At 44.2% G+C, this 53810-nt stretch overlaps 2 protein-coding genes across 3 annotated transcripts; both read left to right on the forward strand.

The window, feature by feature from the left end:
• Positions 1 to 7693: 7693 nt before the first annotated feature.
• Positions 7694 to 12906, forward strand: LOC115115889 (otospiralin-like). Of its 2 annotated transcripts, XM_065006313.1 has the most exons (5): positions 7694 to 8037; positions 11567 to 11616; positions 11743 to 11820; positions 11993 to 12031; positions 12365 to 12906. In XM_065006313.1, the coding sequence occupies exons 3-5, from the start codon at positions 11757 to 11759 to the stop codon at positions 12565 to 12567; spliced, it is 306 nt and encodes a 101-aa protein (XP_064862385.1). In that variant the 5' UTR covers positions 7694 to 8037; positions 11567 to 11616; positions 11743 to 11756; the 3' UTR covers positions 12568 to 12906. The 2 variants fall into 2 exon arrangements, with proteins under 2 accessions (XP_064862385.1, XP_029500230.1); XM_029644370.2 differs by lacking the exon at positions 11567 to 11616 and having other exon boundaries at positions 7698 to 8037.
• Positions 12907 to 41662: 28756 nt separating this feature from the next.
• Positions 41663 to 49196, forward strand: ecrg4a (ECRG4 augurin precursor a). The gene is made up of 4 exons (XM_029644367.2): positions 41663 to 41829; positions 44288 to 44335; positions 44432 to 44601; positions 48225 to 49196. The coding sequence occupies exons 1-4, from the start codon at positions 41760 to 41762 to the stop codon at positions 48372 to 48374; spliced, it is 438 nt and encodes a 145-aa protein (XP_029500227.1). The 5' UTR covers positions 41663 to 41759; the 3' UTR covers positions 48375 to 49196.
• The last annotated feature ends 4614 nt before the right edge of the window (positions 49197 to 53810 follow it).

Genomic DNA, 53810 nt, shown 5'->3' on the forward strand with positions numbered 1-53810 from the left:
TGCTAACCGTACAGGCTAAAGGTGTACGGAAACGCATTTCCAGCCTGAGGTTACCTTGGGACACCACAGAAAGATTTCCTGAGGTGTCATCATCTGGGGATAAATTGAAAGCATACATTGTGTAACCCTCGGCAAAATCATTTCTGTCAATAGGTAAAGAGAGATCTTTTAGATGCCTCCCGGTAGCCAGGAATAGATTGTAAAATTCTCGCACAGATATGTTGTTATTAAATTGCGGTTGGAAAGCCTTGGCAGGGACCTGACGTCCGTCCTGACACAGAGCGACATACTCTGCATTGAAGTGTTGAAAATTAAAGGGGTTTTTATTTAAGCTGCCCGTATTGGAGGCGTGATCAACCAAACCTATAACTACGTATCGCGGTAAATGGCCTAGAAATAGGTTTTCTTGACTGCAGATTCTGCTGCCCACATGTATGCTAAAGGTTTTCATGGTAATTCTTTGGAGAGGGTAAAGGGCATTTCCTTTCAGCAAAGCCTGTGAGTGACCCAGACGAACTGCCGGAGATACCGATACTTTTTAATAAAAGCGTGGCCCCCAACACTTTTAAGCTAAAGTCCCCATCCGTTGCAGACATTAGGCAAAACTCATCCTTGGCCCTGGTTAATTTTAGTCTTAAATCAACCGCATTTAAGAGTAAACGTTCTTGAAAGAAAATGTCAGAGTGTATAGGGTCTAGCAGATGAAACTCTCGAGATTCTGCACAGTAGCGAGCCCGGGCGGCCAGGCCTTTATTTGCACCTGTGGATGGGTCTGTCGATTCCATAGAGCCTCCTGCAGTATCCTTGCTAAAAAGCCCTGCGCTGAATTGGGTCTTGAGAGTGTCTTCAGAGTAGTTGAGTAAGCATTCCATGATGGCACGGTAGGGGTATGTGGCACTGCTTTGACTGATTAGCCGTTCCCCCAAAGTCACATCCACTTGGGAAAAGATGGTGGCCACTGGGTAATTAATGAGACTCACTTTGGCATCGTTTGCAATATCAGTACCATCTCTTTTGGTTACTTTTAGACGCAAATGCACCAAGGTGTTGTTGAGGTCCAGATAGTTGTCACCGTTGCCTGGTATGAAAAACTCTATGGGGCCGTTGTCTGTAATGGCAGAGAGTGGGGCTATCTCCACATAACTGGACCTCTCTACTGAATGTTGGGTTAAGGGGGCCGTGAAAAGATCGAGCTCTGTTTTTATAGCTTCAGAGGACATGCGGTGTAAAAGAGCCATGGTGCTTGTTCTTTTAGAAAATACTTCCGAGTATTCTTTTTACCGTTTTTGGTCCAGACCTCCTCACTTTACCCCGTCTTTGACTAACTGAGTTTCTTTTAACCGTTAACCGCCGTTTTTTAGGCTCAAGTCTTCGCCTTATACCTGGCGGTCTCTTATTCGGTCTTCGAGACAACATCATCAACCCCGAGCCTTCTTGACTCTCGACATCTGGTGACGCCCTTCTGTTTATCGCATTGGCGACAACCTCACTTACTATATTTTTTGCTGCTGATTTTAAATGCGGTTTGGCTATGCTGAAGCCTCTCTTCATAAACGGTAAAACCATCCTAAAGAGATTACGAAATATCCCTCCGATCCCCGAACCATACATGGTGGGCGATCCATAATATCCTGGTAACCCATTACCCACTTGATCCACATAGTATGTGACATACCTGTTAGGGTCGAGGTGTTGGTGTTCCATAATTTTAATTTAGATGTATTATGTATATAAAATATATAATACTAATATTATATATGTAGAGAGGTTTTGGTTGGTCTAAAGTGGAGTTTTACAATCGTTTTACCATAAGTAAATTCAATGTTTTCGTTCTGATCCGTTTTAAGCTCAACAAGAATGTTTTCAATATATTTCTTGCTTACAGGTACGTAGTGTGGCTTGTCGTAGGTGACAGTGACGATGTCCCCATCCTTTCCATCTATATGAACCGTTCTCAGGAGTGGCACACAGCTGTCTCCGACCCTTTGATAGGATATGATGTCGGTATACACAAATATGTTGTAAAATCCTGCATGTATATCCGCGGGGAAAGGGAATAATTTATCTCTCACATACGTCCATGTATTGGGCCCCATCCCTAACATGTAGGCTAAATTACCACTGGTCTTTATCCCCCCGGAAGCATCTCCTGAGATTTGTACCCTTTTATTTATAGGGTTGTACATCAGGAATATTTCCATACTGTTCTGCGATAGCCGTTCATTCAACTCGGAGACGAGCCTTTCGACGGTTCTATAGAACCCTTTTTTAACCTTAATAAATTTAGCAGGTTCCGTTAACTTTTTGAAATAAAATTCCCGGTCCTTATCTTTGATATTATACCAGCTATGGAGGTATGTAATCTCGCTGAGCCCTACTTCCCAGGCCTCTGATAACTCTATAGGCTTTGGAAAATTGGTTGTATAATTAGAACTCTGATTATTACGATATATGTGTGCTGACGCATTACTGGGGAGAGTCAGGTAGAAGCCGCTGTGTTCCATTATGCCCTCCGTTGTACACCCGAATGAGGATGTATTTTATCATACATGGGGTTTAAATTAACCCCTGATGCCTCCACTACATCCTTCTCTAATACCCAGCTGTTGAATTTTAGCGGCCAGTTTTTCCAGCGAACCAGCACCCATTTTTGACCTTTCTCTCTCTTTTGATCTAGAATCTCCTCTACGTGAAACACCTTGTCTTTACCAACCGTTACCTTCTGTAATTCCTGCTCATAAAAAGATCCCGTTATAAGTTCCCCGTCATAATCTTTTAATATGTAGACCGGGGTATGCGCGACAGACATTCTGTAACCGTGAAAAGCTCATCACTGTATCCTTGCACGTATTTTTTATCGAAAACACCCCTCAACTTGGATATACGAACCAAGTCCCCCACAATAAATTTAAAATGTATTTTTTTCTTACGGCGAAGAGGGAGCAAACCATACAGATTTTTAAAGACTTGAAAAGAGTTTTCCGAAGAGACTTCGGAGGGTTTCATCCTTATACTTTTATGATAACTATTGTTATACGCAATTACTAAATCTTGAACTATATCGATATATCTATGCGTGTTGTGCGCTGTAAAATAGCGCCACATCCTCTCCTTCAGAGTCCTGTTAAAGCGTTCAACCACAGAAGCTTTCAAATCCGATCCTGTAGCAAAATGTACTATATTGTGCTTTTTCATTAGTTTCTGAAAGGTCTTATTAAAAATTATTTTCCGCCATCGGTCTGCACTTTCTTGGGGGCGCCTCCTTCCTTCAAGATAGAGGCAAATGCCCTGGTCACCTCAGCGCCGCTCTTATTCTTTAAGACCCGGACAAAAGCTATTTTAGAGAAAATATCTATGACCGTTAGCATGTAGCGGTTTCCTTCATTTTTATCTGCAAGGGCCTGCATGTCACATAGATCCGCCTGAAATTGGGACAATGGGTGTGTAGAAAAACTCTATTTCTAGGAAAATGTTTTCTCACGGGTTTATGTAGAGTGTGCGCATCTTGTTCGGATAGCCACTCAGTGACTTTAGCATCGCTTAACCTGTGACCTGTTTCTTCGGCTAAAGCGCGCTGTAAACGCTCCTTACCTCCATAAGACCCCGGGTTAGAGGGATTATAATAAATGTTTTTCAAAATCTGCTCTGCCATCCTTCTTGCCTCTCTGAGGTACAATAATGTTAATGAGCCACTTTCAAATAACAACAACATTTCATTTTCATTTTTGGGATTTTTATTTTCATGAAAACATTAGGTATTACGTATACAGACAATCCCTAATTCGTTGCAGGATACATGCCCCCCCTTTCTCTATGATCGAATCATGTAAAACCTTGTATATTTGGGTTAGATTAACAGGTTTGTTTCGCTGAATTTTTACAACAGACACATCCGCTATAAAAGTATATAAACAACAAATATGATACATGGTACAATTAAAGGGTGTTTCAAACAAATAAAGTAAAATCTTAGACAAGGTTGTTTCTAGTTCTTCAGAATCACCACCAAGCCGGGTTACCATTTGTGTCCATTGTAGAACCTCGCCAGCATGGCGTACATGAGTCATGATTTGGTCCATTTTCAAAACACGCTCTACATTAGCCCCGGAATTGGGGTTTTGTAGAACGAGACATTGTTCACTTTATTTTCAATAATTTGATGCATAACACTTGTAAGTTCTCTCAAAAGAAAAAATGTATTTATTCTATCTAACATCGTATACATATAGTTACCCATTGCTCTACATCTAAATAACAAAAATGTCACTCGGGCTCTTGGGGTTTATTGAGCCAGAAAGCCAACACATCCGACACCACAGCCTCCCTGTATTTGTTATCCTCCACCAGGGTGTGTCGGATTTCTTTGAGTTTCTGGTGTATGTGAATCGCCTCCTTCAGCTCGTGTAGGAACGCTTCGGTTACCCCGTAAACTCTGGGGATAGACGGCACAAGGCCCATAGCCTCCAGGGCTCTGACCAGCGATGGTATAAACCGGCGGGACCAAAGTCTTTTCACCAGCGCCTCAAAATTGTTGAAGAAGTAGTATCTTGGGGGATCGTATAGGCAGGGGTGCCTTCGCTGGCTGGGGTGATTAATCTCACAACCGATGCATTTTTCTCGTATATATTCTCCAATCACCACGTCTAAAAGCGCGGCTACTGAGGCCTTGATTGTGTCAACAAAAATAGTACTGACCACCCCATCAAACACGTCCTCAGGTTGTGTACAGGTAGGGGGTGTCGAGGGTCTTGCCAGGGGGGAGTAGAATGGAGGGCTGCGAGGCATACAATCCTTAGTGTCGGGAGCCCAGGCCGTTTCGGAGTTCGGGTATGCGTTAGGAATATCCATGGTCAATGCGTAGGTTAAGAACTGTAGGTTTTAAGAACCAGCCTTTTTATTCTTGAACCAACCCTCGGGGTATCTGGGCGGGGTTAACAACACAGCTTACCTCGCTTTCTTTGGGGCTGCCTCTCCTGACGTTGTATCTTCTTGGGGTTGCTTTGAGTCGTAATCCTCAGGATTCGTATATATTATGCACTTCTTTATCCGTACAATGCTCTGGCGCTTTTGGCTCTGTACAAACAGAGAGTCCAACAGCTCCAACATTTGCAATTCCATTAAAGGCCAGCTTTTAAGGGGTATAAGCATTCGAAGCCGGAAATCCCCGTCCGAACCGCCAGCCCTGATGTTTTGGTTTCGGATTTCCGCGGTGCTGACGTAAAATTCCACGCACCCGCAAGGCCGTCCATTTATACGTTGTAATTTAACTCTGTGAAATACTCTTCCTGAGGTGTCCGGGGTACCTTCCCAACGGGTCTCGTAGCCTGTGAACAAGCTGTAACCCTTGGTGATACGGCTCAGTTCGGGACACAAAACCTGTCGAAAAACCGTCCAGTCTTCAACATCATAAGTCACGCCTAATTTCTGGTCGGTATATTCTTCTCCTTCGGCTAACGTATAGAGTTTCACGCTACAGGCCAAGTAATCAAACAGATGCCCCCAATGCTGTTCATTAGACATCAACACTTCATCTTTCAGCGCCGTTGCGGGAGGTATCTGGGTTCTATACACGTTTAAAAACCGCTTTTTTGGTGCATCGTATATTGCGGCTGTATACTTTGCCCTTTCTCGATGTTTCAGACGCGGTCCTGCCTCCGAGGCTACAGTCATCACAGCTTTACCACTGATCGCAAAATCCATGTTTAAAAAATAGGGTTTACGGTTCTGGGTTTCGAAAGCCTTGTTCTGGACATTTATAATGCTGAGGCCCCAGCGCTATCTATAGCCCCAGACATTCCTGCTTCATAGATAACAACCATAAGGGAGATAAAACTGGGGGGTGGAGGGGGGGGGGCATGGGCCCCAAAAGTTCAAACACCCTCTAACACATGACCACACGAACAGGGGGGGCGGGGCGGGGGCACATATTCTGTACAGGTCATCAGGTCATAAGGTCAGCAATCAATCAAATTTGACAGGCGCCGTATCCTATTACTCTCTAGCATGATATATTACGTTTTGTATGTATTCATTTATGGATGTCCATCACCCATCTCGTATGATATGCTACGAATTACAAGTTGTATTATATGTTACGAATTTTAAAGCGTACAATATGTTATGAATTTGAAAAGCGTACTATATGTTTCGGATTTGCTACATGTAGTATGATATGTTACGATTTCTAGCTAGGTGGCTAAAATGAGCTAGCTGGCTAACGTTAGCTTGGCTAGGGGGTTAAGGTTAGGGGAAGGGCTAGCTAACATGCTAAGTAGTTGCAAGTTGCTAATATACTATAGTTGTCCGTGATGAGATTTGAACACACAGCCTTTGCGTTGCTAGACATTCGCGTTAAATGCACATCCATCCACCCCGAAAAACCACTCTACTTTTGTTTTTGCCTTTAAGTAACCATCTGTCTTATATACCCATACCAAACATAACTTAACTCTCTAATTTGCCTAGGTACATCTAATTACGTCTAGTCTATAAGACCAGGCTGTTTCATCTCAATGTGTTTGTGAAGGTGTCAGATCATTGTGTGTGTGAAGTTGCCAGTGAGAGGACGCTCTTCATATAGAAGGGTTTATCCATCTCTGTACATAATTCCACTCCCCTCTCAAGGATGAAAAAGATTTTTACACACACGCACACACACACACACACACACACACACACACACACACACACACACACACACACACACACACACACACACACTCCCCATCTCTTTTACATATATGTACAGTACACACTCTCTCTCTTTTACACACATACAGTACAAACTCTCGTTCTCTTTTTCTATCTACTTTCTCACAAACACACACCTCTTGTGATGTGTCTCAAAGCCTGAATAAACAATTCAATTAAACATTAAATGGTTATTAAACACCAATTTAAACACCAGCCAAGCACTCAAAGCCTTGAATGAAGACTTGATTAGTACCATCATTAGTACTGCTTGATTAGTACTGCTTGATCAGTACTGCTTGATTAGTACTGCTTGATTAGTACTGCTTGATTAGTACTGCTTGATTAGTACTGCTTGATTAGTACTGCTTGATTAGTACTGCTTGATTAGTACTGCTTGATCAGTACTGCTTGGCTGGAGTAAAAGGCAGCAACCCACCAGCCCTGGCAGGGGAAGTTTACCAAACCTTGGTCTAAACATCAGAACAGTAGCTCAGTCTCAGTCTCAGGCTTACATCCTGGTGCTAGCCTCCCCCAAAGAGAATAACAGATGGAAGAGAGAAATGACAGGATGCTCTCTCATAACCCGTGCCAGTCTCTGTTTGTCTGTCTGGTTTCTGTGTCTCATCCACTCTGTGGGCTCGTTCTCTTTCCCCACAATAAATCTGTTAAATATTAAAATACTGCAGCCGGCTGCTGTCTGGATACAAAGTGTGAAAAGTTCCGGACTGGCTGTGTACTGGTCTCTCACAGTTCTCTCTCTCTCATATCTGTCTCTATTTCCCCTCTGGCTGCCTTTTCCACCTGTCTATATTTTGATCCCATTTTTCTCCCTCTCTCCATCTCCCTTCCTGTTCTTTCCAAACAGATATGTTTAACCCTGAGGTGGTACACTGTATTTGATGCTCAGTGCCAAATGTCTATTCTTCACGATAGATTTCCTTGACGGTAAACCGCAGTTTGGTCAGAATTAATAGTAATGCATGGTTGATGCTGTAGTCTACCTAACTAACGTTGCAAATGCAGTGTTGTCAGCATTATGCCTAGAGTCAGGTAATGAAGAGTTGGTATCATAGATCACTGTGTGTGTGCGGTGTGTGAGGTGTGTGAGAGATCCAGGGAAGTATGTTGTGGTGGAGGTCAGACATACAGAGAGGAAGTGTGAAAAACAAATATGTCTGCCCTTCTTCTGTCTCCTCCTCACCTGAGGATGGACAGAAACCCCAGAGCACAGGACAGGGACCGTTCAACGGGTGCAGACTACAGTACAATCAAAGAGGAGAAGGTAGCTGTAGTTTACTGTGGTCAATACGGACAAAAACTCCTTGGCTCAGTCATCTCAATCAGGTAAGGTTTTCTACCTGATATTTCATATTTCTAGTACAAATGTATTTTTCTCTACATTGGTTGGTTAGGTAGTGTACTCTAGACTAGGGCTTAGATTCAATCTGTAGCGTGGAAGATCTACGCTGTGGCGCAATTTAGATTTAAAGGCAATGTTCCTGCGTTGGTGGATACTGCATGTTTGTATAATTTTTCAAAAATTTATTTTAGGGGTGGATCAGCTTTAATATTGCAAATAGATTGTGGCTTCTATGAATGTGATTGTCTGCATCTTTTACAATCCCCCATATATGTATATATTTTATAAATGTATATGTTATTTTAAATATATATATTGTTTTGAAATATATTTTCCTTTATTATTTCCCCCTCCCCTAATTGGAGTAAACTAATGAACAACAACAATTAGGCTTTTACTTCCAGCTTATTCATACTATATACATTTTTACAGACACAGAGCATTTGTCAATAGTTATCTTTTGTTTGTTTTTAGTCCCATCCTTCTGCTACCCTCAACCCCTCCCATCTATCTCTAAAGACCATCCAGTCCCATCCTTCTGCTACCCTCAACCCCTCCCATCTATCTCTAAAGACCATCCAGTCCCATCCTTCTGCTACCCTCAACCCCTCCCATCTATCTCTAAAGACCATCCAGTCCCATCCTTCTGCTACCCTCAACCCCTCCCATCTATCTCTAAAGACCATCCAGTCCCATTCATCTGCTACCCTCAACCCCTCCCATCTATCTCTAAAGACCATCCAGTCCCATCCTTCTGCTACCCTTAACCCCTCCCATCTATCTCTAAAGACCATCCAGTCCCATCCTTCTGCTACCCTCAACCCCTCCCATCTATCTCTAAAGACCATCCAGTCCCATCCTTCTGCTACCCTCAACCCCTCCCATCTATCTCTAAAGACCATCCAGTCCCATCCTTCTGCTACCCTCAACCCCTCCCATCTATCTCTAAAGACCATCCAGTCCCATCCTTCTGCTACCCTTAACCCCTCCCATCTATCTCTAAAGACCATCCAGTCCCATCCTTCTGCTACCCTCAACCCCTCCCATCTATCTCTAAAGACATCCAGTCCCATCCTTCTGCTACCCTTAACCCCTCCCATCTATCTCTAAAGACCATCCAGTCCCATCCTTCTGCTACCCTCAACCCCTCCCATCTATCTATAAAGACCATCCAGTCCCATCCTTCTGCTACCCTTAACCCCTCCCATCTATCTCTAAAGACCATCCAGTCCCATCCTTCTGCTACCCTCAACCCCTCCCATCTATCTCTAAAGACCATCCAGTCCCATCCTTCTGCTACCCTTAACCCCTCCCATCTATCTCTAAAGACCATCCAGTCCCATCCTTCTGCTACCCTCAACCCCTCCCATCTATCTCTAAAGACCTCCCAGTCCCATCCTTCTGCTACCCTTAACCCCTCCCATCTATCTCTGAACACCATCCAGTCCCATCCTTCTGCTACCCTCAACCCCTCCCATCTATCTCTAAAGACCATCCAGTCCCATCCTTCTGCTACCCTCAACCCCTCCCATCTATCTCTAAAGACCTCCCAGTCCCATCCTTCTGCTACCCTCAACCCCTCCCATCTATCTCTAAAGACCTCCCAGTCCCATCCTTCTGCTCCCAACCCCTCCCACCTATCTCTAAAGACCTCCCAGTCCCATCCTTCTGCTACCCTCAACCCCTCCCATCTATCTCTAAAGACCATCCAGTCCCATCCTTCTGCTACCCTCAACCCCTCCCATCTATCTATAAAGACCATCCAGTCCCATCCTTCTGCTACCCTTAACCCCTCCCATCTATCTCTAAAGACCATCCAGTCCCATCCTTCTGCTACCCTCAACCCCTCCCATCTATCTCTAAAGACCATCCAGTCCCATCCTTCTGCTACCCTTAACCCCTCCCATCTATCTCTAAAGACCATCCAGTCCCATCCTTCTGCTACCCTCAACCCCTCCCATCTATCTCTAAAGACCTCCCAGTCCCATCCTTCTGCTACCCTTAACCCCTCCCATCTATCTCTGAACACCATCCAGTCCCATCCTTCTGCTACCCTCAACCCCTCCCATCTATCTCTAAAGACCATCCAGTCCCATCCTTCTGCTACCCTCAACCCCTCCCATCTATCTCTAAAGACCTCCCAGTCCCATCCTTCTGCTACCCTCAACCCCTCCCATCTATCTCTAAAGACCTCCCAGTCCCATCCTTCTGCTACCCTCAACCCCTCCCACCTATCTCTAAAGACCTCCCAGTCCCATCCTTCTGCTACCCTCAACCCCTCCCATCTATCTCTAAAGACCATCCAGTCCCATCCTTCTGCTACCCTCAACCCCTCCCATCTGTCTCTAAAGACCATTCATCTATTTTTCAACTGTGCTGTGATGTTTCACAAAAGTTCTGAACCTTTCTATTCTCATAGTTTCTACAAATTGTAAATTAAAGATGAACATTTTTACTAAGAGTGTTATTATACTATTGATCGATTGACTATTGATCGATCTGACTTTTCCGATCAACCAGCAGTGCGATTTGCAGAGTTAACTCCAGGTAAATGTTGCAATTCTTCAGCCATTCCTGAACCTGTGACCAAAAACAGCTACATATGGACAGTACCAAAACAAATGATCTAATGAGTCTCTTCGCAGCAAAATCTGCAGAGCTGAGATGGTTGTGTCCCCCATATATATGACATCATATTGGTTAATAATAATTTAAATAGAAAAAAAAGTTTTGAATCAGGTGTAATTTTGTGTATCAGTTCATAAACCATATGCCATGGAATTGGTACATCGAAAACCTGTATGTCACAGCTGTCAATCTTTTGGTCCTTAAATGAAATGGGTATACTTTTTTATTTATCAGAGTTTTCATTAACCAATTTTGGCCTTTAATGCAAGGCCCGACAGGCAAGTTTCTTAGTTCATCCGCCTTCCAATTCCTTCTTCTATTTTTGTGGTAATGCTGCAATCAGTTGGTTGTAATTTTGGGTAGAGCAGACACTTCCATGTATTTTTGTTAGCTGCATGTGTGATAGAACTCCACTAGTCTTATTTATGATATCATTTACAAAGAATATATAATTGGTTTGTTTTTTCCTCTCCAAAAAAATAGTTTTTTTAATCAATTAGTATATTTGAGTTGAACCATAATATTTGTTGTAATATTTGTTCTGTCTTTTCTGGCCGATTAAACTGAAATCGCAACCAATTTTCTATGGCTTGTTTTAAAAATAGCGATATTTTGGAGATTTCATTTTCAAATAACCAAAAGCGAGAGGCTGTAATCTGAATAAAGAGGAAAAGGCCATTCCTGAAGGCAATGTTCCCTCATTCACGGTAAACACTGCGTATGTCAGCTCAATGGGAAATGACCTTGCCACTTAAATTGTGCAACAACGTGGATCTTCTGCGCTACAGACTGAATCTAGCCCTCGGGCTTGTTGGCTTGGTAACAACATTGGAATAGACAGGTATTTTCCCTTTGTATTCATTTCTGCCTTTAACTTTCTTCCAGTTTAAATTTTCTCTGGGTGGTTTGAGGAAATTAGTCCTTGATAGTTCAAGGTAAACTGAGCATTTTTTCTTGCTACTGTATCTGCCTGCATGTGTTTTTTCTGTGCTTCTTGGCCTCTCTGCCTATTCAGTTCGACTGAATAGTGTTTCTGTGTCCCTCTGTTTATCTCTGGATAGCCTTGTCTGACAGCATGCATCGCCTGCGTGTCTCAATGTTGGTCTGCTTCATACTCCTGGGATTCCTCAGTTTCACAGGTAGGTGAACACCTTTGAGTATACCACTCATAGGCTGTGTTTTTCACAGGCAACCCAGTTCTGATATTTTGCCCAGTTATTGACAAAGGATCTGATCGGTCACCCATACTGTCCTAAAGTACTAAACTTTAGGTCTGACTCTTTCCGTTTCCCTTCACTGTGTCTTATCCAGGAGCAGAAGAGACAGAGACTGCTACAAAGGAAGGCAAAGGTGAGCCAGAAGGATGGATGAATATGTTTTATTATAGGGCGGCAGGGTAACCACTAGAATACCCTGGGGTGGCAGGGTAACCACTAGGCTACCCTGGGGCGGCAGGGTAGCCTAGTTGTTAGAGCTTTGGACTAGTAACGGAAAGGTTGCAAAATCGAATCCCAAAGCTGACAAGGTAAAAATCTGTCGTCCTGCCCCTGAACAAGGCAGTTATAACTGTTATAACTGTTCCTAGGCCGTCATTGAAAATAATAATCTGTTCTTAACTGACTTGCCTAATTAAATAAGGGTTAAAAAAAAATGTATCATTTGATTGATTGATTTTGTCCCTAGGCAGGGAAAAACGTGAAATGCCCAACTGGGCCCTTTGGTCGTCAGACTTCACAGGCTGGTTGCAGGAGCTGACTGCCCAGGCTGGTTACGACCGGATCCAGGACCTGGCCAGAACCTACTGGGCCCACTTCCCTATTGCCAGTTACCTAGGTTACGACAGCCCCGACGAAGACACAGAAGAATCTAAGGGGGTACCGGAATGAAGTTTGGGTCAAATGAAATCTTTGGAGAAGTTTTAAAATCACTGCCTTTTAACTATTGTCTGAATATTGCATTGATCAAACTATACCCTGAACATATTTAGTAGCAGACAGGCATGCATGCACACACAGTTAATGCTATAAATCTCCTTTAAACAAATTGATGGCTTATTGCGCTTTTCTTTGTCATCTAGTCAAAGCAGGAAAGCTTACAAAGTTATTATCTTTGAACAGTTTGATTCTCATACATTCAGATTCTTGCATCAGAAACCTGGCTTGATCTTGAGTGGCTTTGATCAACAATTTTGATTAAGACTGCACAGTGTTGATTGAGTTGGACAGAGAGCAATGGTGGTGGACAGAAGAGGGGGGGGGGGGCTGTCCTCGTTCTACGAGACATCTGTAGCTTCTGAGAGGAACGGAAAACTGAAATAAAACTTGTTGGAAATTTGCCACCTTTATCCAGCCTTTGACCAGGGCTCCATTACATCAGTAGTTCAAGTGAAGAAAGTAAAGAAGTGGTGCTCAGTGAGTGTTACTGGAATGGGCCCTAATTCGACCTCCGTTCATATATACAACAGAGCTCCTCATCAGAAGATTACTTCTCAACACTCTTGTGATACGGTACCACAGCAAGAATCCTCTCTGCTCTTTGCTCATCTGCCACAACACTGAATCTCATTTCATGGTGCAGTGTACTTACGGAGCAGAATGCTCTTTCTCCTGGAGAGTAAACTGCTGTGTCCAGAAATCCCCCGCGTTTTGCTGTTCTACTGGAGCTGTAGAAAACCTCCTGGAGCCTTCTATCTGCACAACCTGGTCTCAGAGCATTTTGTAATACTCTGTACGTAAATCCGAGACACTCCATTTAGTATTATATCCTACGTTTTGTATAGTATGTATTCATTTGTGGATGCCCATCACATTTCGTATGATATTACAAATCTGCTGAACTTATGGTATGTTATGAATACTAGCTAGGAGGCAACATTAGCTAGGCTAAGGGTTAGGTGTCAGGGTTAAACCTTTTTGGTTGTTAGAAGTTCCACCCCAACCAATCACCCTACTTTTGTTTTTGCCTTAAGTAAACATCTGTCTTATGTAACCATACCAAACGTAACATATCATGCTAATTTGAGTGTGCCAGATTTACATTTACGATGTTACATCTATTCTATGAGACCAGGTTGATCTGCATGGTAAGGGGGCTGCTACGAAGGAGGTCGGTAAGCCAGCAGAAAGAAACAGAACAGCAGGGGGAATGGGCTCAAACCTCTGATTGCACATCCTTCTTTTGTGGACAAATTGCTGTGAGTTTGTGTGTGTGGGGGAACAAGGAGTGGCTGGTGAAGGAATGCAGCTACTGTAGGCTTCAGTCAGGCAGAGTGTATGATGGGTTTATGTCTGGCTCAGTGTTGTAAAGAGAGGCGGGGGCGCTTAAGCTGCTACTGACGAATAAACGACAAAGACTGTAACATGAGTCTGAAGTCTCATGGGTCATCCATTTCTCCTCTCTGATATTTCCTCCTCCCTCTCTGCCCTCTGTCTATTCCCTCTCTTGCTTACAGTCTCTTATTCTCGCTTTCTTTGAGTTCCTGTATTTTCTCTCTCCCTATCTGTCCCGCTTGCTTTGTCTCTCATCTCTCTGTCTCCTTCCCCAACTTCTCCCTCCTTCACACTCTAGCACTTCTCTGCTTTAGCCCTGTGCCAGTTTTCTGTGTCCCTGTCCCAGCTTGGGAAAGACAAGGAGCTGCTGTTTGCTTCTCCAAAACACACACACGTTGACGAACGCACTCATGTCCACTTTGTGACCAGATTTCCTGGTGCCTCCCTGCATGTAAATTATTTGACAAATATTCTTTCAAAATAAAATTTATTTATTTATTTTATGCCATATATTGATGTCATAAATCAATGTTACCACCTCTTAATTATATTAGAATGCGGGATAATTATGAATTAAATGGTTTCACTGTCCAGATCCGTTTACACTTGTGAGATATCCAGACGCAATGCGTGCCTGACTACGTCCGGAGGTGGGCAGGAAAATCTGATCACAATGTGTTTTTGATCATGTACATCAGTGGTCACCAACCTTTTCTGAGTCAGGATCACTTTCTGAGTCAAAATGCAAGCAGGGTTCTACCGTTCAGATTTAACATGACTTAAAAAATGCAATCATCCTATGCAACATTTAAGCTATTAAAAACAGTACTGGCAATGAAGTTTGTGCAATAAACTATAGGCCCAATACTATTATCACCGCATATTGGCTTTGCATGAAAACTCAATGCGTTGTTGTTTGGACCAATTACATTTCAAAATTTGAGGTGGGTTATATGATCACACCGGTAATAGATCAGTTGTTGTATTACTTGTGAGGCTCAGCTGAGTGGAGAATACATTTAAATAATATGTTTTTATTTTACTTGGCTGATGGTCAGTCTCAGAGGAGAGAGAGAGCAGTAGACGGAGGGTCCGCCTCTCAATGTCCCTCTACTCTACCGTTCCTCCACTGACTGACCAAAAAGAGACACCGTCTTCCAGCTGGTGAAACTCGAGTCGCACATTTCTGCCTCATGCAGTTCATGTTGTTACTTTTATGAACAGAAAGGGAAATAAATAGGACCCAAGCTGCTAATAATAATAACAATACAAGCCCTATCGATACACGTTCCTACTCATTCATTACAGCTGCAGTGCTGGTTGTAGTGCGAGTGGAAGTACAAATAACGCACATTTTATGGCTTATAAAAGTATTGAACATGACAGTGCTGGTTAAGAACTTAAACAAAAATAGTCACTCTTTGCTGTATTCGTTGACAGTCTCTCTCTAGTCATGGTTTTAAACTGACAGTCTCTCTCTAGTCATGGTTTTAAACTGACAGTCTCTCTCTAGTCATGGTTTTAAACTGACAGTCTCTCTCTAGTCATGGTTTTAAACTGACAGTCTCTCTCTAGTCATGGTTTTAAACTGACAGTCTCTCTCTAGTCATGGTTTTAAACTGACAGTCTCTCTCTAGTCATGGTTTTAAACTGACAGTCTCTCTCTAGTCATGGTTTTAAACTGACAGTCTCTCTCTAGTCATGGTTTTAAACTGAAACATGGATTGAAACTGACAGTCTCTCTCTAGTCATGGATTTAAACTGACAGTCTCTCTCTAGTCATCTCTCTCTAGTCATTGTTTTAAACTGACAGTCTCTCTCTAGTCATGGTTTTAAACTGACAGTCTCTCTCTAGTCATGGTTTTAAACTGACAGTCTCTCTCTAGTCATGGTTTTAAACTGACAGTCTCTCTCTAGTCATGGTTTTAAACTGACAGTCTCTCTAGTCATGGTTTTAAACTGACAGTCTCTCTCTAGTCATGGTTTTAAACTGACAGTCTCTCTCTAGTCATGGTTTTAAACTGACAGTCTCTCTCTAGTCATGGTTTTAAACTGACAGTCTCTCTCTAATCATGGTTTTAAACTGACAGTCTCTCTCTAATCATGGATTGAAACTGACAGTCTCTCTCTAGTCATGGTTTTAAACTGACAGTCTCTCTCTAGTCATGGTTTTAAACTGACAGTCTCTCTCTAGTCATGGTTTTAAACTGACAGTTTCTCTCTAGTCATGGTTTTAAACTGACAGTCTCTCTCTAATCATGGTTTTAAACTGACAGTCTCTCTCTAATCATGGATTGAAACTGACAGTCTCTCTCTAGTCATGGTTTTAAACTGACAGTCTCTCTCTCTAGTCATGGTTTTAAACTGACAGTCTCTCTCTCTAGTCATGGTTTTAAACTGACAGTCTCTCTCTAGTCATGGTTTTAAACTGACAGTTTCTCTCTAATCATGATTTTAAACTGACAGTCTCTCTCTAGTCATGGTTTTAAAAGTTTTGAAATCTCAACGTTGCTGTAGCTTTCTTTTATGCCTGATACTTTACTGCAGACACGGTAATCTGAGCCATCCGCTTGGCCAGCAGTAGGCCAATAGTGCACTTGATTTGCTCTCCAGGCTTGCAGGGAGGCAGAATTTGTACCTTCAGACACATGAAATGGTTCGAAATTGGAATACTTTGCCTACCTGGTGCGAAGGGCAGCTAAATCAGGTGCACCTACAGCCAACTGCTCAAGATGAATAAAAAAAAATAGGAACACAAGGCTTTATCGTTTGTTTTTTTACAGAAATGTTCGGTGATCAACTAGAAATTCCTTGGAGATTGACCAGTCAATCACGATCGACCGGTTGGTGACCACTGATCTACAAATGCGGGCACACTCAGGATGTGGACACAATCAGGACAAAGGACGTATGTTAGCAGCAGGTATAAACGTGGCTTCTGAATCTCACTTCTAAACAGGCCATTGGCCTATCATTAACATTAACCCTTCAGCTAGACAGTGGTAGCAGACAGTCTAGTGTGTGTCTGCTGTGCTTGGCGTCTATGACTGACTGAAACAGTATCCGTTACCTTGGTTGACTGGGACACGTGGATTAGTTAGTAGTCAGTGGCTGTGATCTTGCCCTGTACTGTTTACACCAAGAAACGTTGGGAAAGATGTAAGAATGAAACAAGTTATTTCATAGGAGAGATGAGAGCGATATGCACAGGTCTTCACATTGTGAAGGTGTGTGTGTGCGTGCGTGCGTGCGTGCGTGCGTGCGTGTGTGTGTGTGCGTGTCTAATGAGAAGAACAGAGACGGGGATGGAAAAATATTTATCGGAGGAGAAAGAAGGAGAGGACAATAAGATTGCATATGCTTAGGAACTAAAGCAGCAAAGCGCTTTCTCAATGCAACTGCGTTTTCCATTGACTTATTCAATATCGCTCCCTCTTTCTGTCTCTGTTCAATTACTTGCAGCCTGTCTCATGGGCAGTGATGTCAAGGTAAATGCTGATCTCAGTCTGTGGTGAATAACCTAATGGTCCCTATAAATTCAACACAAAAGGTGGGTAAACGGTAGCACAAAATAAAAAAGGTGTGTAAATGGCGTTTAAGTGCATTTAGCGTCCGCTACACTATTGTTCATGGGTCTGACATAACTGTTTGGTCTCTCTCTTAACCCTTGTAGTCTTAACATTCGGGATACTCTCCTTGTCCGAAGGGTCAAAAATGACCCGCCTTCACTAAACCCCTAAAATAAAGCAGCTTAATTGAATTTTAAACCCCAAATCTATTTGCATGAAGAAACAACCTGTTATTGATCACAAACTTTGTGAATATCTGGGTTTTCCTTCTTCTCATTGCAGAAAGACTGCATTTAAACAGTGGGCAACTCTCGTTTTTATTACAAAACACCTGTCATAATTGTTTTCTTTACTAAAGTAGAGGTTTATTATTATTATGATTGCTAAAGGGACTGCATAGGTGTAAACCATTTTTTTGCAAGAGATAGCACTTGTATAGCCTAAGAAGGTAGCAGAAATGTGCAAAAAGTAGTTTTGAATGCATTTTATTGAATCAACTCTAATTAGCACATGTAGGATAGTATGCAAGTGTATGTGCATGGACTTTGCAGATGTATTTCTCATGTGCAGCACATAGTATTTGTTTTACAGTCCTCCTTTGGGGGCAGAATTGGCATCTCCTCCTCTTGCCTGACCCAGCTGCAGCCTCAGGTGGATCAGGACAAGATTCAGCCCCCTGAATAGCTTTCACAAGCGAGGCAGAGGCTGCTGGGGGGAGGGGGGCTCCCTTCTTTCAATGTGTGGTGTTACAAGTGCCTTTCCCAGCTGCTCCAGGAACACCCTCCTCTTGTTCCGCTTATCAGGCATCCAGGTAGGGTTGATCTTGTTCCATATCAAGAAGGCGTTGTATGCGTTGTTGTATACATCAATGATGTTATGGACGATGACCAGGGGCCAGCGGGCAGTCATCCTCCTGCAGCTGTAAGTTCCAATCACCTTGTCCACATCTACTATGTTGTGGTTGTAGTCTTTGATGAGAAGGCCTCTCCCCCCCTTGTTGTGAGGAGTGCAGGGGGAAGCTCAGGCTTGTTCTTTCTAACTGTGCCAACCATGGTGATCTTCCTCTTCAGGAGCTGCTGGCTGAGTGCAATCAGTAGCACACAATCGCCATTTCTGTGTGTGTGTGTGTCTTTGTGGTTTTTGTGGTGTGTAAATTATTTTATAACTGCCGGGTCAAAAATGACCCTAAGACAATCTTTGTACCCCGGTGGTGTACAGCTTTCATGGAAATATGAACAGAAGAGATGTTTAACTTTTTCTAATGTTGGGGTCACTCTAAGACAAGTCATCAAATTTCAAGTTGAAAAAATATAATTTAAGGGGTTTTCTCTGCTGTTAAACATAGTAGCGAGTAATTCTTTACACGTAAGGGTTCATTCAATTCAATGGCTTTATTGGGAAATGTGTTTACATTGCCAAAGCAAGTGAAAGAACTAAAACAACAAATCAAATAAAAACAAAGACAAAAACAACCAGACATTAACAGTAAGCATTACACAGATTAATAGTTACATTTACATTACATTTAAGTCATTTAGCAGACGCTCTTATCCAGAGCGACTTACAAATTGGTGCTTTCACCTTATGACATCCAGTGGAACAGCCACTTTACAATAGTGCATCTAGGTCTTTTAAGGGGGAGGAGGGAGGGGGGGGGGGGAAGGATTACTTTATCCTATCCTAGGTATTCCTTAAAGAGGTGGGGTTTCAGGTGTCTCCGGAAGGTGGTGATTGACTCCGCTGTCCTGGCGTCGTGAGGGAGTTTGTTCCACCATTGGGGGGCCAGAGCAGCGAACAGTTTTGACTGGGCTGAGCGGGAACTGTACTTCCTCAGTGGTAGGGAGGCGAGCAGGCCAAAAACAACCAGACATTAACAGTAAGCATTACACGGATTAATAGTTAAGAGATTAACACAAATCAAATAAAGAGAAAAACAACCAGACAATAACAATAAACATGACACAGATCAAAATGTTTCACAACATTTACATTTATATTATTAGCGGATAAATGTTACATAAGTGACATTATGCAAATAGTAGAATGTATGAATAATGGGGAAAAATAGGCAGATAAATATAGGTTTTATTTACATTGGTTGACCTTTTCTTGTGTCAGCAGGTTACACATTTTGTGGCTGGGATTGCACACAATATAGTAGCCAGATCTAGGAAAAAAGTTCCAAAGGCTGGGTATACAATCGTGGCCAAAACTTTTGAGAATGACACAAATATACATTTTCACAAAAGTCTGCTGCCTCAGTTTGTATGATGGCAATTTGCATATACTCCAGAATGTTATGAAGAGTGATCAGATGAATTGCAATTAATTGCAAGTAATCTTTGCCATGCAAATGATTGTGGACTTCAGGAAACAGCAGAGGGAACACCCCCCTATCCACATCGATGGAACAGTAGTGGAGAGGGTAGTAAGTTTTAAGTTCCTCGGCATACACATCACAGACAAACTGAATTGGTCCACTCACACAGACAGCGTGGTGAAGAAGGCGCCACAGCGCCTCTTCAACCTCAGGAGGCTGAAGAAATTTGGCTTGTCACCAAAAGCACTCACAAACTTCTACAGATGCACAATCGAGAGCATCCTGGCGGGCTGTATCACCGCCTGGTACGGCAACTGCTCCGCCCACAACCGTAAGGCTCTCCAGAGGGTAGTGAGGTCTGCACAACGCATCACCGGGGGCAAACTACCTGCCCTCCAGGACACCTACACCACCCGATGTTACAGGAAGGCCATAAAGATCATCAAGGACAACAACCACCCGAGCCACTGCCTGTTCACCCCGCTATCATTCAGAAGGCGAGGTCAGTACAGGTGCATCAAAGCTGGGGCTGAGAGACTGAAAAACAGCTTCTATCTCAAGGCCATCAGACTGTTAAACAGCCACCACTAACATTGAGTGGCTGCTGCCAACACACTGACACTGACTCAACTCCAGCCACTTTAATAATGGGAATTGATGGGAAATGATGTAAAATATATCACTAGCCACTTTAAACAATGCTACCTAATATAATGTTACATACCCTACATTATTCATCTCATATGCATACGTATATACTGTACTCTATATCATCTACTGCATCCTTATGTAATACATGTATCACTAGCCACTTTAACTATGCCACTTTGTTTACATACTCATCTCATATGTATATACTGTATTCGATAACATCTACTGTATCTTGCCTATGCTGCTCTGTACCATCACTCATTCATATATCTTAATGTACATATTCTTTATCCCCTTACACTGTGTATAAGACAGTAGTTTTGGAATTGTTAGGTAGATTACTTGTTGGTTATTACTGCATTGTCGGAACTAGAAGCACAAGCATTTCGCTACACTCGCATTAACATCTGCTAACCATGTGTATGTGACAAATACAATCTGATTTGATTTGATTTGAACTGAATCCCACAAAACATGTCCACTGCATTTCAGCCCTGCCACAAAAGGACCAGCTGACATCATGTCTGTGAGTCTCTCGTTAACACATGTGTGAGTGTTGACGAGGACAAGGCTGGAGATGACTCTGTCATGCTGATTCAGTTCAAATAACAGACTGGAAGCTTCAAAAGGAGGGTGGTGCTTGGAATCATTGTTCTTCCTCTGTCAAACATGGTTACCTATAAGGAAACACGTGCCGTCATCATTGCTTTGCACAAAAAGGGTTTCACAGTCAAGGATATTGCTGTCAGTAAGATTGCACCTAAATCAACCATTTATCGGACCATCAAGAACTTCAAGGAGAGCGGTTCAATTGTTGTGAAGAAGTCTTCGGGGCGCCCAAGAAAGTCCAGCAAGCGCCAGGACCGTCTCCTAAAGTTGATTCAGCTGCGGGATCGGGGCACCACCAGTACAGAGCTCAGGAAGGGTAGCAGGCAGGTGTGAGTGCATCTGCACGCACAGTGAGGCGAAGACTTTTGGAGAATGGCCTGGTGTCAAGAAGGGCAGCAAAGAAGCCACTTCTCTCCAGGAAAAACATCAGGGACAGACTGATATTCTGCAAAAGGTACAGGGATTGGACTGCTGAGGACTGGGGTAAAGTTATTTTCTCTGATGAATCCCCTTTCCAATTGTTTGGGGCATCCGGAAAAAGCTTGTCCGGAGAAGACAAGGTGAGCGCTACCATCAGTCCTGTGTCATGCCAACAGTAAAGCATCCTGAGACCATTCATGTGTGGGGTTGCTTCTCAGCCAAGGGAGTGGACTCACAATTTTGCCTAAGAACATAGCCATGAATAAAGAATGGTACCAACACATCCTCTGGGAGCAACTTCTCCCAACCATCCAGGAACAGTTTGGTGACGAACAATGTCTTTTCCAGCATGATGGAACACCTTGCCATAAGGCAAACGTGATAACTAAGTGACTCGGAGAACAAAACATCAATATTTTGGGTCCATGGCCAGGAAACTCCCCAGACCTTAATCCCATTGAGAACTTGTGGTCAATCCTCAAGAGGCGGGTGGACAAACAAAACCCCACAAATTCCAAGCATTGATTATGCAAGAATGGGCTGCCATCAGTCAGGATGTGGCCCAGAAGTTAATTGACAGCATGCCAGGGTGGATTGCAGAGGTCTTGAAAAAGAAGGGTCAACACTGCAAATATTGACTCTTTGCATCAACTTCATGTAATTGTCAATAAAAGCCTTTGACACTTATGAAATGCTTGTAATTAATCTTCAGTATTCCATAGTAACATCTGACAAAAATATCTAAAGACACTGAAGCAGCAAACTTTGTGGAAATTAATATTTGTGTCATTCTCAAAACTTTTGGCCACGACTGTATAGTGTATAAGAGGTCATACAATACGTTTTTTACTGATTCATATGTTGATGATGTAAAGAATATTTGCTGGTCTGTGGTGTGTCATGAGGAGTAACATTGACACATTTATGAAATTGCTTATTCCGGTTACTAAGAAGCATGCATCCATTAATAAAATGACTGTAAATACTGTTACTTCTCTCAATAACACGGCTATGCTCACAGACTCTGTACATAGTCCAGGCTTTTCTTCGTTTTGGGTCAGTCACAGTGGTCAGGTATTCTGCACTGTGTACTCTCTATTTAGAAGAGGTAGCGTTCCAACTTGCTCTGTTTAGAACGAGGTAGCGTTCCAACCTGCTCTGTTTAGAACGAGGTAGCGTTCCAACTTGCTCTGTTTAGAACGAGGTAGCGTTCCAACTTGCTCTGTTTAGAACGAGGTAGCGTTCCAACTTGCTCTGTTTAGAACGAGGTAGCGTTCCAACTTGCTCTGTTTAGAACGAGGTAGCGTTCCAACTTGCTCTGTTTTAGAACGAGGTAGCGTTCCAACTTGCTCCGTTTAGAACGAGGTAGCGTTCCAACCTGTTCTGTTTAGAACGAGGTAGTGTTCCAACTTGCTCTGTTTAGAACAAGGTAGCGTTCCAACTTGCTCTGTTTTTTGGTTGATTTTTTTTCCAATGTGTTAAGAGGTTCTCTTTTTTTCCCCCATAATTTGGTTGGGTGTAATTGTGTTACTGTCCTGGGGCTCTGTGTCATCTATTTGTATTTGTAAACAGAGCCCCAGAACCAGCTGGCTGAGGGGACTCTTGACTCGGTTAATCTCTTTGCAGGTTAAGGCTTTGAGATGGAAGGTTTCGGCATTGCTTTCCTTATGGTAGTTGTAGAGTTTAACGGCTCTTTTCTGGATTTTATAATTAGTGGGTATAGTCCTAATTCTGCTCTGCATGAGTTATTTGGGATTTTGCATTGTATTTTGAGTATATGTGTGTAGAATTCTACATTCAAAGTCTCAATAGGGTGTTTGTCCCATTTTGTGAATTCATGGTTGGTGAGACTTCACAACCATAGAGGGCAATGGGTTCAAAACTGATTGGATATATTTTTTAATCTAGATCCTAATTGGGATGCCAAATGTTATGTTCCTTTTGATGGCTTAGAAGGCCCTTCTTGTCTCTCAGATTGTTGTGGAAGTTACCTGTAGTTGTAACGTCAATGCAGGGAGTCAGGGAGCAGGTGCAGTTAGTGAGTTTAACATTAATGAACATAGAATGATACAAAACAAGAGAAACATCTGAAAAGGAAACATAACCAATACTACAGCTGAAGTCGGAAGTTTACATACACTTAGGTTGGAGTCATTAAAACTAGTTTTTCAACCACTCCACAAATGTCTTGTTAGCAAACTATAGTTTTAGCATGTCGGTTAGGACATCTACTTTCTGCATAACACAAGTCATTTTTCCAACAATTGTTTACAGATAGATTATTTCACTTATAATTCCCTGTATCACAATTCCAGTGGGTCAGAAATGTTCATACACTAAGTTGACTGTGCCTTTAAACAGCTTGGACAATTCCAGAAAATGATGTCATGGCTTTAGGAGCTTCTGATAGGCTAATTGACATAATAAAGTCAATAGGCGCTGTACCTGTGGATGTATTTCAAGGCCTACCTTCAAACTCAGTGCCTCTTTGCTTGACATCATGGGAAAATCAAAAGAAATCATCCAAGATCTCAGAAAAAAAATTGAAGACCTTCACAAGTCTGATTCATCCTTGGGAGCAATTTCCTATCGCCTGAAGGAACCACGTTCATCTGTACAAACAATAATACGCAAGTATAAACACCATGGGACCACGCAGCCGTCATACCGCTCAGGAAGGAGACGCGTTCTGTCTCCTAGCGATGAACGTACTTTGGTGCGAAAAGTGCAAATCAATCCCAGAACAACAGCAAGGGACCTTGTGAAGATGCTGGAGGAAACAGGTACAAAAGTATCATATCCACAGTAAAACAAGTCCTATATCGACATAACCTGAAAGGCCACTCAGCAAGGAAGAAGCCACTGCTCCAAAACTGCTATACAAAAGTCAGACTACGGTTTGCAACTGCACGTGGGGACAAAGATGGTGCTTTTTGGAGAAATGTACTCTGGTCTGATGAAACAAAAGTATAACTATTTGGCCATAATGACCATCGTTATGTTTGGAGGAAAAAGGGGGGCGCTTGCGAGCCGAAGAACACCATCCCAACCGTGAAGCACGGGGGTGGCAGCATCATGCTGTCAGGGTGCTTTGCTGCAGGAGGGACTGATGCACTTCACAAAATAGATGGCATCATGAGAACGGAAAATTATGTTGATATATGGAAGCAACATCTCAAGACATCAGTCAGGAAGTTAAAGCTTGGTTGCAAATGGGTCTTCCAAATGGACAATGACCCCAAGCATACTTCCAAAGTTGTGGCTAAATGGCCTAAGGACAACAAAGTCAAGGTATTAGAGCGGCCATCACAAAGCCCTGACCTCAATTCTATAGAACATTTGTGGTCAGAACTGAAAAAGCTAGGGGGAGCAAGGAGGCCTACAAACCTGTAGGCCAAAATTCACCCAACTTAATGTGGGAGCTTGTGGAAGACTACCCGAAACCTTTGACCAAAGTTAAACCATTTAAAAGACAATGCTACCAAATAGTAATTGAATGTATGTAAACTTCTGACCCTCTGGGAATGTGATGAAATAAATAAAAGCTGAAATAAAACTCTACTATTATTCTGACATTTCACATTCTTAAAATAAAGTGGTGATCCTAACTAACCGAAGACAGGGAATTAAATGGATTAAATGTCAGTGTAACGTTCGTCTGTGGGAGAAAGAGAGGAGGACCAAGGTGCAGCGTGGTAAGTATTCATTATGCCTTTTAATGAAAACGAATACTCGAATAACACAACAAAACGATAAACGAGAATTACACGAAACGAAACAGTCCTGCCTGGTAACATAGACAAAGATAGAAAACAATCACCCACGAAACACAATCGAAAACAGGCTACCTAAATATGGTTCTCAATCAGGGACAACGATTGATAGCTGCCTCTGATTGAGAACCATACCAGGCCAAACAGAAATAGCAAATCATAGAAAAACTAACATAGACAACCCACCCAATTCACGCCCTGACCATACTAAAACAAAGACATAACAAAAGAACTAAGGTCAGAACGTGACAGTATCCCCCCTGAACCTATAGGGGAGGGTCTGGGTGGGTGTCTGTCCGCGGTGGCGGCTCTGGTGCGGGACATGGACCCCACTCCACCATATTTTTTGTCCGCCTCCTCAACCGCCTCCGTGGCCTCTTTCGAGCAGCAACCCTCGCCGCCGACCTCGGACTGGGGACCCTAGCAATGAGTCCCAAATGGACGGGAGATTCCGGCAGCACCGGACGAACGGGAGACTCCGGCAGCTCCGGAGTGAAGGGCGATTCCGGCAGCTCCTGGCTGACGGACAGCTCTGGCAGCTCCTGGCTGACGGACGGCTCTGGCAGCTCCTGACTGACGCACGGCTCTTGCAGCTCCTGGCTGACGGGCGGCTATGGCAGCTCCTGGCTGACGGGCGGCTCTGGCAGCTCCTGGCTGACGGGGGCTCTGGCAGCTCCTGGCTCTGGCAGCTCCTGGCTGACGGGGCTCTGAGCGGCTGGCGGGCTCTGGCAGCTCCTGGCTGACGGGCGGCTCTGGCAGCTCCTGGCTGACGGGGGGCTCTGGCAGCTCCTGGCTGACGGGGGGCTCTGGCAGCTCCTGGATGGCGGGCGGCTCTGGCAGCTCCTTGCTGGCGGGCGGCTCTGACCGACAGTCAGGAATTGTGAAAAACTGAGTTTAAATGTATTTGGCTAAGGTGTATGTAAACTTGTATGTATGTAAACTTCTGACTTCAACTTGACCTTTTTATTTAACCTTTATTTAACCAGGAAGGGCTCATTGAGATTTAAAATCTATTTTTCAAGAGCGTCCTGGCAAAGATAGGCAGCACCAAGTCATTACAAAATTTACAGACAAACAACATGAAAAACTACAAATAATCTAGTAAAAACCATAGAATTCACAAGAGTATAGCTAAATCAAAAACAGCAAATTAAAAACATTGACAGGTCTCAAGATCATTCATCAGTGATTTAAAAATACCAATCGGGACAAGTTCTTCCAGTTTTAAAGTATTTTGTCAGGCTTTCCAAGACGATGGCGCAGAGTACATAAAAGCCCTTTTACAAAATTCAGTTCGGACATTTGGAACAATTAGCAGGATAAAGTCCAGCGAACGAAGAGAGTACCCACCACATTTCTGAACAATAAAAATGCCCAAATAAAAAGGTAGTAAACCCAAAATGGCTTTGTAAATAAAAGTATACCAGTAACTGACCCTACGAGTGACTAGAGAAGGCCAGCCAACCCTGGTATATAAAAGTGCAGTGGTGCATAAGGGTTGTGCAGTTTAAAATAAATCTCAAAGTGCCATGGGAAAGAGTGTCAATTGATCTCAAACACTGAGCGGAAGCATTCATATATAAAATATCCCCATAGTCTAGTAAAGGCATAAATGTAGCTGATACTAGCCTCCTTCTGGCTTCAAAAGAAAAACATTCCTAAAATAAAATCCCAATAGGTGAAAGGTTCAGAGGTCTATTTCTTGCTTTAGAAAACACCATTAGTTTAGTTTTGTCAGTATTGAGGATAAGCTTCAATTGACACAAGGTATGTTGAACAGTATAAAAAGCAGTTTGCAAGTTCTGGAAAGCTTTTGTAAGAGACGAGGCACAACAGTAAATAACAGTATCATCAGCATAAAAATGAAGTTGCGCATTTTGGACATTTCTGTCTAAATTATTTATATAAATAGTGAATAAGAGAGGACCAAATACAGAGCCTTGGGGCACACCATTAAAGACAGACAATTTAACAGACATAAGCCCATCAAATTGAGTGCACTGAGTTCTATCAGACAGATAGTTACACTCGACAATCTCTGCCTTTAGTATAGCATGATCAACTGTATCAAAGGAGAGATCAATAAAAAGTGAGACAGTGCTATTTTTTGTCAAGGGCTTCAGTGTTATCATTTAAAACCTTCATGGCTGCTGTAATTGTGCTATGCTTCTTCCTGGTACATTGATACCAAGATGGCGTAGCAGTCGGACGTGTGTTTTGTCTTGTCCCGTCCTGTATAGTGTAAATATAGTTTTTCCTCGTTTTTTTTCTGTATATATTTCGTACATATTTTAATCTCACTTTCCAACTACAGGCTGAATATACTCTCCTGCAACCCGCATCACCCAATGTGGTACGGATCTGCTTTTTCTATACTTTAGAATCGGAACCCTCATCAGAAGCTAGCCGCTAACTAGCTACTAGCTAGCCACTGCTAGCGGTCTTCAACGCTAACTAGGACACCAGCGCGACATCTACCCAAAGCATATCAGACTGCTTTTTCTCTACCACATCTCCGGATTCCTACCGCAAGCTCTGAACCTTTATACCGGATCATCGTAAATAGCTAGCTGCAATCCGAGTGGCTACTCCTGGCTAACGTCTCTGTCCCAGAGCAAGCACCAGTTAGCCTGGAGCTAGCCTCGAGCTAAGCCCATCTCCCGACTAGCCGAAGAGGTCCAAAGATACCTAATTTGCCAATTGGCCTGGACCCTCTACTGACCCTCTACTGCCGACACGGAGCCCCGCCGATCCATCACGACTGGTCCGCCGACATAATCGTCCGAGGGGGTTTCAACAGGCTTTTCCGCCGCGACATCGCCAAAGATCCATCTGCTGGCCAAGGCCCGCGAGCTTTCTGAATCGCTGTATCTCCAGCTCACCGCATGAAGAGGATTAAACAGACTCACCCCATCGTGACGTCCCTCAAAGGTTAACTCTCTAGCCCTCGCTATCTCCCTGCTTGCTAATTCGGCCTGCTAACGGCTTGTCAAGCTCCGGTCCGCTAACTGCTACCTTGTCTAGCTCGGGCCTACGAACTGTTAGCTTGTTAGCACAGGCCTGCTAACCGTCTGAACCACCGCGTCCCAATCACTCTCTGACCCCATTTACTTTCTATCTCTTTTTGATTTTTAATTTGTTTATACCTTCCGGAAACCTGCCTCACCCAATGTGATACGGAATCGCTATTACTTTTACTCTTATTTTTATGACACACTCAAGAACCTCCAGACGCTAACCAGCTAACTAGCTACAAGCTAGTTAGTCATTGTTAGTTTTTTTTTAAAACCTGGATAACACTCGCCAGCCCAGCCCCCCTGCCCATCCACCGCTGCCCCCTGGACACTGATCTCTTGGCTACATAGCTGACGCACGCTGGACTGTCCATTAATCACGGTACTCCTTTCTGCTTGTTTGTCTTACCTGTCGGCCCCGTTGCCTAGTCAACGCCATTTTACCTGCTGTTTGTTGTGCTAGCGGATTAGCCCTGCCTACTGTTTTTAGCTAGCTTTCCAAATTCAACACCTGTGATTACTGTATGCCTCGCTGTATGTCTCTCTCAGATGTCAATATGCCTTGTATACTGTTGTTCAGGTTAGTTATAATTGTTTTAGTTCACAATGGAGCCCCTAGACCCACTCTGCATACCCCTGTTACCTCCTTTGTCCCACCTCCCACACATGCGGTGACCTCACCCATTACAACCAGCATGTCCAGAGATACAACCTGTCTCATCATCACCCAGTGCCTGGGCTTACCTCCGCTGTACCCGCACCCCACCATAACCCTGTCTGTGCATTATGCCCTGAATATATTCTACCATGCCCAGAAACCTGCTCCTCTTATCCTCTGCCCCCAACGCTCTAGGCGACCAGTTTTGATAGCCTTTAGCCGCACCCTCATACTACTCCTTCTCTGTTCCGCGGTGATGTGGAGGTAAACCCAGGCCCTGCATGTCCCCAGGTACCCTCATTTGTTGACTTCTGTGATCGAAAAAGCCTTGGTTTTATGCATGTCAACATCAGAAGCCTCCTCCCTAAGTTTGTTTTACTCACTGCTTTAGCACACTCTGCTAACCCTGATGTCCTTGCCGTGTCTGAATCCTGGCTCAGGAAGGCCACCAAAATTCAGAGATTTCCATACCCAACTATAACATCTTCCGTCAAGATAGAACTACCAAAGGGGCGGAGTTGCAGTCTACTGCAGAGATAGCCTGCAAAGTAATGTCATACTTTCCAGGTCCATACCCAAACAGTTCGAACTACTAATTTTGAAAATTACCCTCTCCAGAAATAAGTCTCTCACTGTTGCCGCCTGCTACCGGCCACCCTCAGCTCCCAGCTGTGCCCTGGACACCATTTGTGAATTGATCGCCCCCCATCTAGCTTCAGAGTTTGTTCTGTTAGGTGACCTAAACTGGGATATGCTTAACACCCCGGCAGTCCTACAATGTAAGCTAGATGCCCTCAATCTCACTCAAATCATTAAGGAACCCACCAGGTACAACCCTAACTCTGTAAACAAGGGCACCCTCATAGACGTCATCCTGACCAACTGGTCCTCCAAATACACCTCCGCTGTCTTCAACCAGGATCTCAGCGATCACTGCCTCATTGCCTGTATCCGCCACGGAGCCGCAGTCAAACGACCACCCCTCATCACTGTCAAACGCTCCCTAAAACACTTCTGTGAGCAGGCCTTTCTAATCGACCTGGCCCGGGTATCCTGGAAGGACATTGACCTCATCCCGTCAGTTGAGGATGCCTGGTCATTCTTTAAAAGTAACTTCCTCACCATTTTAGATAAGCATGCTCCGTTCAAAAAATGCAGAACCAAGAACAGATATAGCCCTTGGTTCACTCCAGACCTGACTGCCCTCGACCAGCACAAAAACATCCTGTGGCGGACTGCAATAGCATCGAACAGCCCCCGTGATATGCAACTGTTCAGGGAAGTCAGGAACCAATACACGCAGTCAGTCAGGAAAGCTAAGGCCAGCTTCTTCAGGCAGAAGTTTGCATCCTGTAGCTCCAACTCCAAAAAGTTCTGGGACACTGTGAAGTCCATGGAGAATAAGAGCACCTCCTCCCAGCTGCCCACTGCACTGAGGCTAGGTAACACGGTCTCCACCGATAAATCCATGATTATCGAAAGCTTCAATAAGCACTTCTCAACGGCTGGCCATGCCTTCCGCCTGGCTACTCCAACCTCGGCCAACAGCTCCGCCCCCGCAGCTCCTCGCCCAAGCCTCTCCAGGTTCTCCTTTACCCAAATCCAGATAGCAGATGTTCTGAAAGAGCTGCAAAACCTATACCCGTACAAATCAGCTGGGCTTGACAATCTGGACCCTCTATTTCTGAAACTATCTGCCGCCATTGTCGCAACCCCTATTACCAGCCTGTTCAACCTCTCTTTCATATCGTCTGAGATCCCCAAGGATTGAAAGCTGCCGCAGTCATCCCCCTCTTCAAAGGGGGAGACACCCTGGACCCAAACTGCTATAGACCTATATCCATCCTGCCCTGCCTATCTAAGGTCTTCGAAAGCCAAGTCAACAAACAGGTCACTGACCATCTCGAATCCCACCGTACCTTCTCCGCTGTGCAATCTGGTTTCCGAGCCGGTCACGGGTGCACCTCAGCCACGCTCAAGGTACTAAACGATATCATTACCGCCATCGATAAAAGACAGTACTGTGCAGCCGTCTTCATCGACCTCGCCAAGGCTTTCGACTCTGTCAATCACCATATTCTTATCGGCAGACTCAATAGCCTCGGATTCTCGGATGACTGCCTTGCCTGGTTCACCAATTACTTTGCAGACAGAGTTCAGTGTGTCAAATCGGAGGGCATGCTGTCCGGTCCTCTGGCAGTCTCTATGGGGTGCCACAGGGTTCAATTCTCGGGCCGACTCTTTTCTCTGTATATATCAATGATGTTGCTCTTGCTGCGGGCGATTCCCTGATCCACCTCTACGCAGACGACACCATTCTATATACTTTCGGCCCGTCATTGGACACTGTGCTATCTAACCTCCAAACGAGCTTCAATGCCATATAGCACTCCTTCCGTGGCCTCCAACTGCTCTTAAACGCGAGTAAAACCAAATGCATGCTTTTCAACCGATCGCTGCCTGCACCCGCATGCCCGACTAGCATCACCACCCTGGATGGATCCGACCTTGAATATGTGGACATCTATAAGTACCTAGGTGTCTGGCTAGACTGCAAACTCTCCTTCCAGACTCACATCAAACATCTCCAATCGAAAATCAAATCAAGAGTCGGCTTTCTATTCCGCAACAAAGCCTCCTTCACTCACGCCGCCAAGCTTACCCTAGTAAAACTGACTATCCTACCGATCCTCGATTTCGGCGATGTCATCTACAAAATGGCTTCCAACACTCTACTCAGCAAACTGGATGCAGTCTATCATAGTGCCATCCGTTTTGTCACCAAAGCACCTTATACCACCCACCACTGCGACTTGTATGCTCTAGTCGGCTGGCCCTCGCTACATATTCGTCGCCAGACCCACTGGCTCCAGGTCATCTACAAGTCCATGCTAGGTAAAGCTCCGCCTTATCTCAGTTCACTGGTCACGATGGCAACACCCATCCGTAGCACACGCTCCAGCAGGTGTATCTCACTGATCATCCCTAAAGCCAACACCTCATTTGGCCGCCTTTCGTTCCAGTACTCTGCTGCCTGTGACTGGAACGAACTGCAAAAATCGCTGAAGTTGGAGACTTTTTATCTCCCTCACCAACTTCAAACATCAGCTATCCGAGCAGCTAACCGATCGCTGCAGCTGTACATAGTCTATTGGTAAATAGCCCACCCATTTTCACCTACCTCATTCCCATACTGTTTTTATACTGTTTTTTTATTTATTTATTTACTTTTCTGCTCTTTTGCACACCAATATCTCTACCTGTACATGACCATCTGATCATTTATCACCCCAGTGTTAATCTGCAAAATTGTATTATTCGCCTACCTCCTCATGCCTTTTGCACACATTGTATATAGACTGCCCATTTTTTTCTACTGTGTTATTGACTTGTTAATTGTTTATTCCATGTGTAACTCTGTGTTGTCTGTTCACACTGCTATGCTTTATCTTGGCCAGGTCGCAGTTGTAAATGAGAACTTGTTCTCAGCTAGCCTACCTGGTTAAATAAAGGTGAAATAAAAAAAAAATGAAAAAAATAAAAACCTTTTTAGCTGTTCACTCACAAGGGTTTCATATATTTTCACCAGGGGTGACAGCTTTGAGATTGGCCTATAATTATTTAAAATAATTGGATCTCCCCTTTAAAAGTGGTAGGACAAATGCTGATTTCCAGATTTTCAGGATTTCATTACATTCCAGAGTTTGATTGAACAGAGATTTAAGTGATTCAGCTATGAAATCAGCTGCCAGATTTAAAAAGCAGGGTTCCAAAAGATCAGGACCTGCAGGCTTTCTCTGTTCTAAGGATTTCAGGGCTTTATGACCACCTGCACTGAGAATGGCAAAAAGCTCAAAGATTGACCAGCTCTCACTGGTTTATCCACACAGGGTTGTACAGAGAGAGGACATTGAATCAAACAGCCTACCAGATGATACAAATTGCTCATTGAAACAATTCAGCATTTCAGTTTTGTCATATACAGCAACAGAGTCCTTCAAAACACATGACGGTTATTCATTAACATTACTATTACCAAACAGACTTAATATCCTTCCAAAATGTTCTAGGATCATTCAGGTTATCAGTGGTAACAGACATAAAATATTCAGACTTGGCCTTCCTGAGAAGAAAAGACGTGTTTCGTAACAGCCTAAAAATAAGCATCAGAACATGATTTCCTTGCTTTAGCCCAGGCTAGTTTACAGTCGTGAATAATACAAGACATCTCAGAAGAAAACCATGGATTATCCCGCCCTTTAACCCTGAACCTGCAGAATGGGGCATGTTTGTTTACTATTTGGGAAAAACCATCAAGAAAGATTTTCCAGGCAGTTTCCACATCAGGGATAAGCTCAATCTTGCCCCAGTCAAAATAAAACAAATCATGAAAGAAAGCCTGCTCATTAAAACACTTCAAATTTCTCTTACGAATAAAACGTGGGTTTGTCTTAGGAACCTTAGTATTTCTAACAGCAACAACAGCACAATGGTCACTTAAATCATTACAAAAAACACCAACCGCAGAATATTTATGTGGAGCATTTGTCAATATCAAATCAATCAGGGTAGATTTATCTGGGCATTTAAGATTTGGGTGAGTTAATCAACTGGGTAAGATTCATAGAATTACAAAACATTTTTTACCTGATAACTGATAACAAAATAGTGCTATATGAAGGGTAAGTAATCAGGAATGAATGAAGTCCAGGTGTGGCTGATGATGAGACGCAGGTGTGCATAAAGATGGGTTGCCAGGACCAGTCCTTAGTAGACCGGTGACGTCGAGCACCAGGGAGCGGGAGTAGACGTGATGGTGGTGTTGATGTTTAGGCCAAGGTAGGTATAATTATTTGTGTGCTCTAGGGCATCGGTGTCTAGATAGAATTAGTATTTGTTGTCCTGGCAACTGGAACTTTTTTTGGAACACCATTACTTTTGTTTGACTGAGATTTACTGGCCCAGGTCTGACAGAATCTTGCAAGGAAGATGTAGATGCTGCTGTAGGCCCTCCTTGGTTGGTGACAGAAGCATCAGATAATCTGCAAACAGTAGACCTTAGACGGTAGACATTTGATTTCAGTCTAGTAGGGTGAGTCCGGGTGCTGCAGAATGTTCTAGTGCTCTCGCCAAATCATTGATATAAATGTTGAATAGGGTGGGGTTCAAGATGCATTCCTGTAGAACCCACACCCACACCCCTTCAGGAAGACACACCCCTTCGGGAAGACACACCCCTTCGGGAAGACACACCCCTTCGGGAAGACATCTGTGTGTTTATTCTGATTGCACACGTATTGTTTGTTTAGATTTCATAATATCGTAGGTTTCCTCCCCAACACCGCTTTCCATCAGTTTATACAGCAGGCCCTCCGCAAAATTGAGTCAAATACTTTTTTGAAATCAATAAAGCATGAGAAGACTTTGCTTTGGTTTTGGTTTATTTGTCAGTTAGAGTCTGCAAGGTGGTGGTCTGTTGTACGGTATTTTAGTAAGAAGACAATTTGACATTTGCTCAGGACATTGTTTTCACTGAGGAAATGTTGGAGTCTGCTGTTGATGATCTGTCTTCAAGAGAGCGAGAGTTGCACCCCTTCTGAAAAAACCTACACTCGATCCCTCCGATGTCAACAACTACAGACCAGTATCCCTTCTTTCTTTTCTCTCCAAAACTCTTGAACGTGCCGTCCTTGGCCAGCTCTCCCGCTATCTCTCTCAGAATGACCTTCTTGATCCAAATCAGTCAGGTTTCAAGACTAGTCATTCAACTGAGACTGCTCTTCTCTGTATCACGGAGGCCCTCCGCACTGCTAAAGCTAACTCTCTCTCCTCTGCTCTCATCCTTCTAGACCTATCAGCTGCCTTCGATACTGTGAACCATCAGATCCTCCTCTCCACCCTCTCCGAGTTGGGCATCTCCGGCGCGGCCCACGCTTGGATTGCGTCCTACCTGACAGGTCGCTCCTACCAGGTGGCGTGGCGAGAATCTGTCTCCTCACCACGCGCTCACCACTGGCGTCCCCAGGGCTCTGTTCTAGGCCCTCTCCTATTCTCTCTATACACCAAGTCACTTGGCTCTGTCATAACCTCACATGGTCTCTCCTATCATTGCTATGCAGACGACACACAATTAATCTTCTCCTTTCCCCCTTCTGATGACCAGGTGGCGAATCGCATCTCTGCATGTCTGGCAGACATATCAGTGTGGATGACGGATCACCACCTCAAGCTGAACCTCGGCAAGACGGAGCTGCTCTTCCTCCCGGGAAGGACTGCCCGTTCCATGATCTCGCCATCACGGTTGACAACTCCATTGTGTCCTCCTCCCAGAGCGCTAAGAACCTTGGCGTGATCCTGGACAACACCCTGTCGTTCTCAACTAACATCAAGGCGGTGGCCCGTTCTTGTAGGTTCATGCTCTACAACATCCGCAGAGTACGACCCTGCCTCACACAGGAAGCAGCGCAGGTCCTAATCCAGGCACTTGTCATCTCCCGTCTGGATTACTGCAACTCGCTGTTGGCTGGGCTCCCTGCCTGTGCCATTAAACCCCTACAACTCATCCAGAACGCCGCAGCCCGTCTGGTGTTCAACCTTCCCAAGTTCTCTCACGTCACCCCGCTCCTCCGCTCTCTCCACTGGCTTCCAGTTGAAGCTCGCATCCGCTACAAGACCATGGTGCTTGCCTACGGAGCTGTGAGGGGAACGGCACCTCAGTACCTCCAGGCTCTGATCAGGCCCTACACGCAAACAAGGGCACTGTGTTCATCCACCTCTGGCCTGCTCGCCTCCCTACCACTGAGGAAGTACAGTTCCCACGCAGCCCAGTCAAAACTGTTTGCTGCTCTGGCCCCCCAATGGTGGAACAAACTCCCTCACGACGCCAGGACAGCGGAGTCAATCACCACCTTCCGGAGACACCTGAAACCCCACCTCTTTCAGGAATACCTAGGATAGGATAAAGTAATCCTTCTCACCCCCCTTAAAAGATTTAGATGCACTATTGTAAAGTGGCTGTTCCACTGGATGTCTTAAGGTGAACGCACCAATTTGTAAGTCGCTCTGGATAAGAGCGTCTGCTAAATGACTTAAATGTAAATGTAAATGTAAATGATACTGTAGAGGATTTTGCCGAGGTTACATTTGACACAGATCCTGCAGTAATGATTTGGGTCAAATTTGTCTCGACTTTTCTGGATTGGGGTGATCAGACCTTGGATCCAAATATTGAGCAAGATGCCAGAGCTGAGGATAATATTGAAGAGTTTGAGTATATCCAAGTTGAATTTGTGGTCTGTATATTTTTTACCATCAACACCACAGGGCTTTTTGGGTTGGACAGTTTGCATTTTGCCCTATCATTCAGTCAATGTAATTGTAGAATCCAAGGGTTTTTGGTTTCTTTAATAGCTGATTCTAAGATGTGTTATTGATCCGGCAAATGTTTTAGAACACCTACTCATTCAAGGGTTTTTCTTTATTTTTACTATTTTCTACATTATAGAATAATAGTGAAGACATCAAAAGTATGAAATAACACATATAGAATCATGTAGTAACGAAAAAAGTGTTAAACAAATCAAAATATATTTTATATTTGAGATTCTTCAAATAGCCACCCTTTGCCTTGATGACAGCTTTGCACGCTCTATCATGTATATGCTTCTGCTCTTGTCCAAAAAGGTTGGAGAAGTGGTTTATCCATAGATCTCCATGTTGCATAGCTAGTTCTTTGTGCTGATATTCTCTCTCTCTCTCTCTCTCTTTCCACACTGCTGGGTGCACTTACTCATTCCACCACTACAGCCTCCATTTTGACAATCTCAGCAACGTTAATTCAGTCGACTTAATTGGGTGGTAATAATTCAGAGGTTTATCGTTGGCTCAAGTTTGCAAGTTCACCTTTGGTATACACTGTATAGGGAGAACAGCAGCTATACGGATAAAATTCCTCTCTCACTGCTGCTGTACTCACTGGATGGAAAAGAACCCCAGGCACACATTAACATTCCTCTCTCACTGCTGCTGCTGTACTCACTGGATGGAAAAGAACCCCAGGCACACATTAACATTCCTCTCTCACTGCTGCTGCTGTACTCACTGGATGGAAAAGAACCCCAGGCACACATTAACATTCCTCTCTCACTGCTGCTGCTGTACTTACTGGATGGAAAAGAACCCCAGGCACACATTAACATTCCTCTCTCACTGCTGCTGCTGTACTTACTGGATGGAAAACAACCCCAGGCACACATTAACAACATTCCTCTCTCACTGCTGCAGCTGTACTCACTGGATGGAAAAGAACCCCAGGCACACATTAACATTCCTCTCTCGCTGCTGCAGCTGTACTCACTGGATGGAAAAGAACCCATTAACATTAACACACATTAACATTCCTCCCTCACTGCTGCTGCTGTACTTACTGGATGGAAAAGAACCCCAGGCACACATTAACATTCCTCTCTCACTGCTGCTGCTGTACTCACTGGATGGAAAAGAACCCATTAACATTAACACATATTAACATTCCTCTCTCACTGCTGCTGCTGTACTTACTGGATGGAAAAGAACCCCAGGCACACATTAACATTCCTCTCTCACTGCTGCAGCTGTACTCACTGGATGGAAAAGAACCCCAGGCACACATTAACATTCCTCTCTCACTGCTGCTGCTGTACTCACTGGATGGAAAAGAACCCCAGGCACACATTAACATTCCTCTCTCACTGCTGCTGCTGTACTTACTGGATGGAAAAGAACCCCAGGCACACATTAACATTCCTCTCTCACTGCTGCAGCTGTACTCACTGGATGGAAAAGAACCCCAGGCACACATTAACATTCCTCTCTCACTGCTGCTACTGTACTCACTGGATGGAAAAGAACCCCAGGCACACATTAACATTCCTCTCTCACTGCTGCTGCTGTACTCACTGGATGGAAAAAGAACCCCAGGCACACATTAACATTCCTCTCTCACTGCTGCTGCTGCTGTACTTACTGGATGGAAAAGAACACCAGGCACACATTAACATTCCTCTCTCTGCTGCAGCTGTACTTACTGGATGGAAAAGAACCCCAGGCACACATTAAAATTCCTCTCTCACTGCTGCTGCTGTACTTACTGGATGGAAAACAACCCCAGGCACATTAACAACATTCCTCTCTCACTGCTGCAGCTGTACTCACTGGATGGAAAAGAACCCCAGGCACACATTAACATTCCTCTCTGCTGCTGCAGCTGTACTCACTGGATGGAAAAGAACCCATTAACATTAACACACATTAACATTCCTCCCTCACTGCTGCTGCTGTACTTACTGGATGGAAAAGAACCCCAGGCACACATTAACATTCCTCTCTCACTGCTGCTGCTGTACTCACTGGATGGAAAAGAACCCATTAACATTAACACACATTAACATTCCTCTCTCACTGCTGCTGCTGTACTTACTGGATGGAAAAGAACCCCAGGCACACATTAACATTCCTCTCTCACTGCTGCAGCTGTACTCACTGGATGGAAAAGAACCCCAGGCACACATTAACATTCCTCTCTCACTGCTGCTGCTGTACTCACTGGATGGAAAAGAACCCCAGGCACACATTAACATTCCTCTCTCACTGCTGCTGCTGTACTTACTGGATGGAAAAGAACCCCAGGCACACATTAACATTCCTCTCTCACTGCTGCAGCTGTACTCACTGGATGGAAAAGAACCCCAGGCACACATTAACATTCCTCTCTCGCTGCTGCTACTGTACTTACTGGATGGAAAATAACCCATTAACATTAACACACATTAACATTCCTCTCTCACTGCTGCTGCTGTACTTACTGGATGGAAAAGAACCCCAGGCACACATTAACATTCCTCTCTCACTGCTGCAGCTGTACTTATTGGATGGAAAAGAACCCCAGGCACACATTAAAATTCCTCTCTCACTGCTGCTGCTGCTGTACTTACTGGATGGAAAAGAACACCAGGCACACATTAACATTCCTCTCTCACTGCTGCAGCTGTACTTACTGGATGGAAAAGAACCCCAGGCACACATTAAAATTCCGATCTCACTGCTGCTGCTGTACTTACTGGATGGAAAAGAACCCCAGGCACACATTAACATTCCTCTCTCACTGCTGCAGCTGTACTCACTGGATGGAAAATAACCCCAGGCACACATTAAAATTCCTCTCTCACTGCTGCAGCTGTACTCACTGGATGGAAAAGAACCCCAGGCACACATTAACATTCCTCTCTCGCTGCTGCAGCTGTACTCACTGGATGGAAAAGAACCTATTAACATTAACACACATTAACATTCCTCTCTCACTGCTGCTGCTGTACTCACTGGATGGAAAAGAACCCCAGGCACACATTAACATTCCTCTCTCACTGCTGCTGCTGTACTTACTGGATGGAAAAGAACCCCAGGCACACATTAACAACATTCCTCTCTCACTGCTGCAGCTGTACTCACTGGATGGAAAAGAACCCCAGGCACACATTAACATTCCTCTCTCGCTGCTGCAGCTGTACTCACTGGATGGAAAAGAACCCATTAACATTAACACACGTTAACATTCCTCTCTCACTGCTGCTGCTGTACTTACTGGATGGAAAAGAACCCCAGGCACACATTAACATTCCTCTCTCACTGCTGCTGCTGTACTCACTGGATGGAAAAGAACCCATTAACATTAACACACATTAACATTCCTCTCTCACTGCTGCAGCTGTACTCACTGGATGGAAAAGAACCCCAGGCACACATTAACATTCCTCTCTCACTGCTGCTGCTGTACTCACTGGATGGAAAAGAACCCCAGGCACACATTAACATTCCTCTCTCACTGCTGCTGCTGTACTTACTGGATGGAAAAGAACCCCAGGCACACATTAACATTCCTCTCTCACTGCTGCAGCTGTACTCACTGGATGGAAAAGAACCCCAGGCACACATTAACATTCCTCTCTCACTGCTGCTACTGTACTTACTGGATGGAAAATAACCCATTAACATTAACACACATTAACATTCCTCTCTCACTGCTGCTGCTGTACTTACTGGATGGAAAAGAACCCCAGGCACACATTAACATTCCTCTCTCACTGCTGCAGCTGTACTTATTGGATGGAAAAGAACCCCAGGCACACATTAAAATTCCTCTCTCACTGCTGCTGCTGCTGTACTTACTGGATGGAAAAGAACCCCAGGCACACATTAACATTCCTCTCTCACTGCTGCAGCTGTACTTACTGGATGGAAAAGAACCCCAGGCACACATTAAAATTCCTCTCTCACTGCTGCTGCTGTACTTACTGGATGGAAAAGAACCCCAGGCACACATTAAAATTCCTCTCTCACTGCTGCAGCTGTACTTACTGGATGGAAAAGAACCCCAGGCACACATTAACATTCCTCTCTCACTGCTGCAGCTGTACTTACTGGATGGAAAAGAACCCCAGGCACACATTAACATTCCTCTCTCGCTGCTGCTGCTATACTTACTGGATGGAAAAGGACCCCAGGCACACATTAACATTCCTCTCTCACTGCTGCTGTACTTACTGGATGGAAAAGAACCCCAGGCACACATTAACATTCCTCTCTCACTGCTGCTGTACTTACTGGATGGAAAAGAACCCCAGGCACACATTAACATTCCTCTCTCGCTGCTGCTGTACTTACTGGATGGAAAAGAACCCCAGGCACACATTAACATTCCTCTCTCGCTGCTGCAGCTGTACTCACTGGATGGAAAATAACCCATTAACATTAACACACATTAACATTCCTCTCTCACTGCTGCTGCTGTACTTACTGGATGGAAAAGAACCCCAGGCACACAATAACATTCCTCTCTCACTGCTGCTGTACTTACTGGATGGGAAAGAACCCCAGGCACACATTAACATTTCTCTCTCACTGCTGCAGCTGTACTTACTGGATGGAAAAGAACCCCAGGCACACATTAACATTCCTCTCTCACTGCTGCAGCTGTACTCACTGGATGGAAAAGAACCCCAGGCACACATTAACATTCCTCTCTCACTGCTGCAGCTGTACTCACTGGATGGAAAAGAACCCATTAACATTAACACACATTAACATTCCTCTCTCACTGCTGCTGCTGTACTCACTGGATGGAAAAGAACCCCAGGCACACATTAACATTCCTCTCTCACTGCTGCTGCTGTACTTACTGGATGGAAAAGAACCCCAGGCACACATTAACATTCCTCTCTCACTGCTGCAGCTGTACTCACTGGATGGAAAAGAACCCCAGGCACACATTAACATTCCACTCTCGCTGCTGCAGCTGTACTTACTGGATGGAAAAGAACCCCAGGCACACATTAACATTCCTCTCTCACTGCTGCTGCTGTACTCACTGGATGGAAAAGAACCCCAGGCACACATTAACATTAACACTCGCATTAACATCTGCTAACCATGTGTATGTGACAAATACAATTTGATTTGATTTGATTTACTGGATGGAAAAGAACCCATTAACATTAACACACATTAACATTCCTCTCTCACTGCTGCTGCTGTACTTACTGGATGGAAAAGAACCCATTAACATTCCATTAGAAGAAAAAACACTACTTCAGTCAGGCCTGTTTCTGTGGGTTGGATTTTGGGATAAACGACATTAAGCCACTACGGGCCAGTTTCCGATCGGAACGTTTGGCTCGCGGCCCCAACTGCGCCCCTGTATCTGTGTGTTTGTGGTGTGTGTTGCCATTAGACGGGTCAGAACGCGAGAGCGAAGGGGACACCATGGCTTCTCAGCGGCTTTATCTGAGGTTGGTAGGGCTCACCGCTCTGCTCACATTGCTGGCTCTCGCAGGTGAGGTAACTCTCGCTTTCTCTTCCTGTCTACCTCTCTCTAGCTCCTTTCTTTCAACAATCTTCCTGTCTACCTCTCTCTCTAGCTCCTTTCTTTCAACAATCTTCCTGTCTACCTCTCTCTCTAGCTCCTTTCTTTCAACAATCTTTCTGTCTCCATCTCCTCCCATCTATCACTCTGTCCCACCAAACCTCCTACTATGCTAGATAATTTGATTTCACCCATATGGAACCAAACTTAGATTAACAAAGCTTCTGAAGCACTGAATTGTTTATTCATATAGTTATTTAAAAACTTCAAGTTTGAAGGTTGATGGTATGTTTTATGAAGTTTTATTGGGTATTTGAATTATCTAAGGTGAGTTATTTTTGCATAATGCATGAATGCGTAACACATTTATTTCTCTTGTGTGGTTGTGGAATCTAGCTTGAAATAAATACTTATCCATGTTACTATACTAGAACTAGTTGGTATTGTTAAATCTCATGGCTTCTGGGGGGGCAAAGGGCAACAGTCTGGTTTCAGTCACTAATAGTGTAGGACTGCCAGTGGAGTTGGGAGGAGTGAGGAATTCATCCCGAGTTCAGGTCTGATGAAGTGAGAAGGAACATTCCTATGACACACATATAGGAGGCAGAACCATGACTACACCAACGAGAGGAACCAATTAATTTCCTGACTTAGCCAATCCATCTCTGCTGCTGTCTAGATGTGCAAGGATTTGACTCCTCCTAGTAGGAGGGTATAAATATAGGTGCTTGTGTAAACATTTCTTTGTCTTTGCAGCTGTTTGACCCAGTGGGGAATAAACTTTCCTGCTGAAAGGTGAATTTGTCTCCCAGTGTCTGTTGGAAAGCAGACTGAACCAGGTCTTCCTCTACGATTTTGCCTGTGCTTGGCTCTATTCCATTTATTTTTTATCTTAAACAAACTCCCTAGTCCTTGCCGATGAGGAGCATACTCATAACATGATGCAGCCACCGCCATGCTTGAACATATGAAGAGTGGTACTCAGTAACATGCTGTGTTGGATTTGCCCCAAACATAATGCTTTGTATTCAGGATAAAAAGTGTAATTCTTTGCAGTATTACTTCAATGTCTTGTTGCAAACAGGATGCATGTTTTTGAATATTTTTATTCTGTACAGACTTCCTTCTTTTCACTCTGTCATTTAGGTTAGTATCGTGGAGTAACTACAATGTTGATCCATCCTCAATTTTCTCCTATCACAGCCATCGAACTCTGTAACTGTTTTAAAATCAACATTGGCCTCGTGGTGAAATCCCAGAGCAGTTTCCTTCCCCTCCCGGAACTGAGTTAGGATATACGCCTGTATTTTGTAGTGACTGGGTGTATTGATACACCATCCAAAGCGTAATTGATAACTTCACCATGCTCAAAGGGATATTCAGTGTCTGCTTTTTTTTGTTATCTAATAGGTGCTCTTCTTTGCGAGGTATTGAAAACCTCCCTGGTCTTCATTCACAGCTCGACTGAGGGACCTTACAGATAATTATATGTGTGGTGTACTGAGATGGGATAGTCATTTAAAAATCATGTTAACCACAATTATTGCACACAGTGAGTCCATGCAACTTCTGTGACTTGTTAAGCACATTTTTACTCCTGACTGTATTTAGGCTTGGCATAACAAAGGGGTTGAATACTTATTGACTCAAGTCAGTTCAGCTTTGCATTTTGTATTTATTTCTAAAAATTCTTAAAACTAAATTCCACTTTAGCATTGTGGGACCTTGTGTGTAGATCAGTGGAACAAAGTCTAAATGTAATCCATTTTAAATTCAGGCTGTAACACAACAACATATGGAAAAAGTCAGTGTGTGAATACTTTCTGAAGACACTGTATATTCTAAAACAGGAGACAAGTGACACTTAAGTGACACTTAATGTGTCACTGAAAACTAGCTGGCCATGGAAATTCCATGAATCCCTTTCACCTCAAAAGGCTTTTCTAGCTGTCTCTTTCCCACCATTTTAATGAGCGAGACGGGTTGCCTAGACAGGGAAGAAGAGAAAAAGAGGGAGAGCGAGGTAGGGAAAGAAAGCAGACCAGGCATATCTCTCAGTGGAAAGTCTCATTCATCATTCATGTAAATGTGAGGCAGCAAATAGCAAACACCCCGCCTCCTCTCTAGACAGAGTACTACTGTCGGCAGATTTAAAAAAGTTTAGTGGGGAAATTGCTGATTTGCAACTTAGACTCCTGCAAACCATTTCCTATAACCTCATCCATGTGCTCCACTTCTGGCTGTTTGTGTGTGTGTGTGTGTGTGCTAAGCCTCTACTGAATGAGCTGGGATTTATCACACCACAATCTAACTTTATAATCACAATGGACTTACACTACAGTAGTCTCCATTCCTTGCTAAAGGGATTCTAGGCTAAACATTAACCCACATTAACCCCACTAAGTGTTCTATTGACTCTCTTTATCAGATGTTTCCAGTGAGAGCAGCCTTCACAAGATCCTGAAGAAAAGAGATGGTAATATTCACAGATAGTTTTTACATACGCACATTTAACACTGCACCTACTTTACATTCTACTGCCATTACAAGTCTCCTCTCTGCCTCCCCCCAGTGGTGGGTGACGGTAGCGCTTCACCTAAGTACAGGGTGGCTGTTGCTCCCGCCAAGGCCAAAGAGTTCCTGGCCAAGCTACGGCGGCCCAAGAGGAACATTTGGGACCGCAGCAGGCCAGATGTGCAGCAGTGGATCATGCAGTTCATGTACATGGGCTTCGACGAGACGGTGAGCGGGCCAAGAGGGTTGAATAATAAATAATAATAATAATTTGGCAGGTGCTTACATTTGCCCTATTTCACACATGTACAGGTGTGTACTTGTGTGAAATGGGAATGTTTTTTTTGCATATTCCAACCCCCTGAAACAGCGAAGAGAGGGGTCACGGAATGGGGTAAGGCCTTGAGTTTAATCTGACACTGTGACCTAACCCTACTATGGGCCATTATCATAGTATTGCATATGTTATATGATTAGGTCACAAGATTGTAAAAACTCCTGGCCCCAGATATGGGATAGGGTAAACAGTACTACGCTCCGTAGAAGAATAGGCCTATGAGAAACAGTCCACTGCACAACACACTAGTAGTCACCCACAGCTACATGGGGGAGAACAGACATTATACAAAGCACTAAGATCTAAAGTAACTGTGTGAGAAAAACCCATATTATGGCAAAATGCCAGTGTACTAAGTCGAATCAAATCTATTCATCTTATACACAGTTTACCACTGGTAATAAAGGCCCAGCGAAATGCATACGTGCCTACGCCCGCAACAATGCAGTATATTAATCAATGACAAGTAGTAGAAGAGGTAGCTTAGTAATAATGGACTGTACTTACACACACAGGCAACAGTGCTGTTCAATTGTATTCTATTGATTCTACTACCGTGTGTGTGTGGGTGTGAGCAAGAGGGTTGGATGTGTGGTTAGTCAGTGCAAATCATTTCTAAGGTGCAAATTGTCTCTAAGGTACAGGTCTGTGCAGTAAAGCCATACTGCCCAGTCATAGGTGCAAGGACATACACTACGTAGGTTGAATGATGAAGGACCTGTGCAATGGAACACATTCAACAACTAGGCAACACTGCAAACACAAACCACATAGCTATGTCACATGACATGACGCTGGAGAGACGAAGGTACAGGGAGTAAAACATTTAATAAAGACGGACATGGAAAGATACAGGAACAGCATCAGCAAACTAATATTAAAGACCAAACCAATACAATGCAGCAACGGGGGAACTGACAACTATCAGGGAGGAAATGAACAGGTGATAAGTGAGTCCATGTGAGTCCAATAACGCTGATACGCGTGACGAAGGAAGGCAGGTGTGTGTGATGGATGGCAGGTGTGTGTGATGGATGGCAGGGGTGTGTGATGGATGGCAGGAGTGCGTGATGGATGGCAGGAGTGCGTGATGGATGGCAGGGGTGCGTGATGGGTGGCGGGGTGCGTGATGGGTGGCAGGGGTGATGGGTGGTGATGGGTGGCAGGGTGCGTGATGGATGGCAGGGGTGCGTGATGGATGGCAGTGCGTGATGGATGGCAGGATGGTGCGTGATGGATGGCAGGAGTGCGTGATGGATGGCAGGGGTGCGTGATGGATGGCAGGGGTGCGTGATGGATGGCAGGGGTGCGTGATGGATGGCAGGGGTGCGTGATGGATGGCAGGGGTGCGTGATGGATGGCAGGGGTGCGTGATGGATGGCAGGGGTGCGTGATGGATGGCAGGGGTGCGTGATGGATGGCAGGGGTGCGTGATGGATGGCAGGGTGCGTGATGGATGGCAGGGTGCGTGATGGATGGCAGATGTGCGTGATGGTGCGTGATGGATGGCAGGGGTGCGTGATGGATGGCAGGGTGCGTGATGGATGGCAGGGGTGCGTGATGGATGGCAGGAGTGTGTGATGGGTGCGGAGGGAAGAGCGGGAGCAGACATGATGGATGGCAGGTCGTGCGTGATGGATGGCAGGGGTGCGTGATGGATGGCAGGGGTTTCAAGCGTGATGGATGGCTTTAGGGGTGCGTGATGGATGGCAGGACAGACCGCGTGATGGATGGCAGGGGAGAAAGTGCGTGATGGATGGCAGCTCCTGTTGACAGTGCGTGATGGATGGCAGGGTGCAGCTGATGGATGGACAGGGACAGCTCGTGATGGATGGCAGGGGTGCGTGATGGATGGCAGGGGACAGTGCGTGATGGATGGCAGGAGTGCGTGATGGATGGCAGGGGTGCGTGATGGATGGCAGGGGTGCGTGATGGATGGCAGGGGTGCGTGATTGATGGCAGGAGTGCGTGATGGATTGCAGGAGTGTGTGATGCAGGGCAACCTGGCGCCCTCAAGCGCCAGGAGGGAAGAGCGGGAGCAGACATGACAAGCTATACAAAACATAAAGAGGGAGGGAGGGAGGGAGGGAGGGAGGGAGGGAGGGATAATACCCAGGCTAATTTGTTGTCGTTATCAGACTAGATAAAAGCAGATGGATGTTTCTGTCACAGCGGGACCTAGAGACTCTATTCAAAGAAGATAATTATTCTCCACCACTATGGACATCACTGGGCCTGACACACCTTGAATACACACACGCACGCAAACACTTTCAAGCTTTCTTTCCCTCTCTAGCTATGTGTCTTCCAGATCAATGATTCCAATGGAGATCTTTAGAAACACCAGGACCAGGGAGAAAATCTTTGGCAAAAACAAGTCAGAAAGAATGACAGAGAGTGGGGGAGACGAAACAGAGAGACAGACCGAGAGAGAGAGAGGTATTGAGAAGTAGAGGTTATGAATAAAGTAAAGGAAGGAGAAAGTTGTTTGCTCCTCAGTTTTGTTGACAGCTCCTGTTGACAGCTCCTGTAGACAGTTGACAGCTCCTGTAGACAGCTGACAGCTCCTGTAGACAGTGGACAGCTCCTGTAGACAGTTGACAGCTCCTGTAGACAGTTGACAGCTGCTGTAGACAGTTGACAGCTGCTGTAGACAGTTGACAGCTCCTGTAGACAGTTGACAGCTCCTGTAGACAGCTCCTGTAGACAGTGGACAGCTCCTGTAGACAGTTGACAGCTCCTGTAGACAGTTGACAGCTCCTGTAGACAGTTGACAGCTCCTGTAGACAGCTGACAGCTCCTGTAGACAGTTGACAGCTGCTGTAGACAGTTGACAGCTGCTGTAGACAGTTGACAGCTCCTGTAGACAGTTGACAGCTCCTGTAGACAGTTGACAGCTCCTGTAGACAGCTCCTGTAGACAGTTGACAGCTCCTGGAAGAGGAGACAGCTGACAGCTCCATCCGTAGGGGCAGCTGACAAGTGTTGGATGAGACAGTTGACAGCTCCTGTGCCTTGTGAGAGAGCTGAGAGGAGCTCCTGTAGAACCTGTCAGGAAAGGATCAAGCTGTGTAGGTTAAGCTTGACTGCTTTAATGACTTCCTGGGTATGTGTGATTTCCTGTTGCCTGAACAGGCCTCTCTTGCTGTTGGATCCGACAGCCTCTGTATTTTAAACCATGTTGGTCTATACTCTGCATAGCAGCTGTCCTGTTCAAGTCATCTCCAAAACATCTGCTGACTAGCAAATCAACCCCATAGTCCCTTACCCCCTATCTCCTTACCCCCTAGATCCTAGCTCCTACCCCTTTACCCCCTAGCTCCTACTCCCTTACCCGCTAAGCAATCAAGTAGATCTGAAAGGATCTGATGGGTATGAGCAACAAGTTGATTGCATAACCCTGCTCTCTAATGAGTGGAGTGGAAATGTTACAATATTTTTTGCATATTTCCAATGTTTCAGCTCTTTTGAGTTGGGCTAAAGTTGAGAGGTTGTGGTCGTGTTTCCCCCACCAGAGACTGGAGGCAGACCTGTCCTACTGGATGGACCACGCGCGGTCCAGCGATCAGGGTCGCCAGCACCATTATGACGAGAACTCTCCCATTGGACCCAGAGACAGAGGGGCACACCGTCACGGAGCCGACGTCAACTACGACTACTACTAACTCAACATGCTGTCTCACTCCCTCTCTCAAAACGCAAGACTAACCTCTGTCTTCCTTCACTACTTCTAACCCCCTCTCTATTTCTCCCTCATATAGTGTGCAACTTCTTTTCTTTCTTTGTATACAGTTGACTTTCCGTTAAACAACACCTGGACAAACATTTTTGGGTTGTGCATCAGCTCATGCTTTTCACTCGTTTCTAACCCATCCCTTAGGGCCAAGATATCCTGTGGCGTCCCACAGGGTTGGATAATGGGACCTTTGTTATTCCTAATCTATATCAATGACCTTGCTGCTGTGTCTTCTACAGTACTTCCCATTCTCTTTGCTGAGGATACCAAGTAGATGTTTATCACACAATCATTTGTATTCACTAATTAACGAAGCCAACTCAGGCATGGACACATTTTATGAATGGTTCCAGATAAACAAATCATCTTTAAATGTTAAAAAACCTCTAACTTTATTGTATTCACTAGTAAGGATAAGAAATGTGGTTAAACAAAGAGCCAGAATCTCAATTGGTGGGAATGAAATGGAACAAGTCACATCCACTAGATTCCTCTGAGTTATAATTGATGAACAGTTGTCCTGGAAAGGTCATTTTCAGTTTGTCTGCAGCAAAGTGGTGAAATCTGTTGGTATTAGTGGTTTGGTTCATCAGGCTTGCTTCCTAACTCTATACTATATCTATACTATACTATATATATATACTATACTTAATTTACCATATCTCATTTACTGTAATATTGTCTGGGCCATCACATATGCCTCCTATCCACACAAATTACTCATCATACAAAATACATTTGCAAGACTAGCCTCCTCCTCTAATTACCTGGCTCCATTTGCACCTTTGTTTAAGAAACTCCAGAACTTGTATATTTACAACATTAACGTACACAAAACATGCACTTTCATCTACAAATACTCAATCAAATTCAATCAAATGTATTTATAAAGCCCTTTTTATTTCAGCCGATGTCACAAAGTGCTGTACAGAAACTCAGCCTAAAACCCCAAACAGCAAGTAATGCAGATGTAGAAACATGGTGGCTAGGAAAAACTCCCTAGAAAGGCAGGAACCTAGGAAGAAACCTAGAGAGGAACCAGGTTCTGAGGGGTGGCCAGTCCTCTTTTGGCTGTGCTGGTTTAGATTATAACAGTAAATGGCCAAGATGTTCAAACGTTCATATATTGACCAGCAGGGTCAGATAACAATGATAATCACAGTGAATGTAGAGGGTGATCAGGGTGATCAGGGTGATCAGATCAGCATCTCAGGAGTAAATGTCAGTTGGCTTTTCATAGCTCAGCATTCAGAGTTAGAGACAGCAGGTGCGGTACAGAGAGAGTCGAAGACAGCAGGTCCGGGACAAGGGAGCACATCCAGTGAACAGGTCAGGGTTGAAACAGTTGGGGGAGCAGCAACACGACCAGGTGTATTGGGGACAGCAAGGAGTCATCAGGCCAGGTAGTCCTGCGGCATGGTCCCAGGGCTCAGGACCTCTGGGAGGGGAGGGAGAGAGAGAGAATTACAGGGAGCATACTTAAATTCACACAGGACACTGGATAAGAAATACTCCAGACATAACAGACTGATCCTAGCCCCCCGACACAAACTATTGCACCATAAATACTGGAGGCTGGTACAGGAGGGGTTGGGAGACACTGTGGCCCCGTCCGACGATACCCTCGGACAGGGCCAACCAGGCAGGATATAACCCCACCCACTTTGCCAAAGCACAGCCCCCACAACACTAGAGGGATATCTTCAAACCACCAACTCACTACCCTGAAACAAGGCTGAGTATAGCCCACGAAGATCACATCCACGGCACAAACCCGAGGAGGGCGCCAATCCCGGACAGGAAGATCACGTCAGTGACTCAACCCACTCAAGACATGCACCCCTCCTAGCGATGGGATGGAAGCGCACCAGTTAGCCAGGGACTTAGTAATAGGGTTAGAGGCAGAGAATCCTGGTGGAGATTAGGGCACCGGCCAGGCAGAGACAGCAAGGGCAGTTCGTTGCTCCAGTGCCTTTCCGTTCACCTTCACACCCCTGGGCCAGACTACTCAGGCTAGCACTGGAGTAATATGATAATTTTTTTTGGTTCTAGTCAAGATTCTAGCAGCCATGTTTAGCACTAACTGAAGTTTATTTAGTGCTGTATCCGCGTATCCAGAAAGTAGAGCATTGCAGTAGTCTAATCTAGAAGTGATAAAAGCATGGATTAACTTCTCTGCATCATTTTTTGACAAAAAGTTAGATTTTTGCAATGTTACGAAGATGGAAAAAAACTGTCCTTGAAATAGTCTTGATATGTTTTATCAAAAGAGTGATCAGGGTTCAGAGTAACGCTGAAGTCCTTCATGGTTTTATTTGAGCCGACTGTACAACCATCAATATTAATTGTCAGATCCAACAGAAGATCTCTTTGTTTCTTGGGACCTAGAACAAGCATCTCTGTTTTGTCCGAGTTTAAAAGTAAAACATTTGCCGCCATCCACTTCCTTGTGTCTGAAACACAGGCTTCCAGGGAGGGCAATTTTGGGGCTTCACCATGTTTCCTCGAAATGCACAGCTGTGTATCGTCCACATAGGAGTGAAAGTTAACATTATGTTTCCGAGTGACATCACCAAGAGGTCAAATATATTGTGAAAACAATAGTGGTCCTATATCAGAACACCAGAAATTACAGTTGACTTTTCAGAGGACAAACCATCCACAGAGACAAACTGATATCTTTCCGACAGTTAAGATCTAAACCAGGCCAGAACTTACAAATGACTTTTCAGAGGACAAACCATCCACAGAGACAAACTGATATCTTTCCGACAGTTAAGATCTAAACCAGGCCAGAACTTACAGTTGACTTTTCAGAGGACAAACCATCCACAGAGACAAACTGATATCTTTCCGACAGTTAAGATCTAAACCAGGCCAGAACTTGTCCATGTAGTCCAATTTGGGTTTCCAATCTCTCCAAAAGAATGTCATGATCGATGGTATCAAAAGCAGCACTAAGATCTAGGAGCACGAGGACAGATGTAGAGCCTTGGTCTGATGCCATTAAAAGGTAATTTACCACCTTCACAAGTGCAGTGTCAGTGCTATGATGGGGTCTAAAACCAGACTGAAGCATTTCGTATACACTGTGCCTTCAGAAAGGCAGTGAGTTGCTGCGCAACAGCTTTTTCTAACATTTTTGAGAGGAATACCGCTTGGACAGTTTATCTAAACCCTTCAATGGATTCTTCCAGGTTAATTACTGAGATCCATCTATAGTCAGGTCCATAAGTATTTGCATCATTTTGGCTGTGTACGCCACCACAAAGGATTTAAAAGGAAACAGTCAATATGTGCTTTAAGTGTAGACTTTAATCTGTAATTTAAGGGTTTTGTCAAAATGATTATGAACTGTGTAGTATTTAAAAAACATTCATACATAGCCCCCAATTTTATGGGCTCAAAAGTAATTGAACATATTAACATAATCATGAAATAAATTGTGAGTTTTAATACTTGGTTCCAAATCCTTTGCAGTCAATGACTGCCTGAAGTCTGGAACCCATAGACATCATCAGATGCTGGGTTTCTTCCCTGGTGATGCTCTGCCAGGCCTTTACTACAGCTGTCTTCACTTCCTGCTCGTTCTTGGGGCGTTTTGCCTTCAGCAAGTGAAATGCATGCTCAATTGGATTCAGGTCAGGTGATTGACTTGGCCATTGCAGAACATTCCACCTCTTTGCCTTAAAAAGGTATTGGTTTGCTTTTCGCAGTATGCTTCTGGTCATTGTCCATCTGCACTGTGAAGCACCGTCCAATGAGTTTTGAAGCATTTGGCTGAATCTGAACAGATAATATATCCCTAAACTCTTCAGAATTCATTCTGCTGCTTTTGTCAGCAGTCCCATCAATATATACAAGGGAACAAGTTCCATTGGCAGCCACACATGCCAATGCAATAACACTACCTCCACCATGCTTCACAGGTGAGGTGGTATGCTTCGGATCATGAGCAGTTCCTTCCCTTCTCCACACTCTTCTCTTCCCATCATTCTGGTACAAGTTGATCTTTGTCTCGTCTGTCCACAGGATGTTGTTCCAGAACTGTACAGGTGTTTTAGATGGTTTTTGGCGAGCTCTAATCTGGTCTTCCTGTTTTTTGAGGCTTACCAATGGTTTACATCTTGTAGTAAACCCTCTGTATTTACTCTGGTGAAGTCTTCTCTTGAATGTTGACTTTGACAGATACACCTCCCTCCTGGAGGGTGTTCCTGATCTGGCCAACTGTTGTGAAGGGGTTTTTCTTCACCAGGGAAATAATGATTCTGTCATCTACCACAGTTGTTTTCTGTGGTCTTCTGGGCCTTTTAGTGTCCCGGAGCTCACCAGTGCGTTCTTTCTTTTTAAGAATGTACCAAATAATTGATTTGGCCACACCTAATGGTTTTTGCTATCTCTCTGTTGGGTTTGTTTTGATGTTTCAGCCTAATGATGGCTTGCTTCACTGGCAGGGACAGCTCTTTGTACTTCATATCGAGGGTTAACAGCAACAGATTCCAAATGCACACTTGAAATCAACTCCAGAACTTTTGTCTGCTTACTTGTAAATGAACTAATGAGGGAACAACACACACCTGGCCATGGAACATCCAATTGTCCAATTACTTTTGGTCCCAAATATTTGCAGTGCTGTAATTCCTACACCGTTCACCCTCAAATTAAAGCACTTTCAGCTCATATTCATTATTTCATTTCAACTCCAATATGTTGTGGTAGACAGCTAAAATAATAATGACTGTATATAACACAAGACACTGCGATAACCTTTACCCCCTCCACTGCTACATCTCAGTCAATTCTGTCAGATACAGAGGTACCATACTCTGAAACTTTTATTTTTACATTGCCAAAGCATAATCTCTCAATAACTTCAAGTGAAGACTGGGGGTCAGCCTGATGAACCAAACTACACAGTAATATCCATGTATGCTAACTCTCACACATTTAAACAAAACACTGTGTGTGATTACTGCACAATTCATTTATACATTTATAATTAGGTTTTGTTATGTTTTAACAAACCAATTTTATTTGTGTACTTATGTCTTGTAAAACAATGTGTAGGGGTGTGGTTTTCAAATAACACCTGCACTTTCTCTATCACTTGTTTATTCGGTGCAAAGAAATTCAACTAAACTGTCTCCTCTCTCACACTTCTCCCCAGTCTAATCTAATGGCCCCCGGCTCCTGCTCGAGATCTGGCTTTTCTCTTCCTATCGCTTTACACCAGCTGCTGTTCTGTTTGTATTGTTTGTTTGTCGAGGATCAGTATAAATAAAGACTGACTCATTGCTCAGCCTCACATTATTGACTAACCTCCCCACATTGGAACAACTACCAGAATAGTAACACCAAGGTTTTT

This window comes from Oncorhynchus nerka, linkage group LG3 (genome assembly GCF_034236695.1).
Source record: "Oncorhynchus nerka isolate Pitt River linkage group LG3, Oner_Uvic_2.0, whole genome shotgun sequence".
Classification (NCBI taxonomy): Eukaryota; Metazoa; Chordata; class Actinopteri; order Salmoniformes; family Salmonidae; genus Oncorhynchus; species Oncorhynchus nerka.

Bases quoted from the DNA above. Each gene is read 5' to 3' on its own strand.
- ecrg4a (XM_029644367.2), top strand. From the start codon at position 41,760: ATGGCTTCTCAGCGGCTTTATCTGAGGTTGGTAGGGCTCACCGCTCTG. The intron at 44,336-44,431 runs GTAATATTCACA...GCCTCCCCCCAG, and splicing joins GATCCTGAAGAAAAGAGATG to TGGTGGGTGACGGTAGCGCT. The intron at 44,602-48,224 runs GTGAGCGGGCCA...TTCCCCCACCAG, and splicing joins ACATGGGCTTCGACGAGACG to AGACTGGAGGCAGACCTGTC.
- LOC115115889 (XM_065006313.1), top strand. From the start codon at position 11,757: ATGCATCGCCTGCGTGTCTCAATGTTGGTCTGCTTCATACTCCTGGGA. The intron at 11,821-11,992 runs GTAGGTGAACAC...TGTCTTATCCAG, and splicing joins GGGATTCCTCAGTTTCACAG to GAGCAGAAGAGACAGAGACT. The intron at 12,032-12,364 runs GTGAGCCAGAAG...TTTTGTCCCTAG, and splicing joins TGCTACAAAGGAAGGCAAAG to GCAGGGAAAAACGTGAAATG.